The sequence below is a fragment of the Lygodium microphyllum genome, chromosome 22 (assembly GCF_053477565.2).
Source record: "Lygodium microphyllum isolate KBCC chromosome 22, Lygodium_microphyllum_v1.1.10, whole genome shotgun sequence".
NCBI lineage: Eukaryota > Viridiplantae > Streptophyta > Polypodiopsida > Schizaeales > Lygodiaceae > Lygodium > Lygodium microphyllum.
Window position 1 is genome coordinate 52,757,346 of NC_141156.1, and position 72,089 is coordinate 52,829,434.

The 72,089-nt window shown below is 41.7% G+C and overlaps 1 protein-coding gene across 3 annotated transcripts; it reads left to right on the forward strand.

Annotated features, from left to right (window-relative positions):
• Positions 1-28,377: 28,377 nt before the first annotated feature.
• LOC148017152 (long chain acyl-CoA synthetase 9, chloroplastic-like) lies at positions 28,378-55,113 on the forward strand. Of its 3 annotated transcripts, none has more exons than XM_087663344.1 (12): positions 28,378-28,534; positions 29,354-29,865; positions 30,000-30,080; positions 30,383-30,655; positions 30,825-30,956; positions 31,299-31,472; positions 31,555-31,784; positions 53,710-53,827; positions 54,009-54,140; positions 54,229-54,363; positions 54,426-54,632; positions 54,814-55,113. In XM_087663344.1, exons 2-12 carry the CDS (start codon positions 29,410-29,412, stop codon positions 54,976-54,978), a joined length of 2,103 nt encoding a protein of 700 aa, XP_087519470.1. In that variant the 5' UTR covers positions 28,378-28,534; positions 29,354-29,409; the 3' UTR covers positions 54,979-55,113. The 3 variants fall into 3 exon arrangements, with proteins under 3 accessions (XP_087519470.1, XP_087519471.1, XP_087519472.1); XM_087663345.1 differs by having other exon boundaries at positions 28,414-28,559; XM_087663346.1 differs by lacking the exon at positions 28,378-28,534 and adding an exon at positions 28,940-28,963.
• The last annotated feature ends 16,976 nt before the right edge of the window (positions 55,114-72,089 follow it).

A 72,089-nucleotide genomic window follows, 5' to 3' on the forward strand; every position in this document is an offset into this window, starting at 1 on the left:
CAAGCTCTAATACCAATTGGAAGGTGAGAAGGATCGAAGCTTGCACGCGAGCTATGGCGGGAGAGCAAGAGCAAGAAAGAGAGAGACAAGAAATGGGAACTCCAACAGTCACAATGTGTGACCGGGCCTTCCTTTATTTACTAGTCACTAAAATGAATGTAAAGAATAAAGTGATGCGACGGGCGCCCGCCACCTGCAGTGTGCAGTGGCGGGTACTGTCAGTGTAGTAATACACGGGGCAGCACGGCGGATGCGCCTTTACCCCAACACAAAGTATCTGCAGCCTCTTGATCACAGCATCCATCTTAACCGTATAAGTCTTTAAAGTATTACTTGCAATTGTCGAAAATTAGCCTTTGGTCAGTTAGCCAGCCCCCATTGGGTTCTTTTAGCACTATCGGACTTTCCTTGAGCCTCTTCTGCTTCAGCCCCTTAATAAAGTTTGGGGAGACACAGTTGGGGTCCTAGCACCAGCCTCATATTAAAGAGGATTCCAAATTTTTCCACTTCCTTGATATAAGCTGCTTTCCTCACTTCCATTGCTCTTTGTACAAGCATGTTTTTAGCTGTATCTAAAAGTCTGCCTTTTGCTACTGAGCAAAGTACCTTCTCAGCCCAATTCAACTCCAATCTTTCCTGTCTACACAGCCAAACGCCTTGTAGCTTGATGCAATGTTGGATAACATTAACAAAGTTGTTCCAAGCTCCTTCCATATCTTGAAGCAACTCTTCTTTTAGAGCTGTGATAGCACCTTCTACAAGGTAGATGAATGTCTTCTGCTTGAAATGATGCTCAGTTGCAACAAGGAGCTTATGCTGGATTTTTGTCCCGATTAATTCCATAGTTGCAGAATGACTAGTGAGTGATTAGATAATAGGCTACTAAAGTCAACATTAAGTGAGACCACAAGAGGAAGCCATTCTTCATTCTGTGAAGAATACCATCTATCTAGATAGACCCAATAGCCTGCATGGCTAAGGGAGCGGAAGGCAAGATACGGAGATGAAATTGCAAGATAATTGCATACATCAATAAGACCAAATTGCAGTGCACATCATTTCCAAGCATGAAGCTCAACACCATGAACCAAGGCTAACTTAGTTGTTGCATTAGTGTTGGAGGTGACCATGTTGAAATCCCCCCTAAGAGAAATTTGCCCAAATCTAGAGTGCCAATCTCAGTCCATAATGTAGCTCTGTTTCTGGCATCATTATAATCATAAATGTTTACCAGGTTAAGCTTTTTCCCTCCCAATCCAATGAGACTTGCAGAATCCTCCCAGAATCCAAGTTATATTTCAAAACAGAGTTCCAATGACTCTTGATGATTGTTAAGCATCTAGATTGATTGCCAGCTTGACCATCGAGGAAGCATGTATAATCCCTATAGGTGAAAATTGAGCCACTCCTACCATGTAATTTATGTTCTTGTACAATCACTGCATCAAACTAATTAGCATAAATCCAATTCCAGAATAGAGATCTTTTAACATCTCCATTTATCCTTTTAACATTGAATGTAGCAAGCTTAAGTGGAGCCCCTATCATTCTAGCGATTGCTATTGTTTGGTAGATTGCCATCCAATCAGCCATAAAGTGGAGCCTAGGCAAGGTGACAATAGACCTAGAATTAATTCAGCAAACAATGCCAAGTTTATACCTATGGATCTTTTCAAGGAAATAAAAGAAAAGGGTCTATGCTCCAAACGTGGTGAAAGTATATGGCTGATAATGCATCAAAGTGTACTTTCAAGAATGCTAACTCTAAGAATTATAATATTATAGTACTTGAGGATGGAAAAGATGACGTTGTTGATAAACCAACAATGAGTGCACAAGGTAAATTTGAAGAGCATGATGAGGATACTAATCTCGATCGGTGTCTTATGAGGTTGCATATGGAATTCCATTTGAGCTAGGTGGGCATATTTCTTTTGACCCTAGTGGGAATTTATCTCTTGCTACCACTACCCTTTGTTTGATTTCCATGGATGCTTGGATAGGTTCAAAAAGCCCTAATACACTTCATATGAAGGGTACCATTCATGGAAAGGATGTGTTGATCTTGATAGACGGTGGTAGTACACAGTTTTGTAAATGAGTAAGTTGTGGATATGCTACATTACTTTCCCACTGATTTACAACAACCCATAAGAGTACAAGTAGCTAATGGAGAAGAGGAAATTAGCACTCAAATGTGCTCACAAGTTTCCATATAGTTAGCTGAAATTATGAAGTACAAGTGAACATAATTGCATTGAACATGGGACCCATTGAAATTGTATTTGGTTGAGATTGGTAGACGACTTTAAGAAAGATTACTATGGATTTCTTGCACTTATACATGGAGTCTGCCATTGATGGGCAACCTATCCATCTAGAATCCCAAGTAAATCTGATTTTCAACTTATCACCATTAAACAACTCAAGAAGGACTGCAATAAGCGCTTATAGGTTTTTATATTGCACTAAAAATAAAAAGGTAGAATATTAGTCCAAGAATTTACTAGAGTATCCGGCTTTAAAAGCTCTACTTGAGGAGTACAAGGACTTATTTAAAGTACCTACTTCTTTATCTCCTAAGAGAGTAGTGGATCACCCTATTGATTTAGAGCCTTATTCAAAGCCAATCAATAAGCCACCCTAAAGGTTGTCAAAATGCAAGCATGAGGAAGTAGCCAATCAAATCAATGAGCTTTATAAATGGGATTTATTGAGCCTACTTCTTCATCTTATGCATCACAGGTCTTGATAGTGAAGAAGAAAGATGGATCCTTCAAGATGTGTATTAACTGCAGGGATCTAAACAAGATCACAGTGTTGAAGAACATGTATCTAATTCCTAGAGTTGATGATTTGCTTAATGAGCTCAAGGGGACTAGATTCTTTACCAAGATTGATTTGAGGTTTTGATATCATTAGATTCGTATGTGAGAGGGTGATGAAGTGAAGATTGCCTTTAGGACTGATCGTGGACTATACCATTTTCTAGTGATGCCATTTGAGTTTACTAATGCTCCAACTACCTTCTAGATTCTAATGAAAAAGATTTTTCAACCTTTCCTCTTTCTATTTGCCCTAGTCTTTGATGACATATTGATTTACAGGAAGACTCTATAGGACCATTTATCCCATATGAGGAAGGTTTTTGATGTGTTGAGACATCATAGACTCTTTGCTAAGGAAAAGAAGTGCTCTTTCATGCGGACTAAAGTGGAGTACATGGGTCATATTGTCAGTGAGCTAGGAATATAGGTTGATCCTAAGAAGGTGCAACGTGTTGGACATTGGCCAACACCTACTACTACTATCTCTCTTCGAGGATTTCCTAGTCTATCGTCATTCTACCATCAATTCATTACGCATTATGCGGATGTAGTAGTAGCTCCTTTTACTCATAGTTTGAAGAAGGACATTTTATTTTGGGATGCATTTGTAGACAATAGCTTCAACTAGTTAAATGAATTACTTACTTCTACTCCTATTCTAGTATACCTAGATTTCTCTAGAGAGTTTACCATACACTGTGATGCTAGTAGCCATGTCATAGGGGTTGTTTTTGCTATAGGAGCACGAAGTTATTGCCTTTGAAAGCTGTAAGCTTATAGATAAAGAGATGGCTATGAATGTATATGGCCAAGAAATGTTGAATATTCTACATGCAATAAAGAAATGAATATTCTACATGCAATAAAGAAATGACACCATTATTTGTATGGCAACCACTTTAGAGTTCAAAGTGATCACAGGGTCCCAAAGTACTTCATTACTTGGTCAAATCTTACCCTTAAGCAACACTTGGTCCTAAAGTACTTCATTACAGGGTAGCTACCTTGCAAAATAATGACAACACTCATACAAGGAGCAAAGATAATGTGGTAGCTCATTCTCTCTCTAGAATGTGGGCATGTCGGGTTTTAGCTATGACTAAGCTACATGGTGACTGGATTGATAAATTACATGAAGCTTATCTTTTGGATGATGAACTCAACCATGTGCTTCAAAAATTACGACGAGGTCTCACGGAGGAAAACTTCCATTATCAGTTTAAAAATGGTCTCATTTGGCTGAATGGCAAGATTGTTATTCCCTCTACTTCTTCTTTCAGGTTGAAAATTATTGAGGAGTTACATTCTTTGCCCACAACTGGACATTTTGGAGTGTTTAAGACCTATGATAAAATCAACAAGAGTTTTCACTAGAAAGGATTATGGAAGAGAAGTTAGAAATTATTAGGCCAAAAGTATGGTGTTCAAGCAAAGAAAGCAAGAAGCCCAAAAAGGATGGTGATTTCTGATCACTAGCTAAAGTAATAAAAAACCATAAATACATACATGGGGGAAATAGTCACCCATGCATGGGGGGGAGATTGCACCCAATCTTTTGTCATGCACTCTCTTCTCTATTTTCTCTCTTGTGTTATTTTTACTTCTCAATTTTCAGTTTACTAATTGGTATTGTATGGTGAAGGTATATAACATTAGTACCAAAACTCATCACTAACTCCAACTCATCACTAACTCCAACTTATGGTTATGTAATATATGTCTACCACTTACTCATATTAATGCTTAACAAGCATATATTTGCTACATGAGACAATTTTTTGAGAAAGTCCTTGGCTATCTTATATTCATAGGATATGTCCAGATTCACCTCATGAGGTAATATATAGGCATGTTGGATTTCACCTATGATAGGGTTATAACAATGATATTCATTCTGCTATAAAGAGTATCTAATAAAAAATATATTTTTTAGCCTTTGGATCAAGCTTCTTTTGGAGTTCATTTGGCACATGAACATAGGCAATATAGCCAAACACTTTCAAGTGTGATATATTGGGCTTCTTGCCTGTAAAGCATTCTTCAAGGGTCATCTCATGAACTATAACCGTGGGGGTTCTATTCATAATATAGATAGCGGTATGAACAACTTTAGACCAATATATTTTTCCATAACTTATGTAAATTTAGAGCACATCTTCCAAGTTGTTGTTTACGATCACTCTACATTTGCTCAAGTATAAATAGTTGTTAAAGTTTGCATAATTTAGGGAACCTTAAATATAATCACAAACTATTCTTAGTGGACTATAAGTGGCTACAATTTTTATGTTAACAATCAAATATATTTGAAGCACTAGTGAATAATTATTTCTTTGGACTTTATTATGTAATGCATTAATATATTATGCTCTACTTGACACTAAAGGGAAAGTAACCATTTTTCTTCCTCTATTTTCATGAATCTTATATTTCCTCTCTCTAGATTTAACTTGTGCATTCAATAAGTGAACAAAGAGGAAGGCTTCTGAAAATAAAAATCTAAAGGAATGCTTAGGACTTGAGATTTTAGTATTATGGTTGCTTGCCAATGTCTAATAAGTTTACGCATCAATATTAAGTTGTAGGTAGTATGCCTAAATCCACATTGTAAAGTTTAATACTTTTTTAGCCTAAACTTTCATGTGTGAAAAGTTAATCTTTCAAATTGATTCTTTTGTGCCCTTCAAAATTTGTCACTTTTAAAGCTCCTTACATAGTGGTACATTGGGGATGTTGTGCAGTGAATTGGTAGTTTACTCCATTGAGTAGATGTCTTGCAATAAAAGGTGCATAGGCAAGCATTAACCTAGACTTACATTGGGTAGGGGCAAAGGGTTCAATAGGGTTTGAATCTTTGAGGTCCTTTATGGAAAGAGCATTCCCACCTTCTCCTTGTAGATACCATATTAGCTTAACACCAATAGTTGGAAAAAGGCATGTAGGTTACACATGTTAATAGTGTATGACCCCTTAAAAGAAGACTAATCCTTTCCTTCCATTTAAATTCATGTATGAACCATTGAACGTTTAGTTTGTGAAGCTATGGGAAATGGCATAAAATATTGCATTCTATTTGGTAGATTTTTCTAATTCTCTCCATATTTGTTCTTATTTTGACACATTGAGAATGTGTTTCTTGGAAAGGAGAACAAAAATGCTTATTGACTTACATAAACAAGAAAAAAACCAAATCACCAACCTCCAAAATCATGAATTACATGTGACCAACTAGCTCAATTTACCCTATTTTTGCACGTGTGAAAGGATCATCCTTTGATTTCTACATTTACACACATATGTGCATGCATGCATGTACTCACACACATGCATGTGCATGTGCACACAGTTTCTCACTCACTCACTCAAAAAAAGCTCAAATATCAAAATAAAATAAATGTAGCACTTAGTGCCTTTACTAGAATGGAACTATGCTTTTACTATATGCTACTAGTGCTCACATAGTAATATGAGGCAATGTTGCCCCAACATTTATAACCCTTTTGTGAATATATATTATGCTTGGAGTTTTTTAATCTCATACCATGTGTTATGCATACTACTTTTGATGTGTTTACTCTTCATTGAACTTTAACCACCACTTTGCTATGCCTAGAAGACTTATGAGTATAACTCTCTAAATAGAGTCACACAACTTTTCCTTCATTTCAAATACTTCCTATAAAGTGACTCTCTTGCTCTCTCTATTTTATATGAAATACACATTCATGCGTACACACACATGTACCCATACATGTCAAATGCATGCCACATTGTCTTGATGTGCAAATGTACGATGATGAGAAATGATTCAAGTAGTCATCTGCATATACATCCCTCTCATGAGCTTTAATACACACACACACACACACTCTCTCTCTCTCTCTCTCTCTCTCTCTCTCTCTCTCTCTCTCTCTCTCTCTCTCTCTCTCTCTCTCTCTCTCTCTCTCTCTCTCTCTCTCTCTCTCTCTCTCTCTCTCTCTCTCTCTCTCTCTCTCTCTCTCTCTCTCTCTCTCTCTCTCTCTCTCTCTCTCTCTCTCTCTCTCTCATGAGCTTTAATACACACACACACACACATATACATCCCTCTCATGAGCTTTAATACACACACACACACACACACACTCTCTCTCTCTCTCTCTCTCTCTCTCTCTATATATATATATATATATATATATATATATATATATATATATATATATATATATATATATATATATATATATATATATATAAGTTACAACATGATCATACACATCTATAAATTTTCCCTTGATGGATATTTTATAGGATTTCCATGTCATTTCATAAGATGCATACAAAGAGAAGGGAAAATAAGTGATGCACCTAAAACATATATAAACACCACCCAACATAGCTTAAATGCAATGCATATAGAAGACTTAATCAAACCCAAGCATATCAAAGTGATGCACCTACTAAAGAATGTGCTTGTTAAAAAGAGAGTTACATAAGAGTTGAATGATGGCCATCAATTTTTGCATGGTATGCCCTTGAGGTTCTCCCCTTCTTTGAGTTTCCCTTTCTTTGTCTCTCTCCAAATCCTATAAACTACATGGAGACCTTGAGTTTCTTTACACTTCTACCCCTTACAACTTCTTCTCGTCCAACACACCAACAATACATAAAAAATCCTAGTTGTTGGACTTTGCATGAAGGTGGGCTGAGATAATCTACGCTGGACACAAACAAAGGGAAACTTGATGTTGCATTTGAAGGATTTTGGATTTCAAAATTAGCCTTTGAGAGTTAAATATTAGTAGTTATACTCTTAACACCTCAAAATCACCTTGCTAGAGGGCTTAACCAAACCAACTAGCAAAAACATGCAACCAAACATCATGGTGATCTTTGGCCCTTCTATGATTATAAGCATGGAACTCTTGAGATCAATATATTAGAGCCTTTTCCAATGCTTTTGATGTCTAAATGTGCTCGTCAATCTTCCTCTAGGGCATATGCTATGTGCTTCATAACATGCCTATAATTTAGTGATTCAAGGCACATGCACAAGACAAAGAAAGAAATAGGTAGTGTAAGAACCCACAAAAGAATAAGAGTGCACATTGTGCATCAAATCATCACCCTACATTGGTTTCTCATTTTTCACTTGTCATGGTTGATAAGAGAAAGAATCAAGGCCTTGAAAGAATAAATTGGAAAAAAAAGGAAAAGAAGTTCTAGTTGACTATGGGTAACTTCCCCCTCAAGTAGATAAGCTTGATCTTGCTAACCATTTCTATAGCATGCCATTACTAACAATGCTAACAGGAGGCTATTTTATGAGGGATTAAATCAAAATCATGCTCATCTTAACATTACATGCAATTACTGACAATGTTGGCAATCATAGGAGGTTATGTTATGAGAGATTGAATTATCTTAACATATACAACACCTTCTCTACTAAATGCATAAGGTTATGACCCATCCCTCCTGCAAAGATAGCAAGAGGCGTACGCATAACATATTGTCTAATTAACCTATGTGTCCAGGATAATAACGGTAGATTGGTCTCGGCTACTCTTTGCATCACCCATATCAACCATCGCCTGCCATATATTGCATGCTCTGATAACATTCCCCACAAGCGATCGGGTCCTGTTTCATCATTGATAACAATATCCAAACTAGGACCACAATTGAAGAAGAGGTCTTCCTCATAAGCGAGATTTGCCAAAGAAGGTCATGCCTGTGCCAGCGGGCTATGCTAGGTGTTAGGGGTGTAAATCCCTAGGCCTTGAGTTCCATTAATTACCTTAGTCTCTTACTTTCATATATGGATATAATGGTTTGAGATCAACCTATGTGACTGTGTCTTTAAATGTAATGGGTCAGAATATGCGTATGTTAGGTGTGCTGATTCTGATATGTAGGTAGTTGTATTTCTTGAAGTGAGTCGCATGATTTCTGAATATAGAAAGAGTTAGCGCCAGGTCTTCATGGTCACTACAAGTTGTTCTCAATGTTTGTGCCATGTTCTTTAAGTACTTGAATCTCTGTTTATGTATTATGGAATCATAAAAGGTTTTTTATTTCAATTATTGTTCCCTCCTTCTCCTCTATATGTGTGTGTGTGTGCATGCATGTGCATTTTCTATGTGAGGTTTTATAAAAGAAGAATAGTCATGGGTTATTTTTAGTTAAGAGAATCAAGACGCAAAAGATGACTGTGTAGCTTAATAATGAGCATGTAATACACCTAACACAGCCGCCGCTGCATTATTCCCCAGTATGGCCACATTCCCTCCATGCATCTCTCTGCATGGAGCTTAGCATAGGCCATCTTATGCAACCATAAGCCTGACGAGAATGCTACCTTGGAAGAAGATGTTGAGGGTAATGATCTTGACATGCTCTACTGAGAATCTACAACCAGGACATTGAAATGCAAGAGCAGCAAGATTGAGGGAGAGGAAACACATAGCCAGTCAATAGAGTAGCCGATTCAAAAATCATCCCTGCATGAGAAGCTTGAGGATTCCTCTATATATTGCAGTCACCGCCTGGAGGCTGATCCTCAACAAGTCGCTGACCTATTGGTGGAGTCTCTACAACTGTGCATGCAAGATAAGCTATAAGGTAAAGCAAAGAAAGCGGTGCTTGATTCTAAGAAAGTCCATGCCAATGTCCTACGCTTCCAGGACAGAGCCATTTTTTCCTTCTTCACTGAGAGGCCACCCAAGGCTCTTGATATTGCCACCTGGTTTAACACTATTCTGCAGGCTGACAATGGTGTCGAGCAAATCTATTACGGAGGCAAAGGTTTTTTTGAGGTGGTGTTCTCCACAGCAAAAGTGGCAAAGCGAGTCTTGGAGCAGGGAATATGTTTTTGGGGATTGGATTTTGTGCATATTTGACCTTGGCAACCAGTGGAAGCTAGTTGAGACAGCATCAAGCGAGAATGTCCAGTTTGGGTCAAGATTCTAGACCTTGTGGCATATCTTTGGAATCTACTACCTGACATTGCAAAGGGGATGGGTCATCCCCTCTACATCCCGCCTCTCGCAAGTCCTTTTAGGAATCGCTTATGCTTACTCTTGGATATTCGGGAAGAGAAGCCAACCAGGCTGGAGGTGGACATTCCATATGTGGGTAGTTTGCAACTCAAGCTCATTTGGAGCAAGTTCGTAGGTACCTTCTTTAACTGTGGTAATTGGGGGCATTTTTTCCATGACTCTCCTGCTAACAAAACATGCAACAAAGGGGAAGATGAAGCCATGCAAGCCTAGCATTCGCAAGCAACTTGGGCAGAAGTTGCAAGCAAAGCCCTAGCCAAAGATGTCATTGTTGACAACGACAGCACAGTCGGGAATGGATGACAACTGGTTAAAAATGCTAATAATAAAAGCAAAAGTCAAGGCACAATGGCAAACAATACTCCTCCCAAACCACCACTAGTCAATTTTTTTTTTATTAAAGCTTCTATATGTTGGGGTAAAAGGACCTTGAGTCTGCCCATGTATAGTGACCACCCATATTCTTTATTCATATATATGAGATAGTACAATAAGGCTATCATATCATTCTTGATAGCACCTACATTGTGTGTGCTCTACTCTCCCGCATCTTCCTCTTCTCCTTCTCTATTGCCATCGCATCCCCTTCAATTGGTATCAGAGCTTGATCATGAAGCTTGGCCTGGCATTACTTCAGCCTGGGTTGAAGACCTAGAGCTTGGAGTTTCAATGCCAGCCATGGCTTCTTCCCCTAGAGGTAAGATTTCATCTCCCGCCTCTCCCCGGCCCTCATAGGCTCTTTGCAGGTGTTCCTTGGCTTCATTGGGTACCTTGCATGCCCCCATTTTCCCCTTATCCTCAAGATAACCAACAGGCCCCATAGTAGTAACTCACGTTTTTTTTGCGCATGTTTCAAAATCTGGCTCAAAAATCTCATTTTTCATCATATCTCAGGCATGTGGAATCCGATTTAGGCAAGGTAAGAATCTAACTTGGGATTTTGGCACGCTCCGGATGCAATGGCGATGCCATATCTACCAAATTCTTATCACAAAATTTTATGCAACAGATCTGAGTTGATTTATAGCAAGAAATGTCATGCTCTTAGCTTATGTGATGCTCTCAAGGCTTGGTATTTGATGCCCAGATGCTTTAGGGATGTTTGCTCAATGTTTTGAGATGCTTTGGGACTTGGTTTGAGCTTCCATAGCTCAATTTATGTAGGGATTTAGTGCTATACATTGTTTGGGTAGCAAGGTTTTATTAGGAGGACGACTTATGCATAATGCTCTTTGTTGACATTCGGGTGTCCTGTTGGATGTATTGATGCTTGGTCATCATGGTTTATGCCCGGATATGCTATTTGAGAGCTATTGAGCCTTGATTTGGATATGGACACTTCATTATTGGTTGGGATTTATGCTACCTTGGTTGACAGGTTATTTTACCTCCAGTTTGGTTATGCCTATAGTCTATGGGTGCTCCCGACTACTCGGAATGATATGCTGATGTATTTGGATGATGCCATTTTGATGTTTATGCTCCCAGATGCTTCTTGAGCAAAGAGTAGAGCTCAATTCTTGGTTCACTATCATTTTCTTTGCAGCTGGCATTTCACTTGACAAGGTTTATGCCCTGTGCTACCCATTATCGGACTGATGTCTAATGTGGATGCTTTTGGGTTCAGCTGCTGCAATATGGCAGATGTTTGGGCTTGAATCGACTTGCATTTGAGAATTTTGTGGAGCAGTTTGCATTTGGTCGACTTATCACTTATGCAGCTTGGATGCTATTTGGCCCTTAATGCCCCGATTATGGATCTTTGATTTAGTTGGATGTAGATACATGTTTAAGCAATGCTTGCTCCATTGTCTTGGAAGTTGGTTATTGAGCTTTCATTGCTCATTGATGCTTGGTTCTTTTCAGGTTACTCCTTGATCAGTGGACTTCTTGATAGTGCTTGGATTTAGCAGTTATGGCTTTGTTGCTTTTGTGTTGCCTAGATTCTATGCTAGTTGCGTTGCTTTTGCCTATAGAAGTCAAAGAGAACTTGCTCTTGATGCTTACTCTTGATGCTTACTTGACTATGCACTTTGTCTATTGTCATGTACTTTACAGAGCCACTTATTTGGATGTTGTTGTACATATACTTGGGCTTTTCCTGGAGCTTGACTCTTGCAGGATTTTTTGCCTCTTGCCAATCTTGGCTTGACTTGGCTTTTCCCGGATGGCATTATGTACTGCAGAGCTATGCTTATGCGTATGGTTATGGGCTGATTTCATGGCTGAATACCATATGCTCTTATGATAGATGTCTTATGTTTTACCATATTGTGGTTGGTTATATCATGCACTTGGCTACAACTCTTATTCATGTGGGAGCTTTTGCATCCTTGGTTGATGCCTTTATGTCCTCCTATCCATTGAGGTTTCATGAGCCTTTGTAGCATGCTTGTACCAATGATGTACTTGCAGATGATGGTATGGATAGCCCTATTCATGATGACATGGATTCCTCATCGTCTTCTATAGATTCTTCTTCTACATATGTATGCTTCCATTGTGGGAAGCTTGGGAATGTTAAAAGAAAATGTTTCAAAAGGATTAAAAAGCATCAAAGACAGAGACGTACTCGACATGAGCAGAGAGTCATAGATACAAGAGATGCAACAGTTGTTACCATTGTTACTAGTGGTGAGGTACATGTTGTTACCCATGATGATGTAGTTGAGCATGTACTCCTGTCATCTAGTTTCCCTACAACTTTCTTGCTCAGTGATATGGCCTACGCCTCAGATTGGCTATTGGATTCTATGGCATCTTGTCATGTTACTCCACATAGGGCATGGTTCTCTACTTACAGGGAGTTTGGTGGATGCATTTCTTTGGGCCTTGAGCTAACTTATTCTATTCTTGGTATAGGGGACATACACCTAGCTTTGCCTAATGGGACTTCTCTTATGCTTAGGGATGTTTTACATGTTCCCATGCTCAGTAAGAGCTTGATTTCTATCAGTCAGTTGCATGATGCAGGTTACTCTGTTTCTCTTCAGGATAGGTCATGGAAGATCTGGCGGTTGCTTGGTTTTGGCCAAAGGTTCTAGAGTTGGTTCTCATTACCCAGTGCGTGTCTCTCATGTGGGAGATTCTATGGTTGCAGTTATTTAGATACCACATGCATTGTTATGGCATTATCGCCTAGGCCATATGCACCACAGGAGATGGAGATCTTGTCTCGTTCAGACTCATTGATGCCTCCTGTGTCACTTATAGATCTTGATGCTTGCCCTGATTGTACTCTTGGTCCTTGCAAAGCCCCCTTGGCTTATGGCGATCGTACAAGGCATGCTCCTATAGATCTTGTCCATTGTGCAGTATATGGACCTATGCCTTCCCAGTCACTTAGTGGAGCGTCGAACTTTGTGACCTTTGTTGATCATGCTACCCATTGTGTTTGGGCTTTTTCCTTGGTGCAAATTGAGGATGTTGAAGTTATGCATGACAGGTTTATGGATTCTACTATGGTAGCAGGCCTAGGTGCTTGCAGATGGATTATGAGAGTCATGCTCTCTCTCCCAGGTTTTGGACCTCTTGTTAGTAGTATGGCATTGATTTCTTGTGCCTAGGGTATTATGGGATTGCTCATGGCATGTGCCTAACCTTACAGGCAAAGGTTGCTTCTATGCTTACCATAGCTGGGTTGTCTTATGGATTTTGGGCTGAGGCCCTTATGACAACAGTCTATTTAGTTAACACGACGTTGTGCTTGACCGTGGATCGTATCACCCCATGAGGAATGGAGTGGCATGCAACCCTCCTATGATTACTTGAGGATGTTTGGCTGCCAGGCATCTGTATGTATGCCACATGAGCCTATGTCAAATAGATGTATCCTCCTTGGTTATGGAGATGGTGACTTTAAGGCCTACAAATTATGGGATTTGGATGCCTAGCAGGTCATACGCAGCCATCATGATGTCTTCTATGAGATGTAGACACCTATCAAGCCTCTTGATGAGCGTTTAGTACGCTTTAGGCTGATTTTACAGCAGCTACAATGCCATTACACAAGTTTTTTATGCTGAAAATGAGGCACTTATTGGCCTAGATGACATAGCTATTCATAGCAGTCAAGGTTAGGATGTTGGTGGTTAGTTGTTGCTAGACCCCTTGCATGCTCATGAGAGCTGTTTTCTTGTAGTTTTGCAGGCTGGACAACCAACCATATGTCAGTCTTTCACTTTGCTGAGGCCACATGTAGTCTTGAGACCCCATTGGATGAGTGTCCGGGATGTTGGCTCTCTTTCAGTGATTGACTATGGAGAGTTGACTGCTCTCTGCTATCTTGTATGCGCCACACTGATGCTATGCATGACTTTGATGCTTTGCAGCCGTGCACGGATGAGTTGTGCTTGCTTCATGAGAAGCATTCTTGGATTACTCCATTGTATGGAGCTATGGGATCACTTATCTCTTGGATGTCATGGAATTGGGGATGCTTGAACCTTCTTCTGTAGAGGTTCTAGACACTTCTTGCACATCTCGCTTTCCGATTGGGAGTTGGGTGAGATGTCATGATTCCACACCTTGTCTTTTTTTTAATTTTCTTTGTTTTCACTTCCCAGCCACATTGGCCTTTTAATGGGAGGTTGTTGGGGTAAAAGGCCCTTGGGTCTGCCCATCTACAGTGACCGCCCATATTCTTTATTCATATATATGAGATAGTGCAATAAGACTGCCATATCATTCTTGACAGCACCCACATTGTGTGTGCTCTTCTCTCTCGCATCTTCCTCTTCTCCTTCCCCACTGCCATTGCATCCCCTTCACTATACCCAAAGCCAGTCATGGGAAAGCTAATGTTTTTGCTAATCTTAACAAGTTTCATGTGGAATAGCTTGAACAAGAATACCCAGGTCTTGATGCAAAACTGTGCATGCTCTCTGCATATGAAGGAGCCAGAAAATATGGAGCATGGCAGAGCTGATGGTTCTCCACCCCAAATCAATGCTGAAAACTCCTTAGGAGCTCCCAACTTTCAATGGCACTCATGGCTTAAGGATCACATCTTTTCAATGGGATATACAAAAAATTAGCCATCTTAGCTTTGAATTCCTCCCAACTATCAACCTACTGACTTTCCCTTTTTATGTACCTCTACCATGTATGAGCAAAGCCTTCATGGTGAAGAGTATGAAAGTAAACTTCTCCAAAGAATCCTTGATAGATTGAGCCATATGCTCCACGACTTCCTTGGGCTGATGTTTGATTGTACCAATTAATTAACCACTTGATCCAATTTTAAAACCGATTTCATGTGTCTGATGGAATGCTTAGTCTCATGGTTATAAACATTGGTAGTAAGAGTATTATAAGCGCCATATTCTTGTTAATCTTCCTCATCATGATGTGCCTCAAGTATTGCCTCATGTGCTTCTCTAAATTGTTACTGAACATCATCATTAGGCTTTTGAAATTCCTCCTATAACATGCAGTAACCTATGTAATTTCTATGGCTGATCAATGGAGACCCAAACAATGCTATCCAGCTAAGAACTCCACTCGCAATACCTCTATGGTAAGGAATATAATGGCATGACAGGCTCCCTATATAGGCTTTGAACCACCAAGAGGTGGGCAAAGTTCCCCCTGGGTTGATTGGTTGCACCCCTTCAAGATCTTTAATAGTGGGGAAGGGTCACCTCTCTATTATCCCACTATCTCCCCCAACATCCACCTTTTTCCTCAATGGGAATATCAATATGGCAATAGCATTCTAATTAATTAATCAAGGATGAAATGCATAACTGAAATTTTCTTTCAACCTTCCATAATAATATGCATGAGTGTTGGAATCAAGAAATGAGTGTTGGAATCAATTAAAGATTGGAATCAAGAAATGAGTGTTGGCTAAGGGTCTTACCAATGCAGTTCAGAGACTCACTAATTAATAGTACTTACCCTTTACAATATTTCAATCTTGGCCAAAGAAATGCAGACAATCAAATCAGGGTTATGCATCAAGACATTGTGAATGATATCCATGATTAAATAATATTGAAATGAATGCAAAAATTCAATGTAATAGGCTCTGATCAGTAAGAGTATTAATCTCTGATCTATTGATCAATTCAGAGAAATAATTGACCAACAATCTCCCATCAACAGGTGAAAAATCTTAAAAGCAAGTGGATATTGAGAGATTTTAGATATTAAGCAAGTGAAATACCTTGATCAAGCTTGAAGAAGATGATTGATGCAAGCTTCAGTCCAAATCTTCCATAATCCACCATGAATCCATCATTAAGCTCCAAGAATCCATAAAATCGGCCCATACAAGCTTGAATAAGATTGAATCCATGAATAATCAATGACATGGGCTTGCTTGAATACTTGAATGTTGAAGATTGAAGCTTTTTGAAGAAAAGCCCCAAAATAATCCTTTGATATGAGCTTCAAGTGGCTTAGTATGCTGAAATCTTTGAAATGCCTTCAATCTTGAAGTCTATTTTGCTCCAAAATGATGGTAGAGAAGCATTAAAGGTCGGGAAGAGCCAAATATTGAAGAAATTGAAGCTTCCAAGTTTGTGGCTATGGTTGCCCTCCTATGTATTAGGGTTTTCCCTAGCCAAGTCAATGAAGTTCAAAGGTCGAGAAATGTGTATCCCTACTGAGAATGACATAGCAACTATGTCTAGGCAGTAGACAAGCAATAGGTGAGAAACTAATTGAATTAGCTAGAGATAAAGAGTAAGGAATTCAACCAAAAGATGTGGCACAAATTTCGAGCTGAATTGGAGTGCTCATGATGATCAATGCTTGAAGCTGGTTATTGACATGATTAGCAAGGGATGAAGAATCATTGCCCCATGCTTTTAGGAGAAGTTAAGGTGATTACTTATCGAGAGAAGCATAAGAGAAATAAGACCAAAAGAGAGATGAAAGAGGAGAGAGAAAGAATGAAAAGGAGAGAGAAACACTTGGAAGATGGAAAAGAAGAGAGAGAAGCCATGAAATTTGTGAATAAGGAGGTGAGATGCAAGAGTAATTGTATTATGAAAAAGATGCCAAAAATTACATATCTCACACCTTTTATACCTATGTTAGTGTGACTAGGTATTGTTAATAACTCTCTCTCATTAACACATGTATTCCCAGCTTCTTACAGTCTAGTTCACTAGGGATAGTTTTGAGGGAAAACTAAACATGTAAGGATTTGGATCGATTCTTAATTAGATTCTAACTAGATAGAAATAGGAGAGGAGTGATACCTTATTAGTTACTTATTTTTCTTTAATTTTAGGACCAAATTAGCACTAAATAACTATGGTAGTTCTCTCCTTTTTCTCTCCTCTTTACTTTCATGTTAAATGATATGATTTCTAAGGATTTTGATGAAGGCCTCGGAAATGACATCCCAATTTTTTCCAAGAACTTTGATTATGACGTTTAGAAGCATGCTTTTCAAGTTTTAGTTATATTTTATTTTTGGCAACATAAGCTTATCGATGTAAACTTGTAAGTTGAACTTATCAACATGAAACCATGAATGAAAACTTATCAATGGAAACTTGTCGATGGAAAAATTTCAAAGTAAAGTTATCAACAAGTATCATCATGCTATCCCATAGCATGAGTTCGTCGGCTTCTGATGCTTCTGGAACTTCTCCCTCAAATGTATCCTCTTTAGGTGGGATAGACTCTTCCGTTTCTCTTTCATAATCTTCTTCATCCATATCATATCCATCCTCTTCTATCTCTGCTTCTGCTTCTGCTACTGCTTCTACTTCTGCTTCTGTTTCTGCTTCTGTAGGAGCTCTGTAACAGAAGAATAGATTCTCTGTTTCCTCTCCTGTCTCTGTCTCTAACTCTGCTATGGCCATATAACAGGGAGAGCAGTACATCCAAGCTTCTATCTCACTGTCAGAAGTGATTTCAAAAGTCATTCCTGGTTCAAAATGTATTGTTCTTAGAGATGTAGTTGAGTTTTCGATGCATGATAATATGTGTAGACGGGGGTAGATATCTAAAGAAGACATTGAAAAAAGGTGACATCTTGAGCATAGTAGGGAGTGAATAAAAAAGCAAGAGATGTCAAATTTTAGAAAGCATATCCAACATGCAAACACTAACAAAAACATTGAACTCATAGCAAGCAAAGTCACATGAAAATTCTCATTGCAAATACATGAATGGTGAAGAACACTTTTTTAAGTGAACACATGCATTAAACAATAAAACATATATATGGAGAAATGTTGCTTATAAACTTTTAAGGATGCCTTTTTTGCAAATTCAAAATATTATATTGACTATGTGATTTATAGGACAGTGGTGTCATCTTGTACCTGTATACGGTATCCATAAAACTCCATTTTTGTAACACAATCTTTCTTTGGTACATTTTCTAGAAGCAAACTATCAACCACTATGGAGTACGGGCCGATTTTCAAGTGCCACCCATCTTCTCCACTGGAAAATAGAAGAACATACAACAATGGCTTGTAGCTTAGGACATAGTGACACACATGCCACTTCTCGTATAAATGTTTATGTTGTGATGATGCAAGCTATCATCATCACCTTGACCCAACATAATAACAACAACCTTATTGCCAGTTAGCACAGAGTACTATCTTGACGTTGCACATCCTTCTACAATGGCGATACTTATTTCTATTACAGGATTTTCTTGGCTCGAGCATAAATGTTGCAATTATGCATCATTGCTTACAGGAAGGAAAGAATGCCCGAATCAAGGCAAAGCATTATAGACATTCTGTTTTGAAGCTCATACTCAGTATCATAAACATATAATTGTGCAAATCTTAGTTTTGCACAATTGGAAATATCAAGCACCATTAATACAATACGATGATATAAAGAGCCATGAACTCAAAAAAGGTATATCCATTCTTGCTCCCAAGCAATGACTCAACTATCTTAGCACCCAATGAGACAAAAACAAGGGCAGCATTGTAGGCACATATTTATTTATTCAACTTGTTAGATATGATTAATACCACATCCTCGCAAGGTGCCACCGATGATCCATAGTGCTCTAAGTTATAAGGCCCCCATTATGAGGAGAAGCCATGTGTAAGCACGAACATTGGGTGGGTCCTGACTTGTATGTCAGATAAGGTTTATGTGACCAGATGGCAAAAGGTGGCCCTTGTGGATCTAGCCTTTGGGTTAGATAGAGTAATTATGATGGTAATAGCTTGAGGCCCAATGCATTGAGTTGGGGGGTGTGGGAGTTATCAGGGGGGCCTATTTTGGGTTTCAAGGGATGCAAAAGTGGCCCCTAGGATTGGGGGGTCTCAGGGGGGCTAGCGGCCCCCTAACAAAGGTTCGAGAATAGTGCCATGGAGTGACAATAAAGACAATATTCCCTATCTGACTAGGGAAGATTCATAATATGGACAAACATGCTAACCGGACAATTTTCCAAGCTATAAAAGGAAGAGCCCTCTAAAGTCATTGTCAATCTATCTTTCACCCAGTCAGAGTTCTTCTAGCTACCCTTAAGCTCTTCACTTATCACATGTCTCAATTGTTATCTAAGCTTCACAATGGAAGTGCACAGGTGGATAGAGCCATCTTTGTATCGATTTGTTTGAAATTAAAGCAATCTTTGTTCTTCTCAAATTTGCTTTGTATTCTCTACTCTTTGCTCAAATTATGTACATTGTGTTGTGTAATTTCTACATGGTATCAGAGCGAGGGGAGCTTTAAGGAGTGAAGAGTACGCAAGAGGCAAGGACTTTAATAGCGAAGAGGAGAAATGTCATCTATTGCATCAAGTAGTGGTACTAGCACATCATGTGGTGTTGCTATTATATCATCAATTCAAATATTGAGGATTCATTCACCAACCTTCATCAGCGAAGGCAAGTTAGATGATACAAACTATACTTTGTGGAAGTTTAAAAGCCCAACTATCCTTGATGCTTATGAGATTTTGGAGACGATGTTGGGGATTGGCTCAAAATTGTAATCCACCCCTGACCCATCAAATTCGAGTGCCATAATTCCTCCAAATGCAGATCTTCTACGAGCTTGGAAACGAAGGAACATAGATGCATTGTGTGCCTTAGTTATAAGTTGTTTTGATACTGATTTAGCATACAACCAAGGAATTAGAGGCTTGAATTAACATATTGAGGAGTCAGTACAAAATGTGAAATCAAACAAGGATTCAGAACTTAGAGAATCAACTAGTAGCAAAGAAGTTTGCTGAAGGAGAGACAGCTAAAGCATTCATCACTCATATCAAGAATATGTGCGACTAGATGGTTGGTACTCAAATACAAAAGACTAGTGAGAGAGAACCTAGTTGGGAGGTGTCTTCAGATTTATCCACCAAAGTTTGATGGATTGGTAACTGCCCTAAATACTTAGGTGAGATCCCAAGCTTTGATATTTGAGGAATTATGTGCACTACTAATGGAGGAGGAGTTGAGGCTTAAAGCTCGAGAAGATAGCATCAATGGAGATGCTACATTCTCTGCTAATGCGGAAGGCAAAGGTAGTTCCTCTACCAACATCGACAAAAAGAAGAAGGGTAGTAAGAAAAAGTTTCAAGTGGAGTGCTTCTATTGCAAGAAGAAAGAACATGCAATTGTAGATTGTCATGTCAATGAGGTATATGAAAAGAATATCATTGTGAAGACTAAAGGGAAGGAGACAACCAATACGGCTGAAGCAAAGTTGGAGTTATTCACGGTGACTATTGAGGAAGTGTATTCATTAGTGCTAGAAATATCTACCACTGACTCATGGGTATTGGATAGTGGTGCATCCCGTCACATGACCAATAAGGAAGGTCTACATAGTCTTATGAAGCCTCTATAAGAATCCATCACTGTGACGATTGGAAATTATGTAAAATATCCTACTGAGGGCACATGTACTATTTTGTTTATTATTGCAAATGGTGAACTCAAGAATCTTTCAAATGTGTTGTATGTTCCAGAGATTAAGAGAAACATGCTATCAATTGCTTCTATAATTTATATTGGCCATGATGTGAGGTTCACTAAGACAAGTGCATATATTTTTTACAGTGCTAACAAAGTTGTCAACAAAGGAGAAAGGAGAAACAACCTATATGAGCTAAGTGCTCTTGCAACCACCGTTGGTGTGGGCACAAGTAAACTTTGGCATAAAAGATTTGGTCACATTGGTTTTGCAGTGTTGAAGGAGATGCATAAGCAAGGTATGATTGCTCACCTAATGGAAATAAAGGAACCATGTGAAGCTTATATGATGGGCAAGCAATAGAGAAAGGCATTTTCACAAGAAAGCAAGACTAGAGTGAAGGCTCCTCTAGAGTTGGTGCATGTTGACTTGTGTGATAAAATGCCTACAAAAGTCCTAGAAGGATCTTCTTATTTTATGTTAATCTTAGATGTTGATGTACTTCCTTTGTGATAAGGCTCAATCTTTTGGTAAGTCTAAAGAATGGCTAAATTTTATTGAGAATGAAATAGGGCAAAGTGTGAAGAAGTTTAAAACAAATGATGGTGGTGAGTTCAACTCAACGAGTTTGAAAACGTTGTAAGAGCAAATGGATTAAGTGTGACGACACCTCATCAGAATGGTATTGTTGAACGTAGAAATTGTACCATTGTGAAAATGCCAAGGTGCATGTTTAAGGGCAAGGGATTGCCTAACCAATTTTGGATGGAAGCTATTAATACTATAGTCTACATTCTCAATCGAAGTTACACAAAGGCTCTTAAGGGAAAAACTCCTCATGAGGTCTATTTTGGTAAGAAACCATCTATCTCACATTTTAGAAATTTTGGATATGAACGTTATGAACATGCTCTAAAGGATAAGAGAAACAAGTTAAATCCAAAATGCACAAAATGTATCTTCTTGGGTTGTAGTGATGAGCAAAAGGCTTACAAATTGTATGACCAAGAGGCAAAGAAGATCATAGCAAGTCGCGATGTGGTGTTCAACAAGCAACCACATACAATGGAGGAGGAGAATATAAGTTCCTCAACTTTATCGTCAATTGAAGAAATAGTCCATTATGAACCTATCCCAAGAGCTGTCCCTACCCTCAAGGAGGAGGAAGCATCATCTTTGGATGATAAGGAAAAAGTTCACTGACATGTAATCACGCCACCAAAAAATCCATTGATGTGATGGGTGAAGCAACTCTATGATTGCAGCAATACTAACTGAGGAAAAGGTAGATTGACCAAGGAGGTCACTCAGAATAGAGGAGCAAAGAAAGGCTTCTACTCACATAGTCAGTATGGCCTTTATGGCTGAGATTATGAGAGAAATAAAGAAGCCAATAGACTTGGAAGAAGCACTTGTTCATTCAGCATGGATAGCAGCTATGTAAGCTGAGCATGATAGCATAATGAAGAATGATACTTGGGAGCTAGTGGATCAGCTAGAAAAGAGGAAGATTATTGGCACCAAGTGGGTCTGAAAGGTAAAGTACAAGGTTGATGGTGCTTAGAAAAGTACAAAGGCCCGATTAGTTACATAGGGATTTTCACAGGTTGAAGGATTTGATTTTCAAGAATCATTTGCTTCAACTGCTAGAATGACTACTATTCACACAATACTTGCAATGGCTACTCACAAGAAGTGGCCTATTTACCAAATGAATATAAATCAACATTCTTGAATGATGACCTCAAGGAAGAGGTGTATGTGGCTCAACCATCAGGGTTTGAGGCCCCCCATTTTGAGAACAAAGTTTACAAGTTGAAGAAGGCATTGTATGGGCTAAAATAAGCTCTTAGAGCATGGTGTCAGCAAATATATAAATTCTTCCTAGGTTTGAATTTCAAAAGATGTGCCTCAGATGCTAACTTGTAGTTTACAAGGATAGTGAAAAGTTTATAGTGATTTTCCTATATGTGGACGACCTTCTTATTACATGTGACTATGAAGAAATGATCCATTAGACTCAGAAGGCTTTGAGCTCTAAGTTTGAAATGATAGACTTGGGCTTGTTGCACTATTATTTGGGGATTGAAGTTTGCTAGCAAGAGTTGCGAAAAATCTTCATCTCTCAAAAGAAGTATGCATGGGAGATCTTAAAAGCATTTGGCTTGACTAAGTGTAAGGAGATAGCTACACCTATGGAGGTCAATGTGCAATTATCCATTGAGGATACATCAATATTAGCAGACATTGGGAGGTACAGGAGGTTGGTTGGCACCCTCATCTACTTGTGTAATACCAAGCTAGATATCAATTTTGCTATTGGTGTTTTGAGCAAGTTCTAAAACAATCCACGAGAAAGTCATTGGAAAGCTGGGATGCAAGGGAACTCTTGACTATGGTATCATATACAGTTCCAAAAGTGCTCTTTATGGGGAATTGTGCCTCAGATTGGGTAGGTGACAATAATTTTAGAAAATCAGTTTTTGGATATTGTTTCTCTTTAAGTTCAGGAATCTTCTCTTGGATCAGTAAGAAGCAACCAACTGTGGCATTGTCCTTTATTGAAGTATAGTACATGGCAACATGCTTTACTACATGTGAAGCAGTATGGTTCGGGAGGATCCTACAACATATGGGAGTACAAGATAAAGATCCAACAATGCTAAGATGTGGCAATTAGAGTTGCATCATCATTGCTAGAAATCCAATTTTTCATGCACACACCAAACGCATTAAGATCCAGTATCATTATGTGTGTGACTTGGTTGAGGATGGGATAGTAGAGCTGATCTACTATCCAACAAAGGAGAATGGAGCAGATATCTTCACCCAAGCTCTTACAAAGGATCTCCTTCGAATTCATCTTTAAAGACTCATCGTTGTGATGAGGATGTAGTTCACCTATAGATGGACATTCAGGGGGGGTGCTAGATATGCTTATTGCCCCACCCTTATAGGGTGCCACCAATGATCCATGGTGCTCTAAGTTGTAAGGCCCTCATTATGAGGAGAAGCCATGCATGAGCATGGACATTACGTGGGTCTTGCTGACTTGTATGTCAGATGAGTTCTATGTGATCAAATGGCAAAAAGATGACCTTTGTGGATCTAGCCTAGAGCAATTATGTTGGTAGCAACTTGAGGCACAATACATTGCCTTTTTTTAAAAAAAAGTAAGTTAAGAAATCCCCTGGTTCTGTTATTCTTGGTTCAATTTTGTGAGCCAGAATGAACATCGGATTTGCAGGTGGAAAAAGTGGAAGAAAACAAAGTGTTCGACAAAAAAGGAAAAGCAATGAATCTCCGAATCGATTAAAAAACCATTTCAATTCCTCTTTCAAAATGTCGTTCCACCCCACGCGAGTGGCAAAATTGGTGGGCTGATCTCATTTCCGTCGTATGCCAACGTTTTTGAAACATTCCCTTTTTATCAGGGGCCCCTATTTTAGAATTCGAGGGCTATGGAAGTGGCCCTTGGCACTGGGGGATCTTAGGGGGGACCAGTAACCCCCCTTGATGGGGATCCCCGAGCACCCTTGGTGGCCTGATGGTAAAGGAAATTATTATATGGAATATTCCCTAGCTAACTAGGGAAGATTCACAATATGGTCGGACATGCCAACTAAACTACCTTCACACTATAAAAGAAAGACCCCTCTAAAGACATCGTCAATCTATCTTTCACCCAGTCAAAGTTCTTCCAACTATCCTTAAGCTCTTCACCTATCATCTATTTGGATTGCCATCTAAGCTTCACAGTGGAAGCACACAAGTGGATAGAGCCATGTTTGTATCAATTCTTTTGAAATTAAAGAAGCCTATGTTCTTCTCATATTTGTTGTGTGTTCTCTACTCCTTGCTCATTAGATTCTATCCACTGTATCGTGTGATTTCTACAAAACTCTCCTCTCACAATTATTCCCAACCAACAAACCATGCAAGGCCTCGAGTGTTTCTTAAAGGGGAAGCAATGAAATGTTCCCATTCTTGCAACAATGATTCCCCACAATCCAATTCTAGACTCAAAAGATCAAAACTTTGCACTACAATGAGAACGTAACCCATTCATTTCTGCAAGTTTGTGCAATCCAAGGTCATGAAAACATAGCACACACATCGTAGGATGCACTATCATCTAAGGTATCTCATGGAGAAGGAATAAGCTCCTCCATTATTAGGATAAAGATTTGGTTCTACCATATATTGCATATAAATTAGTATTTGGGAAATGTAGAAGGCAACATGTTGCATTGCCCCACCAAACTTACATGTGTAAGTGCAATGAATGATGGAAGATTATGAGCTTTATGAGGATCTAGACTTGCATGTATATGTGCAATGAAGGATGGAAGATTATGAGCTTCATGAAGATCTAGACTTGCATGCATAGGCACAATGTATGATGGAAGATTATGAGCTTCATGAGGATCACAAGGATTTACTTTTTGAGAAATGGAGGGTGTCAAAGAAACTTGATTTAGTCTATACAATGAAAGATGAGGTGCATTAAAACCATCAAATCTAGCATTTTGATTTGTATCCTGCATAGATGAAAGATGTACTTTGAAGATTCATAGTTGCATTCAAAGCCTAACATTATGTCTTCGACTAACTCTTGTTGAGTTCAACCATAATCTACACAATTTTAGATTTGGCTCCCTTGATAATGACCGTAAAGTTGGTGCCACCCTACAACAACAATATTATTGAGGGTTGTGAGCAAAAGATATGCATAGCTGGAATGAAAAAGAGAATAAGATCTTAACTCGTGCATTCATGGGACACACACACACATGCATGCATGCATGCATATGTGTGTGTGTGTGCACGCACCTATAATTATGTACATGAGACAAAGAAAGATGTGTGCCTATAATTACGTACATGAGTGAGAGAGAGAGAGCTTTGATAGAAAGAGATCATAAACACTTAAATGAATAATACAAACATATGTGCAAGAGAGAGAGCGACACAAGGAGCTCAAATACTTCAACAAAGACAATAAATGATAATTAAAAGACCTAATAAATGGAATAACAAAATTGTTCCTAGGACAACCACGAAGCAAAAATATGTTTAAAGGAAACCTGCTGAACTTAAACCTAGCACTGAAATAGGAAGCCTACTAACCATGTTGCTACTACCAACAACATAACAAACATTATGAATGGCATTGTGCATAGCATTTGTGGCCACCCTGGTAGTTATATCATTCTCAATCCTTACAGTGACAACATTCAAACACTTTAGATAAGACTCGAGGTTGGTAACCTCAACCACAAACTTATTAAGTTGAAGCTTCTAGGATTAGGGTAGCAACTTGCAACTTGAGGGGCACACAATTGACCCTTCAGGTCCACCCCATAGCATAACCCACATCTCAACATACATCTCACTTGTGTCCTTCTGTATGTTCGAAGCAAACCTTGTAGTGCAACCTCAATTCCAATCTTCCAAGAGTTGTCCTATTCCACCGCACGTTGGAGATGTGCCGCAATATTGCTATTGCTCACACAACACTGCTCAACTTACAATCGTAATGATTGAAGCTTGTGTGCAAGGATGCCATCCAACTCACCGCTCGAGTGATGGCTTTTGCAAACATCAATCAAGGCTCTCTTAATGGCCCTTCCTTGGCAATCTCCTTGGCTTGCCTCACATTGATACATCTTTGTGGAGTGGGCAGCACAACCTCTGGAGCATCATTATATAGATGTGTCTATGGTGGCATTAGGGTTTTGAACCATCATATCTATCAAGAAGGCAAACATTTGGATTTCTCAAAAAAATATGTAAATAGGTTATGCAATACACAAAAACTTTAGAATATAGGAAGACAAATCATGTGTTTGCAGGAAGTATAGTGAAACCACCAAATTTGAAAGAAAATGGATGTTCATCAAGGATGCAAGGATACTCCTACATTGTGGAAGATAGATAAACCAAAGTAGTTGGTTTATAGTGCCGCTAGTCTTGACTATGCCATGCATAGTTTACCAATCACAACTTCTATGATTTGCATTCTTTCAAGAGATCACATAGTAAAGAAATACATATTATAAAACAAAAGAAAGGAAGACCTAAATGAAAGGTTTGTAGTCGAGTACAAAGCTTAGCATTGCGTCTTGGATTAACTCTTGTTGATTTTAAGCATAGTCTATGCAACAATAGAATTCGTTCCCTTGACAAAGGATGCAAAGGTGGTGCCATTGTCTAAGAAGAATATTATCGAGTGTTGAGAACAAAAAAAAAGAATTAAGTTGAAATGAGAAAGAGAAAAATATACGTGTATGCATGCATTTGCAGGATATGTGTGCGTGGAACACACACACACACACATAGCATTCATGAGAGAGAGAGAGAGAGAGAGAGAGAGAGAGAGAGAGAGAGAGAGAGAGAGAGAGAGAGAGAGAGAGAGAGAGAGAGAGAGAGAGAGAGAGACGGATCTATTTTTTAAATTACACTTTCAAATGCAACTCTTATAATTACCACCTAATATCTTATAATCCAATATCTAACAATAGAAGATGCAATCTAATAAATGCAAAGACATATAGAGCTAGTTATTCATTGAGATTTTCTACTGAGAAATGTAGCTCGTGAATTGGTGTGCACAACATGCTGGATTTTAGAATTGTTGTATATGGCACGATGCCATGAAGCATTAGGGCCTATAGGGTTAAGTACAAATCAATGCCCCCCCCTCCCCCCCTTCCTTTTTTTGCGAAAACATTAACATTTAAAGTCAACTTTGTAGTCAACTTAAAATGTTGGGGGATAGGAAGTTGCATATGTGTGTGTGTGTGTGTGTGTTGATGGTAGGCTCACATGGGAAATGAGCTGTTAAAGAGGGAGCTTCCTTTGAAGGTGGAGATTTTCCAAGTGTTTAAGAGGCTCTCAAAGCTTGGAGGAGAGGCTAAGTTCAATGTTGATAAATAGAAGGCAAGTTAGGGTAGAGAAGTTTGAGACGAGGGGGGACCTCAAAATTGTTTGACTATGGTTGAGGAGGTTGAAAGGGCTTCAAGAAGTTGTAGTGGAGGTATGGGTGGATGAGGTGGGGTAGCTTGCAAAGAGGTAGAGTGGCCTTTAGAACCTACTCAAAGGAAGAGCTATTAGCAAGACTAGAAAGAGAACATAGCAGGCCTTGTCACATGGCACGTACAATGTTCATCTTGTTAACATAGAGTGGCCATGTAGGCTCGGGATCAGGTTTGATACTTTCGTCAATTATAGGTTAAATAGATGCACTTTTAAACAATCATAACGCTTGCTCACATATGTCTTTCCCTTTTTCATTTAACACGTTTGTAAATGTTACGCTCTTTCAAACAATCATAACTCTTGCTCACATATGTCTTTTCCTTTTACATTTTTTCCGTTTGCTTCGTTTAAATATGTATTTAAATGTTATGCTCTTTCAGACAATCATAGCTCTTGCTTACATGATAATCCTAACTCTTATTAGATCCATATCACAGTCAAGTCATCTACTTGTGTGTGAGTCTTGGCTAGAGTCAATCCAACTTAAGTCATCAATCACTTTAAGTGTGTGTGAAGGGGGATTCCTGAGAGGACACGTGTCGGAAGGTGATAGGTGCGATTCGAACCTAATGTTTCTCCGCCAGCATGTACAAAGGAGAATGGGAAAAATGTTAAAATGGAATATGGATTTCTGATGTAGATAATTTAATTCACCTATCTTTTCTCTGTATCGTCCGCCCTCTCTACCTTGCTGTCCTTCCATAGCCTGTCGGAGGCATCATCTCCAGGTCCCATCACGCAGAAATCCTTCATCATCTCTGGCAGGTCTAGTCCGATGCTCTCTTTGAAGGTCACATTTTAGTCCGTTTTTCTTGATCTTTGATACAACCTGCTTAACTGTAAGATTGCTGAGATAACAGACTTGCTTAATTGCCCAATTGTGAAAGAGATTTTTTTGCTTTCTTCATGCACTTAGCTCTTGTGTCTATGCATCAGAACTTTCCTTCAGCTCATGTATTGTTTTTTAACTACACGGGTGATGGCAGTGCTTTTTTTTGGGGGGGGGGGGGGCGGGCGGATCTCTTACGATGAAGGAAACGCTGCTTAATTGCACAAGAAGTCTTAGATAAATTGCCACTATAATTCCCACATTGTGAATTATGACAATATCATGGCCTTTCGCGACGGAGGGACCGCATACCTTCCTAGGTGCCCTGGGCTGGCAGCCCTCTGCCTCCAACTGCACCTAGCTAGGTCTGTAGTACTCCCCAAGCAAAAACTCATGATGTTGAACACTACAGGGAAAACCAAGGGAAAAACGTCCCTTTCCCGATGTGGGAAAATGTCTAAAACGTCTTGTGTTGGCAAACTTGTTGAGGAATTCCTCTCCTTTGTTCTAGGAAATACTGATCTTTTGTGCAAATACATCAGAGTTTCCCTTGACTGATCTCTCTTGGACTTTAAACTGTTTGGATGAGAAGTTTCTCGTGGATGGCCTTCTTGTTTTGCCAAGTACTAACCCAATGTTTTGCCTTGCAATTTCTGTTCATGCTCAATGCATAAGAGCTTTGGCTTGTGCATTGTGTGTTGTGTTGTTTGCAACATTTCATGCATCAATTTTAAGGTTTTTAATGTGTGTTTCAGAACTATTGAAGAAGTGCTCAGAAATCTGACAAATCGACATTTCCAAGAGACAGCCGATGGGGTTGGCGGTTGCTGGCATTCTTCTTCCCGTTGTGCTTGGCCTTGTGCTGAAAAGCAGATCTGGAAAGAATGTGAAAGAGAGAGGCGTGACTGTGCAGGAACTTACTGATGATTCAGGTCTAACCAAAAGGAATTACCGTTTTCAAACACTAGTGGAGACTCCATGGGAGGGTGCAATAACCCTTGCAGCTCTTTTTGAGCAGGCATGCAAGATGCATGCATCACAAAATCTACTAGGTACAAGAGAATTAATAAATAAAGAGGTAGAGACTGGCAGTGATGGAAGGGGTTTTGAGAAACTTACATTAGGTAGCTACACTTGGATAACTTACGGTCAGGCATTCGACCGGGCATGCAACTTTGCCTCAGGTCTTGTAGCACTCGGTCACAAGAAAGGGGAGAGGTGTGCAATTTTTGCAGAAACTCGAGCTGATTGGTTTATCGCATTACAAGTATGTTGGAATGCCCCATGCAATCATCACTCTCTGGATGTTATTTAAAAGTTCCCTACACTTCTGGAGGTATTCAGCCTCACCAGTTATTATGAAAATGAGGATTTCTGACCGGGTTTTTCTGCCCTCTTCAGGGATGCTTCCGTCACAACTTTTCAGTGGTCACGATCTATGCCTCACTAGGTGAAGATGCCCTAGTACATTCTCTGAATGAGGTAACGTGACCAAAAAACTTGGTTGTTGTAATGTGTCACTCAGACGTGTTGATTAATATGTGGTGAATAGTAATACTGAATAAGGTAATTTTCTTTACGTAGCTTTGCCTCAGTGACAATGAACTTAGCTGGTCCTTCCTGTTGGGGCAATCAGAAATAACTTTTCAGGAATTGCTTGTTTACAGTGGGAAAATTCTAACGCATGCCAATGCCACCTCTTTTACAATGTTAGGCCTACTTGTAATACTATGTTTACATCTTAAGTCTTTAGGTCCCATCTCACCTTTTTACTAAATTTGCAGACAGAAGTCACCACAGTTATTTGCGACCAGAAGCAGATGAGAAAGCTTGCTGATTTGGGTGACCAATTAGACACAGTGAAGCGCATCATATACATGGAAGAATTTGGTGAAACAGCCGAACCATCTTTTAGTGGCTTTTCACAATCTTGGTCAGTTGCATCTTTTGCGAAAGTGGAACAATTAGGACAGGAGACTCCACTTGAAGCAGAGTTGCCGACAGCATCTGATATAGCTGTTATTATGTACACTAGTGGAAGTACAGGACTGCCCAAGGTCTGATTTGTGATTTGTAAGCACCAGTTTATGCAATGTCAAGATGGCATTAGTTTGGAAATGGTGGCTGCATTTGTGCTGCTAACAGAGTCAATGGAATAATAGGCAGCATTTTGTTTTAAAATAGAAAAACAAATTTCTGATGAATGTGGAACCTGTTTACTTTTAGGGTGTAATGATGACGCATGCTAATATGGTGGCCACAGCAGCTGGAGTTATGCACGTTGTCCCAGGACTCGGTCCCAGAGATGTTTATATAGCGTATTTGCCATTAGCTCACGTGTTGGAGCTTGCAGCTGAGGTAATCATGGAACATGCTGCCAAATATGCTTAACCAATTTTAGGTTGTCATCATCTTGGTCCCAAAGATGTTTATATAGCATATTTGCCATTAGCTTGCTGCTGAGATAATCATGTAACATGCTGCCAAATATGCTTAACCAATTTTAGGTTGTCATAATTTCAAACCAGTAAAATTATTCCAGTTATAGTTTGCATGAACGTTTGAAGGTCATATGGTGATTAAATAGAAAAGCTCAGGGATTGAATTCAACCATTTTTTCAGGTTTGCTTTTCCTAGTTTACATTCTAACATGGATGCTCAAATTCGTGTCATAGTATGGCTAAGATTTTGCATATACAGTGTACGATGTGTGCTACTGGAGCGTCAATTGGTTATGGTAGTCCTTTGACTTTAACTGATACATCGAATAAGATCAAGAAAGGCACTAGGGGTGATGCATCAGAATTAAGGCCGACTCTTATGACTGCTGTCCCAGCTATTCTTGATAGAGTTCGTGATGGTGTTCGGAAGACGGTAAGTTAACCCATCTGGGTACTCTTCAGTTTGACATTTGATGTGCTGCTGCTGAAGTAAAGACTGCATCAATCTACTGTAGGTAGAGGCAAAAGGGGGCCTTCCAAAAAGGCTCTTCAACATTGCATATCAAAGGAGGCTAGCAGCTATTGAAGGCAGCTGGTTTGGAGCTTGGGGTGTAGAAAGGGTTTTGTGGGATGTGCTGGTCTTCAAGAAGATCCGGGCTGTTCTGGGTGGCCATGTCCGTGGAATGCTTTCTGGTGGAGCTCCCCTTTCGGGTGATACACAACGGTTCATCAATATTTGCATGGGGTAAGCACATCTGCATGTAATGTAAGCTCTATAAAATTTTGCTGCCTAGCAAATTGTACTCTCTTCTTAGAAAAGTGTGGGCTGATGGTGTTAGAAAATAGATTTGCTTTAGTCCAGATGGCAGAGCTGCTATTTCTGTCAAGGACATTGTTGCAACCACTGGTGTGCTGGCCCTGCATCCATGACCATTCTGGTGCTGCATTTTGGCACTCTGCCTAGTGACCAGCTCATTGTCATCATCCTCTGCATCGACTGGCCCATTGGCTGTTCTGTGTTCACCACCCTTGGCTCTAGTCGTCTGCATTGACATCATGATTGGTGGTTTGCTGCAATTGGGATCTGTACACAACTCTCTGCCACTCCCTCAACAGCTCCCCTGAGAGAGAGTGGGTGTTGGATAGTCTCAGCTCCTTGAGCTCCCACATTTATAACTCTTTCATCATTGATTCCATTACTGCATTCATTCATCATTTTTGTGTTTTGCATTCTTTTCTGAGCTCATTGCATGTTAGTCATGTTCATACACTCTTAAGTGTTTTCTCTGCAAACCCCAACATATCTTCACAAACACTTTCATCTCCCTTTTATCTCTTCAGAGTGGTTTAGTTGGATCCACATGCCCAGCACCTCACTATTTGCAGTGTGAGAACGTTACCTTGTCATTACTTTGTCATGGACACCCAGGGCGGTCATGCACCACGACTTTACTTTGTAGGAGTCGAGGGCCGAGCCATAGAATTCATCACACACAAAAAAAAGACTCATAAGAATATCTGGGCTACTCAGTAGAGGCTATCCACTGCCCTTGTGATCTTGGTAGGCCCTGGGCAGTCCTTTGTGACACCCTTGGCTTGATGCCTTGGTCGCCCTGGGGTGGGACCTTTTGGGTAACAGAGGACAAAGCTATGTGTCTCTTGACTCTCCACTAGCCACTTTTTTTGGTGTGAGATGAGGTGTCGATCAAGAAAAATCAAGGCCTAAATTAATCTCAATTTTGGTGGCCTAATTCAACTCTAAAAACAGCCCCAAAAAGAACGCAACAAACAAAAAAATATTGTGAAAACTTTGGTAGGACAAATGGCTCCACTTCTCAATCCCGCCTCTAGACTTGTCATCACCATCGTTCTCTCAACTTATCATCTCCAGCACTCCCTCTTGGTTCATGATCTGCCCCAACCAATATAAATTGACGACTTATTGCCCTCATCATCATCATTGTCATCATTGCCTGATAACGCTTGCCAGTATTTGTGCACTTGCTGGTTGACGTGCTGCTGTCGATTTAAGATGCTGCTGTATGAGGCCTCCATCCTTTGCATTTGGGCTGGTCTACTGCTTGTGGCTGCTTCCCATCAATATGCTTCTTAGTTTGGTGCACTTGGAGCCTGTGTTTTGCATCCCGGAGGATTGCTGCCACCTTTCCTGTTGTTCATGGGCTGCCGTGTCATCATAGGCAGACTGTTACTGCTGTATTTGGGATTTGTCTCCAGTATGACAAACTCTTGGAGTTGTTTCTGGTGTCTCTGACTTCATTAACTCACCACTAGGTGTGGTCCTCAATACACAAGAGCCATTGGTTTTTCGTTATACTCTTATCATTGTTATTAGATACGTGAAGTGCATTTGACAGTATTTTACATGTGAATACCGGTGGTTTGTGTATTCGCGTCACACATGTGAATAGCCCCTTGAATGTGCCACATCAAATGAAGTTCATAACACAAAAAAATTTATATAGATATGATTGTTTTGATGAGATGTCCAACTTTTCTAAGTAGTACTTTCTCAAATTTGTTTTTATCTGCATAATATGTATTGTCCAATGTTAATATGGTGCTAATTGGACTAAAACATCTTGGATGTATGTCCAATTTGAAAAAATTGTACACAATTTTAAGGTCTATACTTGATGTTGAGACTTAAAACAATGCATTTCAAACATTTAGTGCTTAAGAGAAATGGAGAGAGCTTGGTTTAAATAGCTTAAAAGTTGAGGGAAGAGAGCTTGAGAGCTTGAGAAGGTAGAGAGAGCATCACTCTTGAGGGCTTGAAGAGTAATTGTTGCATTATGAAATTTCACACACACACACACACACACACACACACACACACACACACACACACTTTTTTTTGGTAATATCCAGTGCAGTATATTTATGTGCTCACAAATTTACAAGCTGGGGACCCCTGGAAAAGGGGGCTATCCCAAACTATCAGAAACATAAAAAGAAAAGCTCTATGCAGGAAGCATCCATGTCACCCTCATAGCTGGCATCATATAGAGATTGCCGTAGTGAGGCTCGGAAGGATTCATTGGAGTGCCATTTTTGACATTCCTCTTGCTTTACAGGAACCTGTTCGGGCATACAATCTTATGAAACTGGGAATTAGGTACATACAGGATGTGGTGGATGATCGGGGATATACTTTATCCTTTCCTCTGGCCATGACCTCTTATGCATTGGGAATGCATCATAGGTTTATATGGAAGAAAATTGCTGATTTACTGCATCCCTTTCTACCAATTCCACCTATGCTTGATACAGATAGGCTTATGGATTGGCAATTACAGCCATCTACTACATGCATTCGTCCTGTCTCTCTTTCTGTCTTAACTTCCATCAAAGTCTACAAGCTTCTTCAGCCTGCCCCATGGATTCAGCAGCATGCTAATTCTCTGTGGCACTTAACGAAGTCTTTTGCATGGTGGCGGAAGAATCTTAGGATGCTATGGAAGTGTAAAATGCCATTGAAACAAAGGCTTTTTCTTTGGAGATGTTTGACAGGCACACTGTCAGTGGGGGTCACACTTGCTAAACGTCACATTGCATCATCCACATGTCTGAGATGTTTGGCTCCCTCAGAGACTGTCCCTCATTTATTTTGGCATTGTCCTTGTTTCAGGATCCTCCTCAGGAGAATTTCAGACTCGCTTCGGCTTCGTTTCCTGAGTCATAGCTTTGGGAAACATTTCTGGCTCTTTGGCAGATTTATGCGTTCTTTGTCTCAATACTCACTCTTTCTTTTTTGGGTGAGATATTGGGCTCTTTGGACAATCTGGAGTGATCATAATTTGGCGCGCGCGCGCGCACACACACACACACAATAGGGTTTGCAGGAAGAAACACCAAGTGTATGGCAAACATTGAGAGAAAAAGAAACTTAGAGAAAAACACAGAAGAAGAAGAAGATAATGATGAATCATGATTCGATCATTGAATCATGCTAAGTGAATCAAGCTGATACAGTGGAGCTGAAGCTCTAAAGATGATTGCATTGTCTTGTTTGATCAGGCAAATGCCACTTGTAGAGAATCTGCACTGTAGATGGAGTGAAATGCAGTCATTTGGGTTGTAGGTTATAGAAGGTAATGCTGAAGATGGACAGCTTTTAAGGGAGTGAAACACAATCCTCAAGTGCTGTTGAAGTTGAGGAAGAAGATCACGAGCTACAAGTGAATACTCCTAAGGATGATGAAACACAAGGCAGCTTGTTAGATGAAGGAATCTGATCCTAGAAGGACCAGGAACCGGAAAACACAGCCAGAATGGACTAGCATGTGCTTGTTGGAGGTGGTGTTGATCCCGGGGAGTACCTAGACATAGCAAAACACATCCCCGGATGATGGCGCCTAGTGATGAAGAAGGATGCAACATTGTATCCACTTGACTAGCCCCTCATTGTGTACCTGATATGCTAGGAGAGCACCAAATGCATTAGGAAACATTTTTCTTTGCATACTTTCGTGCATCCAATTGACTAGCCCCTCCTTTTGTACCTAACATGCTAGGAGCACCAGATGCATTAGGAAATATTATTCTTTGCATACTTTCGACCATTGCAATGTGATTGTGCATGGTAATTTGCATACTATCAGTCATATCAAGATACATTTTTCCATATGTTGCATGCATTGCTAGTTGCATTTTTCTTCACGATCAGCACTATTGGAGCATTTGCATGACCAGCATCAATACTACAAGTCCCAAACACAGGGGGTTGTATATATGCATTGCCAAACTTGCTACTTTGTGCTCCAACATCATGCCAACATTGCTATACATGGGGTTTATGCATATTATCAGCCATATTGTGATACATTGGGCATTGCACACCACGCATTGGTTGCTGTATACCATAAGGAGTTGCTACTTTGTGCCCCGGCACCATGCCAACGTTGCTACACATGGGGTTTATGTATATTATCAGCCATACTGTGATACATTGGGCATTGCACACCACGCATTGGTTGCTGCATACCGTATGTGGTCCTTGATCCACCATAGCATGGAAACTGGTGCGACCATCAAACTACCCTAGTTGCCCCATGATTGCATGCATTCTCTGTTGTCCAAAAAGCATTGGATTGGCACTTCCAAGTTGGTCTTGCATATGCATCAATTGCCCCACTGGCATCATTTGCTTATGCTCACTATCCACATTTGGAACATCTTGCTACTGTATTGGCTCTTCCTTTAGTGCGTCTTGTTGTTCCAAAGCTCTTAAAGACAATTTTCTCTTTTTGCCTTTGCTGCCTTCCTTTAAGGGGTTCCCCTACACATGGATCTCTAATAACTACCTCAATGGTCCCTTTCTTATTGGAACCCTTGGAAGCTCTATCAAAATACAATGTATAGGTCCATAAAGGGTTTACATATCTAGCCATCATCAATGCCTCTATTCGTAACTATGTTAATTGAAGCTCAACATATTTAGAGGATAAACCAAAGGCTCCACCCCATCTTCTTCATTGAAACCTACAAGGATACCCATTAGGATACTCATGTAGTGTTGCGAAAGGCCTTAATTTTTCAAACAAATGTCCCATCTTCTTGCTCAAGTGCCTTATACCCTTTGCTCCACCAAACAAGCCTTCCCTGATAGTATCTTTGTTCTAGGTATGGGTGCTCCAAATAGGAAATTATGTAGAGAGATTGTAGGGTTTTCCAGGAGAAACACAGTGTGTGTATGGCAAACACTGAGAGAGAAGAGAAACTAGAAAACATAAGAATACAGTGATGATGCACTGAATCATGCTATGAGAAGAAAAGTTGATATAGTAGAGCTAAAGCTCAAAAGATGAATGCATCGTCTTGTTTGAATAAGGCAAGAGGACTTGTGGAAATTGACATAGTGAAGGAAGTAAAAGGCAGTCCTCTGAGCAATGGGCTATTGAAATCACTAGAAGGTGAAGGACAACTATTGAGGGAGTGAAGCACAGTCCTCAAATGCTAGGAAGATGGCGTGGGCAGCAAATGCAAATCTTAGAGTGTGTCGGAGCTGTCAAATGTAGGGAGAGCAGTTGAAATGTTGACGCTACGGGATGGATGATAGTACCAGATGTACAGAGTGTCCCTAGGCAGTAAACACAAGTATCAGGGGCTAGATGAGTTGACACTAGGGATGAGGAAATTGATGCCATGTAGGAGAGAGTACATCTAGGCTGAAAATGCAAATGCAAAGAGCATTGGAAATGATACCAAATGCTAGTAGGAGTGATGCTAGGTGGAGAGGACCCAAATGCAAGTAGTCTAATGCTGCGAGGTGGGAGAGAGTGTTGCCAAGAAGTTTGATAATGATGCCAGTAGGGTGGAGCCTTCAAACACAATTTAAAGGGTGAAGGGAACAGGGCGCTTGAAGGAGAAGAGAGAGGGGTGATCAGAACTGGGATGCCAACAGTCCTCTAGTAGGGTACAGGCAATAGTGGTGGTGAAGAGGGAAGAGTGTTGGAGTGACGAAAGAAGAGGGGGTGAAGAATGACTAAAGTGGTCAAGAATGAATGAAGTGATAGCCTACTTATAGGCCTCAGCTGTCTAGGGTGGTGCATCACTGAGTGGGTGCCCATTGATGAAAATGACCAAAATGTGGACGCTAGCCGTTTTTGGGGTGGTTAGTGCAAAACCCTAAAATTGAAGTGTGGAAACTAAAGAAGTGGTGCAATGATGTAGAGAGACAATAGGGTTGGCGGGGAGAAACACAATGTGTATGGCAGATACTGAGAGAGAAGAAAAACTCAGAAACACAATAAGATGATGATGCATTGAATCATGCTATGAGAAGAAAAGTTGATATAGCAGAGCCGAAGCTCAGAAGATGATTGCACTGTCCTATCTGACTCAAGTAGTAGCACCTATGGGGAATCTACACAGTGAAGGGAGCGAAACGTCGTTGGAAGGTGAAGAACAATTGTTGAGGGAGTGAACTGTAGTTCTTTGATGTTGTCAAAGATGAAGAAGATGATCACTAGTTGTCGAGGGAGTGAAGTGTAGTCCTTGGATGCCAGGAAGATGGCTTGGGCAGCAAATGTAAGTAGCCAAAAGGCTGTAAATGCAAGGTGGAAGAGCCTCTAGATGATGGCGCTTGTGGGAAGGAAGGTCACTAGAGTGATGAGAGCTGCCAAATGCAAGGTGTTGGATGATGCTGGATGGGAAGTAGTTGATGCTTGATTAGCAAACGCAAAGCATGATCTAGGCGGTACTTGAAGATCCTAGGTATTAGTAGGAGAAATGATTGTTGAAAGACAACCATCCCCAAATAGTAAATGGTGGATGAAGTACTGCATGATGAGTAGGTGCCCCCTTTGAGGGTGAAGACATAGGGGCCCTCTCTAATACCAAAGGAGTGGTCCCCATTGAGGGCAAAGAGAGTACATCTCCCTCTGCGAGAGATAGGGAATCTAAAAACTCATGGATTACGGACTCCAAATCATTTGACGATAAAGGAAGTGCCATTGGTTGTGCCGAAGAAGGTATATGGGGTGTCAAAGATGTTGAAGAACTCCCAAAGGTGGCCTCTCGAACTTGAGTAGTTGAGGGTGGGGAAAGGTGAGGCTCAAGTTGAGCCAAGGGCAAGGAAGAGTCGATGTCTCTCAATGGAGTGGACTGCGAAGCCGAAGTAATGGAAGGTGTCAAACAACCACTGTCTCTTGAAGGAGCGGATTGCTGAGGGGATGGTATCCAACAATTATTGTCTTTTGGTGGAGCAAACTATAGAACCATGGGTTGTCGAAGTGGCATTCTTGAAACGTTGGAAGAAGTAGAAGCAACCTCCATAGTGCATTGTAGTGGTTGCGAGGAGGTTGTGGCACTTAACAATCCTCCTTTAGCTCGATAGGACTTGGGGTGCATTGGATGTGTCTTATAGCCTTGAGCATAAAAATTTGAAAGTCGATGCAGAATAAACTTTGTGGCCAAGAAGGGAGAGGTGGCACAATGAGTGCTTGGGGATAGGCGCATATACTTTGGCAATGTAGGGAGCAAAGGTCCATGTTGGCAAGCATTTGTGGGAGGTTCGGTGATTCTGAAATAGAAGCACCCAGTGGTTTGTCCATGTGCCTGTGGAGAGGTCATAGCACCGGAGTGTCAACTTGTAAAAGGGAGGGTGGGTGGGAGAGGAAGAGAAGGGTATCTTTCTCGGTGATGCATCGGAAGGGGAAAATAAGTAGATGCCAAACCCTCAACCTAACTTTGCCTTCTTTGATGAACAGGGTCTTTAGCTCTGTGAGCTCCTGCATTTTGATAGCATTGATGATGCACCGAATCATGCTATGAGATGAAAAACTAATATAGCAGAGCCAAAGCTCAAAAGATGACTGCACTGTCCTCTCTAAGTTAGGCGGCAACACATGTGGGAATATGCACAGTGAAGGAAGTGAAACGTAGTCCTTCGAGCAATGGGCTATCGAAGTAATCACTAGAGGGTGAAGGACATCAGTTGAGGGAGCGAACCGTAGTCCTAAGATGCTATCGAAGATGAGGAAGATAATCACCAGCTGCCAAGAGAGCAAAGCGTAGACTTCGGCCGCTAGGAAGATGGTGTGGGCAGCAAACACAAATCCTAAACTATGTTGGAGCTATCAAGCGCATAGAGAGTAGTTGAAATGCTGACGCCAACACAAATGTTAGGAGCACTGGAGATGATGTTAGATGCTAGTAGGAGTGATGCCAGGTGGAGAGGACCCAAATGCAAGCAGTTTGATACCGCCAGGTGGGAGAGTCTGTCTCTAGGCAGTCTGATGGTGATGACAGCAGGGTGGAGCCTCCAAACGTAGATTGAAGGGTGAAGGGAATAGGGCACTTGAAGGAGAAGAGAGAGGGGTGACCACCAATTGTGATGTCCTCTAGTAGGGTTATGGGCAGTATTGGTGGTGAAGAGGGAAGAGTGTTAGAGTGACGAAAGAAGAGGGGTGAAGAATGATTGAAGTGGTCAAGAATGAATGAAGTGATGGCCTATTTATAGGCCTAAGTTGTCTAGGGTGGTGCACCACTGAGTGGGCACCCATTGACGAAAATGACTAGAATGTGGATACCAGCCCTTTTTGGGCTTGTCAGTGGGAAACCCTAACTAAAGTGTGGAAAGTGAAGAAGTGGTTTCCCAATAGAAGTATCATAATTGCAAGTGAGAAACGCATAATCCTCCCCAACAAAGTTGGTTGAAGCATCACCATTCGAAGACGGAGTGACTGATGTTTCTTGGACAGCCAAGCCGGAGTCCTTTTTCCCCTTTCCTAGCCTTTTTCTTCATTTATCTATGTAGTGGCCAAGCTTCTTGCAGTAGTGGCATTTATTGTTCTTTCCCTTGTTTGTGTATTAAGCAACCTAGCTAGATGGCTGCCCCACATCAGTTTTGGTCTGCTTTTTCCCTTGTTGCTTGCCTTTGCCTTTGCCTTTATACCTAGAAAGCATAGCCACATCACTCGATCTCAAAGCTAATTCTTACGAGTCTATTCTACTTGCAACGAGAGGCCGGTCAACTCCACGAATGTGAGAGGCTGTTGTGCCCCCACTCAAAGACTAATTCAATGAAGTATAGAAACTGAGATAAGATTTTGGAAGAGGAGTGTGTGATGTTGACCATCTCTTCATCGTCTCTTAAATGGTGTATGTAGGTAAGGTGATCTGTCATATCATCAGCCTCATTCATGTGTGCATTTGCCAACTCTCTTCTCAAGTAAGAGATTCTGGCGTCATTCTTAGCTACAGACATGTGCTCAAGAATATCCCTATCTGTCTTTGACATCTTGCAAGACCGAATGAGGTATCATTGCTCTTTTGATGGATAGAGCAATTAAAGACAAGGCCTGGGCATCTTTGAAGTTCTATCTCCTTTGTTCGACTATAGGAAGAATGGGGGCAGCTGGTTGTCCTCTAAGCTCTAGCTCCTCTTTGAGGTGTTTGAGGTGCAGTGCACATGCCACCCCCCTAGCCCGGTCTAGCTACATCATGAGTCGCATAATCCCAAAGATCTTTAGCAACCAAGAGATTACACACCATGAAACTCCACAAGGAGTAATTGGTGCCATCCAATTTGTCCTCTTGAGTAAGGATGCCCAAAATGTTGCGGTGATCATGGTGATCCTATTGTGCCATTGTTGTGATAAAATGTACAGAATCTGCAGAGCTCAAACAAACACTTCCAAGCTGAAGTGTGAATTGTACTCCCACGACTACTGGAATCACAACACGGGATAGAGAATGCAATCTCAAAACTATCCCAAAACTGTCAGAAAATAATGTTTTCCAGAAATGCCTTAAGTGCCAAATCTGCAAAAAATAGCAATGCACTGCTGTACCTTGAAATTTGTGCCCAAATTTTTTTTGACTTTCAGCAGTGTAATGCTATAAATCCCCAAATTTGCATAAATTTCTGTCCCCAAACTGTACCAACCAGCAAATAAATGGTATCTGCACTCATTTTTTGCATTGGGATGCGTGAAACTCAAAACCCCCAAATGTTCTCAAAGAAATGTCAAGAAATTGAAGAAATTTTGTACTTATGACCTTAAAATTCGATGAATTGTCACTAGGATGCGAACTGATAGCAACCAGCAACTTCTCTGCACCTTGAGATGTGTGTCAAACCCAAAATTCATTCACAAAAGCCCCAAATTTCTTGTGAAAATGTTGATGAAATTGCACAATGTTAGCGATTTTGGTAATGATGCATGCAAAGGACCTTGAATCGGACAAAAGGCCCAAATTTTTGAGTCCTCAAGATGCATGTTGCAAATAAAATGTGGCTGATTATATTACTCAAAGAAACTGATTACACCAGAGTGCTCATGCTCAATAGACTAGCTGAGCTGATGCAGAAACACAAATACATCATGTATACAAGCCTCTCAGGGCGGTCTGGGGGGGATGTATCGCCATCTGGGGCTGCCTGCCTGCATCACGAAAAACAGGTCCTGGCCGCCCCAAGTATGCATGAAATGACCACAGAGCTCCTGACAAGCCTTGCACTCGCCCTGCACTTGATCCCAACGGCTGCGGAGGGAGTGGATGATGGAGGTCCAAAGCTCAACTAGGGTCGCATGTGTTGAAAGTCTCTTTCCTCCAAAAGTCTCCTGACACTGCGCCTTCCAGATATGCCATCCAATAAGACTCCCTATGATCTCCCATACCTCAGAGCGGTGTGCTATGGGCTCCAGTACGTGGCGGATGGGTAGAGTCTCCAAACTGACCACTGCACATGACCCTGCCTCAATGATGAATATCATGTCCTGCATCCCAGCCTCATACAGAAGGTGACGGCCCTGGCTGCCTGCCTGCCAGCAGAAAGCTCCCCATGAGATACATCCAAGGCTGGGTGCTGTACGGCGAAGGATGCGGCATGCTCCTCTCCACACGAGCTGCGTCTCCTCACATGACCAAAGGCAATGCTTTGGGGTTTCCAAAGGCTGTTGTGTGCAACGCTTATAACCTTCCTCCTGCATCTGGGCAAGCCAACTTCCCACTGCCAAGTCTCCATGTGTCACTAGCCATAAAAATTACGATACCCTCCTTGGTCTCCAACTATTCCATAGGCGGTGCCAGAAGGTCCGTCAAAAAGACTCCGTGATGCTGTGCTCCGCCCAGTGCTTGCTACGTGACGGCACCCAATCCATATCCTCCTGCATCAGTACGTGTTTGCCAATCCTGGTAGTGTACTCCAAGAATCTCGGTGGCTTCATGGTGACTGCAGTGGTCGGCCATAGCCACTCTCTTGGATCCCACTCCAGCTCATCAAGTGGTCTACCCTACCAGATCCAAAGGCGCCACTCCCTTAGCTCCTTTTAGAAAACATAGGGGTCCAATCGCCATGTCTTCCCCTGAAGGCCCACCACCCGAATTCTCTTCCACGAAAGGGCAGCCATCCTCTCATCCTGTTGCTCTCTGTCAAGGGCCCGACGCCCCCCCCCCCCCCTTCCTGAACGGTGAAGAAAGTCCCTTGCGGAGCGCCGCCCACTCTACTTGCTACCTGTAGGGGGATGCCTGCTGGTGAAAATCTGGTGGCCCATACCTCCCTGAGCTCTATCAGCACTCGTATCAGGGGAGCAAGCCACTCTGGAGGTATTGTTGCATCTATCTCCCTTCGCCTCAACTCCACTCCTCTGTGCTAGCTTGATACTTGCTGCAGCACCTCCTCGTCCGCCATCTTGTACACCTCCCGCTATGTCTTGATGGTACAAGCCGGGCCGGCCTCCCAACCAGCCCTCTGGTGTGGGGGCGCTCGCCAATCTGTGCCCCTTCCCGATCTTTGACTTGGGGATTCCAAATCACTGGCTGACGGTCTATCTCCTCCTGGCAGCCTGGGGGGCTCTGGATTAGGGCCTTACGAAGGCCTTGCCACACGCGGAGTAAGCTGCATAGGAAAGGTGATCTGGGGGGGGGGGGGGGTGAACTGGGTTGACATGAAGATCCATCTCAGGGACGGCCTCCACTCACCGCTAAGCCTCAGTCTACAATCTTGAAGACCCTCGTGCAATAGGACTTTCCAGGTCTACCCTTTTGGTGTGGGGCCGCAGACAACTAGCTTGCCCAAGAGGGCCATACTCTGAAACTCTGGGTCTATGATTCTAAGCCCTCCTTCTGACCGATGCCGTATGATGGTCGCCCACGCCACCTTGGCCCGGGAATCCCTGGAGTCGTCTGACCCGGACCAAAGGAAGTTCTGCACTAGGCGGCGAAGCTGCACTACGTAGGATGAGGAGAAGCACCAGCACGAGGCGATGTACCAGGCCGTCGCTAGGAGGACTTGGTTAACCACTAGGGTTTGGCCGACTAGTGAGAGGCGAGCCGTGCTCCAGTAGGTCATCTTCCTCCGAATAGAATTGAGGACTGGAAGAAACTGCTGGGCGGGAGTGATGTCGAGTCCCACCTGGAACCCTAGGTACCGGACGGTCTGCCCTCTGCTCACCCATCTAAATCCTAGGTGGACACCCCACTTCATACTAGAGTCCGGGTCTGTGAGGAAACCAACCGACTTTCGCCAGTTGATTTTTGCTCCCATTGCGGAATAGAACACCTCAAGAGCTAGCCTCACTCTCTCCAACATCAACTCATTGTCCTTTGTGTAGAGTGCTGTATCATCTGCATACTCTGAGTCTAGCAACTCAGTCTCCTCTCTCACGGGAAGCCAGAGGCTGTGTAATCCGCTCACACGGGACCTGAGGAAGTGAGACATCATCTCTGCAAAGAGTAGGAACAGATATGAGGCCAGGCGGCAGCCCTGTCTGACCGATCCTCAAGATGCATGTTGATAGTTGGACGGTCTGAGATGGGTGGTGGCGATGTGGCTCGAGGCTATGATAGATCTTGTGTGGTTGGTGGCTTTGATACCAAATGTTGGAATTGGCTATGGAGGAGAAAGAAATGAGAGGTAGTAGATCATGATAGTGAGAGCAAAAGAGAGTGTGTACTCTCCAATTGTGACACGATTGAATGATAGTACTCAATGAAAGTACAACTAATATCTAAGATTGACCTAACCAACCTTCCACACACTAACTTGAGTTAATTTAACTAACTCTAGGGCCTAATGTCACCACATTAAAGTCCTAAGACACAAGGTGTCCACATCATACTTTGACACTTGAACAAGTGTCCACATACCACATGAAATACATTGGGCACTGTCCAAAATTGGCAAATTCTAACACTCATATGCTGAAGCATAGAAGCCTCTGGAAGAGGCTTCGTGAAGAGATTTGCTACATTGTTCTTCGTGGGCCAATAGGCCACCGCTAACTTAGAATTGTCAAAAACATGGATCTAGAGCATGGCAGAAGCTATGGAGGATGGAAGATGAATATACAACTCATGATGACATAGACTTAAATAGACTAACTGTTACACAAGTCAATTAGGTTCCAAGATAGATTAGCTTGGAGTCATAAACACATTCTTGTGTAAGATGGACAATGACACCGACAGTGACTTAAATTGATAGTTCCATTACCTTGTTATGAGTTTCAACCAAGTGCACGCCTTTATAGCTTTTTGGATAGTACCACTCTCCTCACTGTACATATAGGATTCTAAACATCTCTTCCTAGAACATACATCATTTGTCTATCTTCTAGCGTCTTCAGGGCATACATCTAGTCTCTATGGACAAGCATCATTTGCTATTCTCAACACCTCCCCTCAAATGATGAGTCTCTACCCTTGCTGGCTTTTGCCTCCCCTTCATGATGACATGGCCCGGGAGACTAGCTCTTTGGCAGCCTAGTCAAGTTAAGGCTTGAAACTTTACATCTTTGGTAAGGGCTTTTACATCCACTATGGGAAACAAGATCCACTACGGGAAATAAAGATCCTCTATGGGAAAACAAGATCCACTATGGGAAATAAAGATCCACTATGGATAAAACTCTTTGTTGTCAGTAGTGGAAATTTCTTTATCTTCTTCATGCTTCTTTGGCATCCTTTACTTTTCTCGTTCTTCTAGGTGTCTTTGATCTTCTTGGACTCCTTGGTCTTCATGCTCTTCATCTTTGACTTGTTCTTCATTATCTTGTGCTCTAGTCTTCTTTGTAAGGTCCTTTTGGTCTTCTTTCTCAGTGAGTTTGAGATGGGTACGTTTCTGTGACTTGACATGACTTGTTGAACTATTTCATAAATCTTGGGATACATAGCTTTTGGGATTTCATATGGCTTTGACTCATGGCTTGACATTACATTGGATCTTCTTTGGAGATCATACATCTTGTCCTTCATTTTTCTTGCTTTGTCACTCTTTACTTTGCTTGCAGTTTCTTTGACTTTAATTTTGCTTGTCTTGTCCATGTCCCCCTCAAGCAAAGGTATCATCATTTTGGAGGCAGGAGAAATGTCTTCAAGGTCTTCAAATAAGATCATTGATTGCTCTTTTATGTAGACAACTCCATTTCTTCCTGCAAGTGGGTCAACCGAGTCTTGCATGTAGTGTAAGTGAGCAACATGAGCCATGTTACTCTTCAAGAAAAGTATTCTTTTATAGTTCTTTATGTTTAGCATTTCCATGGCTGAGAATCAGCTGAGATAAATTAGGAAATGAGTTGGAAAAAATTGTGTCAAAGGACACAACAAACTTTAGTGTTAAACAACACTATTTAGTATTAAGAGATACTAGCTTGCTCTTGAATCTTCCAAGTTGAATCTTGATATTGGAGCCCTTGTTTGTTGAGAAACCCTTTATCCACAGTTTGCATTTTTTGCGTTTTTGCGTTTTGCGTTTAGGGTTTGCAGCCCCAAAAAGGGGCGCCATCCTAGACTGACTGTGCCTATTTATAGGCCACTCTCTCATTCATTCCTCACGGCTGATTCATTCAGTCCGTCACCTCTTCTCTCTAGCCGCTCCACTACCCTCACACCCCTTTAGGAGGACATTGCGGTTCGTGGTTCGCGTCTGTCTTCATCATCTTCCTTGTGCTATGGCACCCTTGTTCCCTTGTATCACATTCACTCCATGATTCAAAATCTCATCATTCCATTCATCAGAGTTTCTTCTCTCTTCTCTTCTCCTCTCCATGTTTGCCGAGTTCACTCCGTGTTCCTCCCCACAAACCCTACTGTCTCACTGGTACGTCATCTTTTGACATGGTATCAGAGCAGGATCTGCTCAAATAGCGGCAAAGATCCTCCACTCCAGTGAAGGCAAAGATCGGTGGCGGGTTCGGCATCCACTTCTCTTCTTTTTCCGTTGCATCAAAATCTCGTTTTTGCAGGTTTCAGGTGTTTTCAGTTTGCTGCCCACACCCCTTTGGCGGAGAGCATCGCAGTCTGAGTTGTCCCTTGCTGTCATCTACAGTCTAGCATTTGTTTCCAGCCTTCCACCTGCAGTTTGCAGTTGTTTATAGCAAAGCGACCGTTGCTGATCACTCTCCATTCAAAAAACAATCTCGTTTTTGCAGATTTCAGGTATTTCAGCTTGTTGCTGCCCACACCCCAAATGCGGAGGACATCGCGATCCAAGTTGGCTATCGTTGTCTAGAACAGTCTGGCGCCTGTTTCCAGCCTATCACACACTGTTCGGAGCTGATTTCAGCATATTGACTGCTGCTGTTGTTTTTTCCTACGTTTTTAGTCTTTCTCTCTCTCGTGTATACTGTTCTGCCTGTGTTTTTAGTCTTTCTCACTCCTCACTCGCGTTTTTCTACTGGTTGCAACCTCTTATTGCTGGTTGCATCCTCCTCCCATTGGGAGCTCACTTCCAGCTCTTCCACTGCCCTCCCACCCCTTGAGGCGGACATTGCGGTTCGTGCTTCACACTTCCCTCACACCCCTTGAGGCAGACATTGCGGTTTGTGGTTCATGGTGGCTGACCTCTTCCTTCTTTAGGTTGCCACACCGGTACCATGGTGTCTCCACGGACAGATTGCCAGTCCACTAGGTGTTCCTACTGCGGCATGAACGGTCATCCCACCAAAGACTGTCGACATCGACCTTTGCTTCCCACCCCTCCGGAGTACATGTGTCTTCCACCAGGCACTCCTTGCGCCACCTCTCCTTTCTAGGCCATAGAGATCGTTCTGTATCGGCTATCAAAGCACTATGCTCAAGGCCATAATACGCATCCGATGCGCACTACGTTCTTTCGAGCACGTGGAGGATCGATTGGTGCTACGACCTCCTAGAGATCGTCGCAATGCCAGCGGTAGTCTTCTCCCACCTATTTTCGAGTACAGTGGCTACCATGGCCCGCGGTTCTGCAGTCCGCTCCATCGAGAGGCAGTGATTGTTTGATATTGTCTCCTCCTCAGTCCGCTCCTTCGAGAGACAATGGCTGCTTGACTCCTTCCTCTTCTTCGGCTACCCAGTCCGCTCCACTGAGAGACAACGACTATTGTCCACCTCTTACTCATTCTGAGCCCCACCCTTTCCCACTCTCGACTACTTAGGTTCGAGAGGCTACCTTTGAGAGCTCTTTGGCACCCCAGATACCTTCTTCAGCATGACCTGCGGCACTTCCTTCGTCATCAGACATTTCGGAGTCCGTGATCCATGAGTTTTTGGATTCCCTATCTACTTCAGAGGGGGATCTAGAGGGGGATGTTATTTCTTTGCCCTCAGAGGGGGCATCTACTTCTTCGACTCAGCGGGGGCCCCTCCACCTCCCACCTCAGAGGGGGAATCTACTCCACATGAAGTTCTTCACCCATCCTCTACTTTCTTGGGGTGGCTGTCTTTGACCAGTCATCTCTTCTACTGATACCCAGGATCTTTAGGTACCACCTAGATCAGGACCTCGGAGGTTGAGCCGCGACTTGGTGACGAGGCCTTCATATTCCTTCCAGCATGGATGCACGGAGGTAGTGGCTTCTCTTCCGAGGTTGAGTTTCGGTTTTTCCAGTTCACTCTGTCTACTGTTCTTTACTGCAGGTTCCCTTTCCTGTGGAAATCTTGGATCTTAGGGATCCTCTACATCTTCTTGCCTTGGTCACTTGGTCAGCATGGAGCCACCTCCCGAGATCAAGTACATGCATATTCTTATGGTTCTCGGCACCACACAAAGCCTGACATTCCTCCTATGCATTGTATGTCTTCATCATCTTTGTACTAGGGCACTTGGGCAAGTGAACAATTTCCCCACGAGGGACATTGTCCAAGTGGCATCTGCTACATGAGCATTCTTCAGCATGTAGCGTTGCATCTCCACCTCACTCTTCTCTTGTTCCCCTTTTTGGGCCTGAGAGGGGGTGTTGAGAAACCCTTCACCTGTAGTTTGTGTTTTTTGCGTTTCTGCGTTTTGCGTTTAGGGTTTGCAGCCCCAAAAAGGGGCGCCATCCTAGACTGACTGTGCCTATTTATAGGCCACACTCTCATTCATTCCTCATGGCTAATTCATTCAGTCCGTCACCTCTTCTCTCCAGCCTCTCCACTACCCTCACACCCCTTCAGGAGGACATTGCAGTTTGTGGTTCGTAGCTATCTTCATCATCTTCCTTGTGCTACGGCACCCTTGTTCCCTTGTATCACATTCACTCCATGATTCAGAACTTCATCATTCCATTCATTAGAGTTTCTTCTCTCTTCTCTTCTCCTCTCCATGTTTGCCGAGTTCACTCCGTGTTCCTCCCCGCAAACCCTACTGTCTCGCTGGTACGCCATCTTTTGACACTTTCTTGCTGATTTGTTATGGTTTCCTTGCTGGATATTGAGTGGCATTGACAGGCTTAAGCTGAAGGAAGTAAGGGTAAAAGATGAGCTTGAAGTACTTGATGTCAAGCTTGATGATGCTTGATGTCAAGTGGGCTGCTTGATCTTCAGGATTGCTCCAAATCTTCTTCCTGAGGTTTGCACTTGCTGAAACCCGATCAGATTTGAGTGTCAGAGGCTTTACTGTGTTGAGAACAGTGAGGAAATGAGGTGAAGAAGGAGCTTGAGATGAGGAAGCTATGGTGGATTAGGGTTTGACAGGTAGGCGATTGGTTTTTTACTTTGTGTAGCCACCATAGTGAACCATTTGTCACAAAATTAGGTGGGGAAGAAGCTTATATAACGAGCTTCAAATGCCCTATGGCTACAAGCTGAATTGTGGCGCGCATGAGTGGCGGGAGCTGTACAACAGTATGCAGGCGCAAACAGGGCAGCGAGTTCCAATTTCTGCAATGCTGGAGTTGGGGAGCAGCAATCTCATCAATTGAGGTGCTAGGAGGAAGTGCTTTGAGCAGAGGAAGATATCTCTAGAAGGAATCACTGGAAGATATGGCTTGTAGAGAGAGATCTAGAAGCTCCAAGGTGGGTAGCTGCAGTCTGGCTATGGCTGCCACAAGGTGATTGTGAGATTGAAGTGAAGAATGGGGGTCATACACTCAAATTGAGTTGGACTGAGATGAATAGGAGCTGAGAGGAGTGAAAAGAGAGCTGGGCCATGCTCAACTAAGCTCTGATATCATGTCAAAAACACGGATCTAGAGCATATCAGAAGCTATGGAGGATGGAAGATGAATATACAACTCATGATGACATAGACTTAAATAGACTAACTGTTACACAAGTCAATTAGGTTCCAAGATAGATTAGCTTGGACCCATAAACACATTCTTGTGTAAGATGGACAATGACACTGACAGTGACTCAAACTGATAGTTCCATTACCGTGTTATGAGTGTCAACCAGGTACATGCCTTTATAGCTTTTTGGATAGTACCACTCTCCCCACTGTGCATATGGGATTCTAAACATCTCTTCCTAGAGCATACATCATTTGTCTATCTTCTAGCCTCTTCAGGGCATACCTCTAGCCTCTATGGGCAAGCATCATTTGCTATTCTCAACAAGAATCCATGATCCACTCCCGAACAAAGTGGTTCTTTGCGAGACCTACGGCACTATGGTTATCCATGAGGAATTGGGTGGATCCTATGTATGGAAAGCCAGTCTCTGCCAACAAGTGACAGAGCCAAACTACCTTTTGAGCTGTAGAATTAACTGCATGAATATAAGGCCACGGTAGGATGCTTCTTATTGCTCCATGAGATAGTTCTTGATCCAAGGGAGAAAGCAAAACGTGTAGAGGAGGGTCTAGACTCCAGTCACCTATCCAATCTAAATCACTTCAGCTAGCAAGCATGGCCTCCCTCTATACATGATCCCGTAGGATCAAATCCCTTATAAGTAGTACAACACGCGTAAAGTAGCTTGCCAATAAGCTTGAGTAGGAGTCCTTATGAAAAAAGACAACAATGGTACTATAAAATAGATGTTTAGCCTAGTATGGATGAGCCAAATCAATGATCCAACAAGGCACTTATACCTGGCAGCATTAGAAAGGGAATCTTCGATAGTAACTGACTTGGACTCAAGGTCCATGGGGCAATAAATAAGTCAACACTTGGCCATCCCAAACTTCGAAAGAAGCTTAAAGATATACATGTGCTAGGAGATAAAAATACCATGTGCCATTTGATAGATCTCTATGCTAAGGAAGAAGTGAAGGATCCCAAGATTTGTCATATTGAACTCTTGTCGTAAGATCTCTCCTGAGTGTGATCCACCTCCTGTGAGTCGCTCCTTGTAATGTTCAAGTTATCCACATACAAGATGACTAAAACACACCTATCATCCACAACCTTATAATAAAGGTTGGGGTCATGATCTCACTGATGGAAGCTCCTCTGCAAGAAGAATCGATCAATCCTTTGGTACCAAGCCCTAGGAGCTTGCTTTAGGCCATAGAGGGACTTCCACAATCTGTACACATAATCCTCCTTGCGTAAGAAAATAAGGAGGCTGTGAAACATAAATCTCCTCCTTAAGTATGCCATTCAGGAAGGTAGACTTCATGTCCATTTGGAAGATAGGCTAGTGGTGATGGGCTGCAAGAGTGAAAATAGCTCGAATAGTAGACATATAGACTGCAGGTGCGAAAGTCTCCAAATAATCCAAATCTACATGCTTTGCAAAACCCTTGGCAACAAGCCTAGCTTTATACTTGTCCAAGAAGCCATTAGCTAGATATGTGGTCTTAAAGACCCACTTCACACCAATCACCTTTCGCTTCCATGGACGTGGAACCAACTCCCAAGTCTAATTATTCTCAATTCCATCAAGCTCCTTTTGCATAGCACGATGCCAAACATCCTGTGCAAGAGCCTCATCAACTGTAGTAGGCTCATGATCCTCAAGAATCCGTAACATAAGAGCGTGGTCCTCACAAAGAACAATCCCATTGGGCCTGTATCTTGGCTGATCTACATGGGTAGATTGAGAAGTAGAGGTAGAGGAAGGCTCCAATGATGTAACTCCATCCTTCGCTCCTCGAAGAAGTTGAGGGTATTTCTTTGATCACTTCTTGGGGTGCAAGGTCTTTTCAGTGAGAACACTTGGGATATCCTTTGTGCTTTCCCTTTGAATCTGTACGAGTCTGAAAATGACTTTGATTTCTTGAATTTCTTCTTCCCTTTCTTCTATTTGTTTGTCCTTGTAGATGATGTTGCAAAGGCCTAGCCATGTGCAGTGGCTGTGCTAGAAATTTGTCTATGATGTGCATTCTCCTCAAGCACCATTAGGAAGGACTAGCGGACTAGCTCCTCCCTAGTGATAGTGTCCCTCGTATGAGAGGTGAGGAGACTGGTGTAGAATACATCATACTTCGGTGACGGGAGGTGTGAGAGAAGTGCCACGGCTAGGTTCCTCCGACGACACAATCTTACCAAGGGATGCAAGCTCATCCTGCATCTCCTCCATCTTGTTGATGCGATCCTTCATTGTAAGGGAATTTACAACCGATAGCTGCCATAGCTTTAACTCAAGGGATACACAATGCCCAAATGTCAAAACTTGGTAGAGAGATGCCAATCTCTTTCAGACTATTGCCGCAATGTGGATATGTCTTACACGCACAAGCACAAAATTCTCACAACTCAAAAAGAGAGAAGAGTGGGCAGCTGATCTGATAAAGCTGCTGAGTTGGAGGTCGCTTCAATGTGGGGTCCCAATCCAGAAATCTCCCCAACGTCATACTTATTGGCCATAGATGTCCTTAAAGAAAAACCTGCAAGGAAAGCAAGAAAAGACTGCTGCTCTGGCTGATCTCGCCTGTTTGGCCCTATAAGTTTGCTGTACGGCAGAAGAGATGATGTCAGCAGTGAAGATGGGGAGTATCTTATGTTAGAAAGCCAAAATGTTGCTGGTCTGAGAGTTTGGACTGCAAAAAATGCAGTGTGACAGGTGCTGAGACAGAAGTGCAGCCTTCAAAGGGGCTGAGACACAGCCTGTGACAATGGCCAGGACTGAAGAATGTGACATCAGCAGATGTAGAAGGTTGTCCAACACTCTATAGGTGCCATCCAGCAGTGTAGAAGCATCACCTGGTAGTAAATGAAGCCGCTCAGCTCTCTGAATGTGCCTCCCAGCAAGTAGGAAGACTCCCAATCACAAAATACAGCAGAGATGGGTGCATCCTGCATCAAATGCAGTTTTAAGAGGCAGAAGTCAGGCCGCCCTGCATAAATCCAATGAAAATGCAGGGGCTGCAACACCTGGAAATGACGCCCTACTGGTAAGACCTTTGGACAGCTGTTCCTCTTCGAAGACTCCATGTAATGTGTCTAAAACACACAAAATAAGAGGCATTCACAATGTCAGAGCGCCTTATGTCCTCGTCTGACTCAGACTGAGGCTCACAGGCAAGAGATGACTGTACATGTCACATGTCTGCTAACAATTTCAGCATCTTTCCAATTATCATTCTATACACCCTTCTTCCCTTGGGCATTTATCAGATTGTTGTACAGTGTGCTGACATTGCTTTTATGACTTCTTTGTTTGCCATATCATTTTGTTACAAATTGTTTTAGGCATATGATGAACCAAATCCTTGTTAGAAGGTTTCTAGACCATTGGCATGTAATTGGCCAAACAATGTTTTCAGATGTACAATTTCAGAATAGGGCATCGGCTCTCTTCCATCAACTCTCTGAGTCTCTCCTTACACTTGTGTGCCAGCCATGCTCCCAATGCAAGTCCTCAGCAGCATTATGGGCCTTGCAAGCTGCCTTGTTGGTAGTGGGTTACAGGCACAAGGCTGTGTTAGTACTGCTTGTGATGGCAAAACATCTATTTCTTTTATGCTTGGTGGGATCATAATAAAGATTTGTAAAATGGCTAAACACCTGCGCTATGAATCATACCATTTTATTGTTTGCTTAAAACACCTCTTAACTGTACTGCATGTGCAGCACCCCTATTGGCCAGGGCTATGGCCTCACTGAAACCTGTGCTGGAGCCACATTCACTGAGTGGGATGACACATCTGTGGGTCGTGTGGGCCCTCCTGTTCCACACTGCTATGTTAAGGTAGGTGGACAGTTGTATTCCTGTCATGTATGTTCATTGAATTCACTTAGCAAAGGTCCTTTTTCTCCAAAACATGTATTCATAAGCATAGAAATAGGTGAACGCCAGTCAGTTTGCATTAGTTTTCTGCAAATAGCTGTTTGTTTAATTGACGATTTCTTATGGTTGCTGTGAGTGACAGTTGATTAATTGGGAGGAAGGTGGCTATACAATCAAAGACAGTCCAATGCCAAGGGGGGAGATAGTCATTGGGGGCCCCAGTGTTACTCCTGGGTACTTCAAGAACAAAGCCAAGACAGATGAAGTGTACAAGGTTTATACATTAATATTTAGTCTTGTAAAAGTGAATTATGGATGTATTTTGGTGTGGGACTTACGCTGTCAAAAGTTGGGGTATGCAGGTTGATGAGAGGGGTTTAAGGTGGTTCTACACGGGGGATATTGGACAATTCCAACTTGATGGTTGCCTAGAGATCATTGACAGGAAAAAGGATATTGTAAAGCTCCAACATGGGGAATATGTTTCACTCGGAAAGGTATGATTAGTTTGGAACAAGTTTGTTGTTGTTTAAGCAAAATTCTGATCGTCGATCTGCAGGTGGAGGCCGTTCTGGCTGTCAGTCCCTATGTAGAGAATATTATGGTCCATGTTGACCCTTTCCACAGCTATGTAGTTGCCTTAGTGGTGGCATCACAGTCTGCACTTGAAAACTGGGCCAGAAAAGAGGGTATTGAGTTCAAAGACTTCCAGGATCTGTGTCAAAAGAAAGAGGCAGAAAAGGAGGTTCTACTCTCCCTTCAGAAGGTATATAGATATAAAATGTCGAGTATATAGTTGAAAACAATCCATTGCTGCATTTGTATTTCTCATGCATGGAGATTTAGACATGTTTTAAGCATTTGCAGATTTGCTGAATTTCTTCAAGTTGTTAAGATAGAGTAATGCCTCTGCTGCTAAACAAGAGACCTCCCAATTTTTTATTCAGGTGGGAAAAGGTGCCAAGTTAGAGAGGTTCGAGTTACCTTCCAAAATAAAGCTATTACCAGATCCTTGGACGCCGGAGAGTGGGCTAGTTACAGCAGCCTTAAAACTCAAAAGAGAGAATTTGAAGAAAGAATTTAAGGATGATCTGAAGGCCCTATATGCCTAAGGCCTGCACCTGCTTCTTTACTATCTGGGGCTGTGTAAAATATCTGTACTTGGGCTCAGCTGGGCCGGCAAAATTTTTGATTGTGTAATAATTTAGTTAGTCATATATACATGTGTACTGAGTTTCAGTTGGTGAGTTCTGGTTTTCAAGTTTTGAGCTACACCCTCCTGAGTCCTAATATCTGTCCTCAAGTCTGCTACCAATGCCACAGAGGACATTGCTTTAATGTGATGATTCCATATTGAATATGATTAAAATGACCTAAGAATGTCAAGGCATTTTAAATTTTCACTTACCTGTCAACCCATTGTACTTTGAGAACTGATTAAAAACCTACTCCAAGATTGAGTCTCTGGACTGCCTTTTACATGGCAGTCAGTGTTCACCTTGATTCCGTGCTAGAGATTGTTGGAAATAAGAATCTTTTTTTGGTCTTCTCAAAGAATACGAGGGCACTATTGTAATTGGTGGTCTCGGGGAAAGCACATGGGCTTGACCTTTTCTGTTTTCCCAATGTCAACAATGGAATGAAGGTGGCATTTTATTTGCTTTAATCACTGGTACACAGACAACACATGCATATCCACTCCAGTCCTCCAGGAACCAGGAACCAGGAACCCCCAACAATGGACTAATCACTTAATGCTTGGGAAAATATAATCAAGAAACATATACAAGTCCCATTGGACTCTTCTTAAACTAGCAAATCAAGCAACTTGGACATTTAGAAATTTACATCATTTCAAAAAAATTTATCTACAAGCAAAACTCGTAGGTAAAGTTTAATAGGAAATCCTCAAAGCTAACCAGCTCTGTGATAAGCAGAGGCACCATTAGAGCAGATACCTACGATTAATACCTTCTTGCTTGTATGAATATTATCTGCGAGCCCATAGGTGTTCATATCTCTTGCCAAATCTCTGATTTTGTGTGGCACTAGCAATCGAGCTAGCAAGTGATAAAAAAGGTTATCATCCTTAGATGCAAGGACATCATGTAGTGCAACCTGGCCGTATTAATGATATTATTATGACAAATGTTGGGTGGTACCACAAAGGCTTGCTTTCTTCGATGCCCTCTATCTGCGAGGACGGAGATGCTCGACCAAGTTGCTTATTGTGTCTAAATAACATATAAACCTTCTTGTGGTCTGCACAGCACCTATCCTGTTCTGATGCTCGAGAAACAGCCTGAGAGAGTATACGAGGCAAGGCCGTAGTGCAAACTAGCCTTGTAGGCGGGAGTGCATTGTCCAGAACAAGCATGATATCGAGGCCCAATGTTCTGTATGTCTAGTCTAGCAATTACCATATGAAGTTTATACCGCATTGGCCCGATTTTAAAGGTTGTGCTATGGTCCATGTCATTGCAAAAGTTGTTTCAAATTTAACATCCTTGAGAGGTAGTTTTGGTGTTTGGCTCTCGTATATTAATGTTCAATGTATGTTATGGTTCCATGCTTTGAGATTGAGATCTAACGAGCTCGATTGTGCAAGAGCATCGCAGACGTAGAAACGAGGTTTAGGTCTATGATGGTGTGAGAGGAAGTGTGGGAAGGTGTATCTATCCCCAAATTTAGGCATCCAAGCAAGCCTCTAGTAGTGTAGGAGACAAAAATGCCATAGGCTCTTTTTCCCTCATTCTTTTGAGAGATTTGGTGTTAGGCCATGCGTTATGAATGCTGATGGAGTAGTAGACAACCATAGGAGTTAAATTTTTTTTTTGAATGATATAACACTTGTTGACCCCCTCTAGTTGACTTGTATAGCATGAATGATAGGATTCTATTCATGAAAGCATGTTGCATAACCTGCAATGATTAGTTTATGGATTAGGTTGGATAAGTAAATACATGGTGTGGATCTTGATCATGGGCTATACATTGTGTGGAAGATGTGCTTATGTCACATGCTTATTTGGATTATCACGTTCCTCTTGATCTCCATCTTAAGTCCTGCTGCTTGTTCTTGGTAATAGAAGGCTGTCTACTTTCAATTGATGCAAGGATATTATGAAAATCCTAATTTGGGATGATCAAGCTTTGCTTAATTGGATCTTACTCCATTAAAGGCTTGAAGAGAGGTTCACACATAGAATGGTGTGATAATATTCTCTTTTGGCTTGCCTTAGGAAAGACTTAGTACTCCAGTTGACTTACATAAAGTATTTTCAAAGTTTTTGCTCCCTTAGTAAGCCCTTAAGACTCCACCTATTTTTGGCCAAATATTTCAAGGTCCTTTGAATTTTGTTCTAAGTTTGCTATTAGTGCTTTTTACAGTTCCTATTGATGTTTATAAGACTACTAAAAGTGCTAGTGATGCTTGTAAGACTACTAATAATGCTTGTTAGTGCTAATGATGCTTGTGAGTCTATCAATAGTGCTTAAAATGAATATATTGATACTACTGCATCTACATCTACTATTAATGCATTTACAATTGCTATTAATGCTTGTAAGGTTACTAAAACATATTCCTATACATATTAGCGTACATATAAAGATTGCTAGTAATGCTTGTAGTTGTACATCTTGTTAGAACTACTTAATAGTATGCTACCAATGATACTAGTGATGCTTTGAATATTGTTATGAGTGCTAGTGATACTTGGAAGGCTACAAGTAGTGCTTTTAATTTTATACATTGGTAGTAATACTTGTAAGGTTGTTATTACTGGCTTTACAGTTGTCAATAGGGCTTGTAAGATTGCTATTAAAGCAAACGAGGCTTGGAGTTAATTGTTTATTAGTTAACTTGGCTATTGTTGCTAGCTAGCCCCACTAATTGTGCTTTACGCAATTGGCATCATGATGAAGCTTGCAAGGTTTCACCTCCCTAGCTTCACATTTTTTGTGAGTAGAGGGAAGCACCAATACCATTGCACATTTGCTTCCCTTCACTCACAAAAAATATGAATGGCATGCTTTGCACATTAAATCTCAGTAGTTGCTTTCCTTTGATCTTAAAAAATCTAAAAGGGTGCACTTCGGTTCCATTCAAATGCAACCTATTCAAGAATGTTATTTACAACGCTTGCATGTTGATGTATGTAGCATGAATGATGGGATTTTATTCATCAAAGCATGTTGTACATTATCTTTAGAGTGATCGGCTTATGGATTACGTTGGATAAGTAAATATATGGCGTGGATGTTGATCATGAGTTATACCTTGTGTACATAATGTACTTATCACACATGCTTATTTGGATTATCACATGTTTCTTTTGATAGTGTGATTGGCTTATGGATTAGGTTGGATAAGTAAATTATGGTGTGGATGTTAATCATGAGTTATACCTTGTGTAAATGATTTGAATGATCAAATGTTTCTTTTGATTTCTATGCTTAAATTTTGCTACTTGTTCATGGTAATAGATACGTGACTTCTTCCAATAGATGCAAGGATACTATGAAAGTCCTAATTTGGGATGACCAAACTTTGCTTAATTGGACCTTAGTCCATTAGAGGCTTGAAGACAGGTTCTAGCATGTAGAATGGTGTAATAATATTTTCTTTTTGTCTTGCCTCAAAAAGGCCTTAGTATTTTAGTTGATTTCAAAAGTTTGGTTATAATAGGAAGGCCTCTAGAGTCCACTTCTTTTTGGTCAAGATACTTTTAAGCCCTTTTTAAAAACTTAGTTCTATCAGTGTTTTTAAAAGTTCCTAGTGATGGTTGTAGAATCACTATTACTGTTATGATGCTTGTAAGACTCCTAATAGTGCTTGTAATCAAGCATGCTACTAGTACTATTTCAAACTCTAGTATCAATCCTTTTATAGCTACTAGTGATTACTATTACACTGTTATGCTTACAAATTGCCAAAAGTGCTTATTATTGAGCAATATCAAAGCTGCTAGTGATATTTGTAAGGCTATTAGTAGTGCTTAAAATGAGTTTATTGGTACTACAACTTCTAAGTCTACTATTAGTGCTTTTACAATTGCTAATAACACTTGTAAGATTGTTATTAATATTAATCATGCATATACGACTACTACTAGTGCTTGTAATCAAATGCATTGTTGTTAGAAGTATGTTAAAGTATATTCTCAATGTTAATGGTGATGCTTACAGTATTCTTATTAATGCTAATGATGCTTGTAAGTTTGCTAGTAGTGCTTGTAATTAAATATTTTTTTAGTATTACTTGTAAGGTTGATGTCATTGCATTTGCACTAGCTAGTGATGTGTGTAGTTAATTGTCTATTAGTTGGCTTGGCTAGTGTTGCTAGCTAGCCACACTAGATATGCTTCACAGAGTTGGCATCATTATGGACCTTGTGAGTCGTCAAATTTTGCAAGTAAAGGAAACGAGTTGTGCCACTATGCATTTGCTTCCCTTTTCTAACAAAAAATACAAACGACACACTTTGCACATTACATGATTGCTTCCTTTTTCTTGCAAAAAACACAAAAGGGCATGTTTCATGTCCTAAGAACACACACACACACACACACACACACACACACACACACACACACACACACACACACACACACACACACACTCACACTCTCTCTCTCTCTCTCTCTCTCTCTCTCTCTCTCTCTCTCTCTCTCTCTCTCTCTCTCTCTCTCTCTCTCTCTCTCTCTCTCTCTCTCTCTCTCCCCCCACACATCCCCCTCCCCCCACCCCACCCCTCCGAACAAGAATGTCCCATAGAATAGCTGGTACGACGCAGAGTGCAGGGAAACCCGGCTCCGTCTTCAACAGGACGAAGCACGGGGAGTACACACGCATAAACAGGGGCGCTTGATCTTCTGTCGCCTAGTGCGACGGAAGAAACGAGTCTACCTCTCCAAAGTGGAACATGAATTCTACCAGCTATTCTTAGGACATGACAGCAAAGAGGCATGGAAGGCGTTTCAGGAACCTCAAGCCCAGACGCCCATCACCTCCCCGGACACGGCACGCATATGCAACCTCACTATACCAAGTACCCAAGCAGCCCCATCTACCTCGGCCCCTAGGGAGCAGACCCGGATCATCCACATTCTTCAGCACGGGGCGGGTTCGGGACGCCATTGATAGACTCCAAAATGGCCATGCCCAAGACCACAAAGGCTTGGTAGCAGAGCATTTGACCCATGCTAGAGACATATTGGCACCTCTCCTAGCACACATGTTCAACAGAGCCCTATGCGAAGGCTTCCCAGCCAGTTGGTTAGCCAACACCATAATACCTATCCTGAAGGCCGGAAACCCCATGGTTCCCATGAACTACCGAACAATCATGGTTGGCCATGTACTAGCCAAGCTCTATGGATCCATACTGGATCACGAGCTGAGCAAGTGGGCAGAACGACACCAACACCGAGCAGCAGGACAAGCAGGGTTTAGGAGGGGGTTCTGCACCCTTGACCATATCCTCACACTGAGAGCCATCATAGAGGAGGGCAGAGCATATGGAAGACGGGTGTACTGCTGCTTTGTGGACTTCCGCAAGGCCTTTGACACAGTCCCACGAGCGAGGCTCACGCAGAGACTACAGGAACTGGAGGTACCAACCGAAATACGATGGGGGATACTGGCACTATACGAATCGGTAACGGGCCGAGTTCGGGCACCGGGAGGGCTGTCAAAGGAGATCACCAGCACCATCGGAGTCAAGTAGGGATGCCCACTCTCGCCCACCCTATTTGGCCTCTACATTGATGAGATCTTAGAGTACATAGATAGATTGGGCGAGGAGGGATCGAGCCTGGGAGGGACACTGATACCTATCTTACTATATGCGGACGACATAGTCCTCATCTCCAGCACACCCGAAGGGCTACAACACCAACTGGACGCACTACAGGCCTTCTGCCAAGACAAAGACCTAACTGTGAACTTGGGGAAAACCAAGGTCATGGTGTTCAACACGTCAACCCAATGGCTCCGACGGTCGGTACCCCCCTTCACATACGGTGGAGAAACCGTGGACGTGGTCCAAAGATACGTCTATCTAAGGATTACATTCTCTGGACCGAGATTCACCCTGAGAAAAGCTGCGGAAGATAGACTAACCCGAGGCTATGCAGCCCTTGCGTCAATGGAGAACCAATGTGCCCGCATACAGTTCCAGGAACTCCGGACAAAGCTCTGGCTTTTTGACACCTTGGTCACACAAGCCCTCCTGTACGGGGCTCCCATATGGGGGTCCAATCTCTACCGCATGCGGAGGGCCCCACAGGATCAGCCACTGCCTAAGGAGGAGGGCACCTATGAGGGATGGAAGCAGATGGAGAGACCCTTAATACTTATGATCTCATGGATGATCCGAAGCAAGCCCTCCATACCACATGAGATCATCCGCGCAGAGCTGGGGGCACCGCCCCTCGTGGCTGAGGCCCTCTTCCAGACCGTGACCTTCTTGTGCCGAATATGGGACCTACCCTGGCATTGGTACCCCAGACTCGCCTTGAAGTCATCCAAACAGCTAGCAACACAAGGGGACACTGAGTGCTGGTATGCCCGAACAAAGACCTGGCTACGGCTCCATGGCCTGCACATGGACCACCTCCCCCCACTACAATACAGCCTAGACTGCCCACACCTAGAGCTTAGCCGAGAGGAGGTAAATCGCATCACTAGAATGGATATCATCCAGACAGACACCGCCAGGACATGGGTGACCCCCACGTCGGAACTAGGAACCAAGAAGGCTTTCTACTGAGAACACTTCCTGCATATCTCCTCGGACGGCTTCATTACCTGCCCAAGCTACATGGACACACACCTGTCTTACGGGTCAAAAGTGCCATCGGACAGATCCGCACGTCCTCACACCAACTACGGGTCGAAACGGGCAGATACGGGGCCAACCCTCTCCCCCCAGAAGACTGAATCTATTAGCTCTGCCATCTCAAGCCAGAGACAAAGGAACACTATATCTGTAGATGCCCAGTGTACTACCAAATCCGGGGATGCTTCCATTGCCTATTCAGCGAAGGATTCGAACCACTCTCCAAGGTGATGGAATTCAAAGACCAGAGATGCCTGGGGCTCTTTCTACTGGAAATACGACGCCACAGAGACCACCTCCTACGAACCACGGAGCAAAGACAAGGAGCCACCAACCAACACACACTCAATGACTTCTACTAAATACCAGCTACCCTCCCCACCACCGAGCCCCCACCAGCCCAACCGGCCTCCCAGCCCCCGGGGACCACCTTAGAAACAGCCATAGTGAGAGGTAAAGCCCGGCGCCCACCCTCCACTGGCCCGCATCCCCGCAGAAGACACTGGTCGAAGATACAAGGGATACTACGCCGCCATCGGAGGGCCCTGCCCCGCCGCTTTAGCCTCTCCATGCTAGACCGACCCATGCGGGACATCTTAGGATGAACACCCCAGGAGCAGTTCCACACCGCACTGGGAGTACCTCTAGATTGTATCTAGCCCAGATATCATTTTGTACCTACTCAATTTAGTTCAACATAGCATAAATGTTAGCTTCACTGGGACTTTTGAAATCTCCCAGACATTTGTATGCAACATTTTGGTCTCATAGGCCAACTTGGCCTGTTGTAGACGTTAATATAACTTTGTTTCTTTCTTTCTTTCTTTCTTTCTTTCTTTCTGTCTCTCTCTCTACATGTCTCTCTCTTTCTCTATCTCCCTTTCTCTCCTCAATTTTAATTGAGTTTTTGTATCTTATTGGTCCTCTACATGAGCTTACAAGAATATCCCTTGTAATGCTTGGTTTTATTCAAATGTAACCCATTCAAGAGGAACCGTGTATCAATTGATGTTATAATACATATTAATATTTCCTTGCTTTGTTATCACACACACACACACACGCACGCACGCACGCACGGACACACACGCACGCATGCACACATGCACACATGCATGCATGTACATGCACAAGCACGCACACACATACGCATATACATACACATAGAGTTACATCATCATAATAAATTGCCCTTAAGTACTTTAAATTAATCTCTTTTGCGTAGTTTTTCTTCTAGATATGTCATCCTCATCTATCCAACGTACTAGAGCTTCTACCAAAGCCCTAGAATTTGATCAAATCATACATGGCATTTGTATAACAATCCAAATCTATCATGAAATAATAAATTCAAATAAAGTTTTATAGAACTTGGAGAAAGTTTAAGCATGCACACACACTCTATCGCTCTCACAATCCTCCCCATTTATGATTTACAAAAATATACCCCCATCACACACATGCATGCACATGCACACATGCATCTATATACATACATACACAAATGTGTGTGTGTGTGTGTGTGTGTTTATCTCTCTCTTTATCTCTTTTCTCTCTCTCAACAACCCCAAAAAGTCCTCTGAAATTTAGTTATAGAATGTTACCTTGGCCTTCCAAAAACTCATGGAGATATTTAGTTGTTGCCTCTATCTTATTAACTACTACAAGTTGTCTTTTCAAAGATTTACTTTGGGGTGAGCCTTGTAAGGGAAGGAAAGAGATTGCGGTGATTCCTATTCAATTAATTCATAAGGAGTTGATGTACTCATGGGCTCAATTGTATAGAGTTTTGAATTTAGAACTCCTTGATATTGTTGTCTTTGTTATGCATATCCTTATAATCACTGCCATAAGTAATGAATTGCAAAATAATACATAGCTCTTTGTCTACTAGTGGGCTTCCATATCCAAGTCAATGTTAAAAAAAAAGTGTATGTAGGCTTGAGTGGTGCTACATTTGATGTCTTGGATATCATCTTCATTGAGCAAGTGACGTTGATGAGTCCCCCCTTGATGTGAATGTAGATTAGATTTAGCACTTTAACACTCATATAATCATGCAAACATGTGTGCTATATCCACATCCATCGGTCCACACGCGCGCGCACATGCATGCACACAAACATAGAGTATATTAACATCTCTAAAAGGCCATTGTCACCTATGAGACTACACCAATACATACAAATAATTGTATCCCTCATCTTACAAGATAAAAGATATGTCTATGAGACTAGATGTGAGGAGATATTCTGTAAGAAGATATCCATGGTGCAGATATAAGTGGTACTACTAAGAATGAGAAGAAGAAGAATAAGAAGAAGAAGAAGAATATCTCTTTTCCTTAGTGAAGTGTTACTCTCAAGTGGAAACTTAGCTTTGTGTGGCCAAGATGCCTTGGCATGTGTCTTCTATTGTCTAACCTATCTATGATTACGATGTTTGTGCCTCCTTCTGGGTGGATGTGAGCATCTTGCTAAATTGAGTTGCCTATGCTTTATGCAAGGAGATACCCTCTAAAGATGAAGCTCCTCTATGATGTAGCCTTGGTGGCTATTTGTTAACAATGGTGGTCGATCCCATGCTCAATTGTGTGGCAATGAAAATGTTAGTGGGAACCCTTTGTCTTATTAGGCCTAGATGTGGGGAACTTACTATTTCATAGAATAGTAGCTCTATGCCTTTGAAGCTCCAAGAGAAAAAATCCAAAACATCTTTGACCTCAAACTACATCACATATGGTAGAGAGTGAAACTCTCTCGAAAAAAACAATGGTATCCACCTTGAATATCATAATATATTGTACATTGATAGATGTGATGCTCCTCAATGTTTGGCTCTTTGTCACAAAGTTAGTACAAGCGGTTCTTAGTCTCCATACCCTCCCATTTGTCCGTCTTAATCCTTCAGCGATGTGTTGAGGTACAAATCTACCCACAAATAGCTTTATGTAACCCATGTGGCAACACCTGAGTATCCATATAGCTCGGCTAAGCTTGAGTGTAGGGCAATCCAAGCTATAATAATAGGTAGGTAATCTGTCAATCTATAGACCGTGCAAACTCATCCATATATCCATCTAAGCATACCAACAATGTCTACCACCCTCCATTGCTAACTGTCTAGATGCAACTCATGCTAGTCGTGGATATCTATCATGAGGTAGCTCCAATAACTCCAATAACCTATGTAAGAAAGTCACTACTTGGAGTAGGTCCTCAAAGACGATAGTTGTTGTCCCCATCTCTGTTATGATGATCTTTTGTGGAATTGAGCTCTTTGCTCATATAATTTGTGATATCATCATGTCTAATGGTCACTCTATGTGCTTCCCCATCCATCATAGAATGTTTGTCATAGTCTATCAATTATTGTCTTCTCAACTTGGGCCCCAAATGGCTATGCCATAGAGGAGTGTAGGTGTAACCAATGTATCGAAGAAGCCACAATTTGGTGTCTAGTTCATGGAAGAGTATGCGTACACACTCTCTCTAATACATCCAATGCCCCATACACTCGTGCTAGTCGAGTTTCTCATGTCTCCATGCAAGAAAATTATGGCCCTTTAAAAATGATTCTCAAGTTTACAAATTGTTTAACAGACTCCATGGGCTCCCTACCCAAAGTAAAGTGATGCTCAAATCTCTTCAGCCGAGTGATTGAGGTATAGAATACCATAGCTTGTTGGGGGTAAAGGCGTCTTTGCCTAGCTGCCCTTGAATAACTACACTGATAGTACTTGTCACTGCACATTGCACGTGGCGGGCGCCCATCATCGTCACTTTATTCTTTATTCTTTTAGTGATAGTTTGAATAAAGGAAGGCCTGGTCACACATTGTGACTATTGGAGTTCCCATTTTGTGTCTCTTTCTTTCTTGTTCTTGCTCTCCTGCCATAGCTCTTCCAAGCAAGCTTCGATCCTTCTCACCTTTCAACTCGTATTAGAGTGTGGTTGCTTGAGCATTCAAGCTTGGTCCGTGACTCCTTTAGCTTCCTATTGATTACCTACACTCATTGGGTCTCCTTCTCGGCAGCCATAGTCGACTCTCTCGAGCTCCCATCACTCCGCGTCTTCCCGAGCACCTACCTAGCCCATTTGGGCACCCTTAGGGCATTCCTTCAAAGGTATTGAAGCATTCTTTTGAGTGTTTCTTTCAGTTTGTAGGGTACAGCAGGAAGGGACTGCAAAAAAATTCGTTTTTTACTTCAGTCCTTCCTTAGCACTCATTGGCAACCTCATTTTGGCACTATACACTTGGTTTATGCTTAGCATTTGATCCCGAGCCTTGGCATTGAGCATTGATGTGATTTACTTCAGGTTTGGGACTGTTATATACAGTTTACAAGCAGTCCACAACATTGCTACATTAGCATTTTATGTTTGGATCACTTTGGCATTGACATTTGATGCCCTGTTGGTCCCGAATGCTCCCCAAATACTAGGGGAAGGTATGTCTATGATGTGAGATGCTTTTGGGGCTGAATTTTCTCAGCCATTGACTATTTTACACAGTCCACAAGCAACCCAAAATAGGTCAGCCCCCTTTTGTCGCACTTTATACTTATGCTACATGGTCATTTGATACTTGATTATGCCCGGATGGTCCCGAGTGTGGTCCTCGAATGTTTGGGGAATGTATGCCTATTGATTGGCCATCATTTGGAGTTGATTTAATGGCCTGAAATACTCAATTTTACACAGTAAATCACTGTTGTACACTCCAAGACTGAAGCTTATTTAGTCACTTTATGCTTTGCCTACTGTCCTGCTTCTTGGGTGTTTCATATGACTATTGGGATGCAAATGAAGGTTGGAAAATGCTTTGGATGGTTCAGGAATGTATTTTGAGCCTCGTTTGAGCTCCGTATTGGCTGACATTTCCTTGACATTGGTCTACACTGGCATGCTTTGTGACAGAGGTTATACATATGGTCTATGTATGACCCGTTGTTGGTACATGCTTGATGCTTATGTTACCTACACATGCTAGTTACATTGTTTGGACTTGAATGCTGCTGGAACTTTGTTTGGGCTTGAATTTGGATATTCTAGAGCTTATGTTGGTCTTGCTTTGGCTCTCGTCAATTGATTGGGATTGTCTTCATGACATTGGATGCTATCATTGGATACTTGACTGCTCATATGCTCTAGATGTCTTATTGATGTATGATCTTGGATACTCCATCACTGGTGCTCTTACATGATTTGTTTGAGCTTATTTGCATGACACTTACAACTTTTGTGCCAATGGGAGTGTCTTTGTACGCTTATCAAACATTGAGCAGTAGTGTGAGCTATGCATATTGAGCTTTTGGATACTTGAGACTAGGATCTCCTTGTGGATAATGTATGTTTGATATACCTTGGTCCATGTGTAGATGTACTTGGGCTGATTCGGCTTTGTATTTACTAAGTAGACACTGACTTGTGTTAGGTCTTGGCAGTGGTATGTACATTTTGCCCTGTTGATTGGGGACTGTACTAACTTTACTGACGGACTTAGTCTGACATGCTTGGATGTTGGATCATGTCAGTTTGACTATTACATGCTTGTTGATACCCGCTTGATGGTGGTTTTGCATTGACAATTAGTGATTGACTTTGAATATTGGGTTTTGCCTAATGCAAGCTCTCATTGTACAATGCTGTCATAAATTACAGCAAGCATATATCTCTGGAGTGTGATGTATTTTTCATGCCGAATCATCCTCGTTTTTTGTACTTTTGATGATACTTAGTGGAAAGCATCATTAAATACTCATTTCTTGCCATTTTGCCTTGGTTTTAGTGGTTTTTTGGTCATTTTCTACAGTTTACAACAAGTAGTTTTGAACAATCTGCACAGTTTCGGCTTGCAGTATGGCATCTTTTTCCACCGGGAGTGCTATCTTCAACATCACTAATCTTGATGGTATGAATTATGCCTATTGGAAGAGCCAAGTTTGACAGGTATTAGTGCAAAAATCGTAGATAAAGCCACTAAGGATGCATGGCGAGTAGCCTAAAACTATGACCGATGATGAATGGGATGAGCTTGATGAGTTATGCAAGTCCATCCTCATCTTGTCTCTCACTGAATAGGTGCATTAGAATGTGGTTGAGGAAGCACAGAGTGCTTGGTAGCTTTGGGATTTTAAAAAAAATCTCTATGGCAAGAAAATTCCAGCAAGTCAGATGTATTGGCTGAAGCAACTTATGGACTTGTGCATGAAGGAGAAAATGACGATGTCTGCTTATTTGAGCCAATTCCATGCTATTCTCAAGAACTTGACTTCGCAGAGCATTACCTTCAATGATGAGGTTCCATTGTTTTTGCTTAGGACTTTGAGTGAGTCATGGGATGTATTCCACACTGCCTTATGTGCTCCTGCTACTATTTTGAACTTGCCTGATGTAGAGAGTGCTCTTATGCAAGAAGAGATCAACCGTAAGAACTTGGATGCATCTTATGTGTCGCATGCTTTGATTGTTAGAGGCAGAGATGGTAAGAATGACCGTGGGTATGGACATGGGAGAGACTCGCAGGAGTTTAAGTCTAAGTCACGTGGTAAGTCGCGCAACAAGTGTCGTGGGAGAAATGCTAATGTGACATGTCATCATTACGGCAAGAAGGATCATATACGCCCACAATGTCATGAATTGCGCAATGAGAAGCGCAAAGATAAGGGGAAAGACAAAGTACAGGAAAAGTCCTCTGATCGCAGCATGGTACCTGCAAAATCTAGTATAAAAATAGAGGAGATAAATGTCATGCAGACTGATGACTCCGATGGGGAGTACATACTTATAGCTAGTTCTTGTGATGTTGCGCCATTGATCGAGGTGCAGGAGAGCCTTTCACCTATGATGAGGCTATGCGCAGGGGTGATAGTCACTCCTGGGAGAGGGCTATGTAGTTTGAGATGGACTCCCTACACAAGAATATGGCTTAGGATTTGGTGGCATTGCCTAAGGGCAAAAATACTTTGTCGTGCAAATGGGTGTACAAGCTGAAAAGTACTCCTAGAAACCCCAAGCTGGCTTATAAGGCAAGACTTGTTGGTAAGGGTTTTAAACAAAAGCATAGAGTTGACTTTGATGAAGTCTATTCTCTTGTGGTCAAGATGACCACCCTACACTTGGTTTTGGCCTTAGTCGCGTAGCTTGACTTGGACATGTGTTAGATGGATGTCAAGATTGCATTGTTGCATGGCGGTTTACATGATGAGATATACATGGAGTAGCCTAAGGGCTTTGCAGAACCTAGTAGGGAGCACCTAGTGTGCAAGTTGAACAAAAGTCTTTATGGCTTGAAGTAGGTACCTAGGGAGTGGTATCATAAGTTTGATGTCTTTATGCAGTCACATGGCTACAATAGGAGTGCTATGGATATGTGTCTTTACACGAAGAAAGCCCATGATGGCTCATTGCTTGTTTTAGTACTTTATGTGGATGAAATGCTGATAGCAGGGAAAGCTCATGATGAGCTTGATGCTCTTAAATCTTAGCTGAAGAAGAGCTTTGAGATGATGCATTTGGAACAGGCCTCTCACATTCTTGGTATGCGCACTAAGCGCAACAAGTATTAGGGACTACTGTATCTCTCACAAAGGGAGTACATTCATAAAGTCCTTGAGCATTTTTGCATGTCGGACGTAAAGCCTATTGGTTGTCCATTACCTTCTTATGTGAAGGTCTCACAGGCCGATTGTGCACAGACAATCGGCCTGTGAGACAATCAGCTCATTTGTCAGCTCATTTGTCCACAGACAAATGAGAAGAGAGCCGAGATGGCCAAGATCCCTTATGCATAAGCAGTGGGCACTTTAATGTGTGCCATGATAGCCACTCGTCCATATATTGCATTTACAGTTGGTGTTGTGGCACACTATATGGATACACTTGGCAAGAAGCATTGGGATGCCGTGAAGGGTATCATGAGATACCTGAAGGGCATAGTAGATATGTGTATTTCCTATGGTGTCTAGGATATAGGAGTTGTGGGATACACAGACTTTGATTATGCAGGACATGCAGATTGTAGGAAGTCCACTTTTGGCTATGTATTCACCTATGCTAGAGGTGCTGTCTCTTGGATGTCCAGGGTTTAGAAGTGTACAGCTCTATCTACCACTGAGGCCAATTATGTTGTAGCCACTGAGGCTTGCAAGGAGGCCACATGGTTGGGCCGTTTGGTTCATGACCTTGGGATTGATGCTATACCTACGTTGCATTTGGATTCTATGAGTGCTATTCAGCTAGCCAAGAATCCAGTCTTTCATGGGAAGATGAAGTACGTTGAGGTGAGGTATCACTTCATACGTGGGGTCATGGAGGACAAGTTTGTTGACCTTATCAAGATCTCCACTGACAGAAATCCTATAGATCTGCTCATGAAAAGCCTCACTACTGAGCGTTTTTCCTTCCTCAAGAGATTGATGGCCGTTGGATGAGATGACAGTTTTCCTCATCCTATTGTACATGTGTATATTGTAATGTCTTTTTTCTTTTTCTTTTCACTCCTCATTGGGGAAAATTCGCCTTTAAGTGGGATCTTGTTAGGGGTAAAGGTGCCTCTGTCTAGCCACCTGCGTATTACTACACTGACAGTACCCACCACTGCACAATGTAGCTAGCCGGCGCCCGAAACTGTCACTTTATTCTTTATTCTTTTAGTGACAATTTGAATAAAGGAAGGCCCGGTCACACATTGTGACTGTTGGAGTTCCCATTTTGTGTCTCTCTCTTTCTTGCTCTTGCTCTCTTGCCATAGCTCTTCCAAGCAAGCATCAATCCTTCTCACCTATCATAGCTTTTGTTTTCTCAACATTCACCTTAAGGTCATTATCTTTGCACAAGGCATGTAGTGCATCCAAATGTCTCTATAGTCCCTTGGGTGAGTCAAATATAAACATAAAGTGATTGATATAAAGCTATATCAATATTAACACACAAACTAAATTGGATCCAGCTCCTCCTCCCCTATCAATATAATCTAATACCTCATCTATATAGATCCCAAACAAAGTGGGCGAGAGTGGACATTCTGGTTTCACTTTGATAGTGCTCTTAAATGCCTTTGAGATACTCATTGATTCTCATACTCTACCTATCACAGTCTTGTATAAAGCATAGATACTGTAGTGTATCTCCTTGGGGACACCAATATCCTACAATCTCTTCATGATTTTGGCATGTGGCATCATATCAAATGCGTTGTGAAAATCCATGAAGCGACAATATGCATTTTTCTTGCATGGTGGACCTTCCTCAATAATCGTCCTTAGAGTATAGATATGGTTGAGTGTGGTACACCCTTTTCTGAAACCAGTTTGACTTGTCAATATCATGTTATGCATCTCAACAAAATCACTCAATGCTTGCTCCATAATAGGTCCATATATCTTATCTAGCACCAATCATAATTGCCCTCCAATTACTAGCTATTTGTGGGTCTCTACTCTTGAAGAGTGGTACAATCGTATGATCTAACTAGTTAGCTAGAAATCTATGGCAAACTATTCTATTAAAATATGAGCTAGCTATCATTGGTGCTAAGGAGCATGTGGAAAGTCTTCAAACACTAAGTCATCATGATCATGAGTTATCCCATTATTTAACTTCCATATGTCATGTGTCACTTTCTTTTTTGAGAAAGAATTGTAGTATGTCAACCTTGAGCTGCGGGGAAAGTCATAAGTTCTTAAAGTGGAACATTGTAGAGCATGCAACCATAATTATACCAATCCTTAGGTTTAGTAATTTATATTGATGGTTGGATCTCATGAAGACTTTTCATGCTCTTTTGCTTTCTTGTCCCAAAAACATAGGGTACATCTCTATTTTCAATCTAGCCAAGTATTCTCATTTCTTTTTCCACATGGGTATCTAAAAAGTGTACGAGCATATGCACGTGTATATATATCAAATTTTATTTCTCATTGGAGAGATGCAAGTGCCTCTCTATAATTATAATTGTACCAACTATTTGTGGGGTTGAGCATCTTGGTCGCATATAGCGGATGGCACTATGTGGGAAGACATTGCCTATTAAAGTACGTAGTATTTTCACTAGATGTCTCGTAAACTCATCCTGGACCAGTGGAGTCTACAAATCAAACACACCATCATTGAGTTTCATATTGTAGTATTGTATACATGTGAGGTTTCCTATATAAATTCATAATATGGGAACCTAAGAACATATGATTCTCCCTCTTGTACATGACCATATGTCGATGTGAAGGTCAAGATAGCGTGGTCTACTGCTAAGCCAATTGGTCTGTTGAGATCTCAAAAGTCATGATACATATTGTATTAAGCTTGGTGAACCAATCAAGTAATCCATAGTATTCGCTCCCAAATTGTCTAAATTTTGCCATTATGGTAGTCCATTAA

Coding starts and splice junctions, on each gene's coding strand:
- LOC148017152 (XM_087663344.1), top strand. CDS start 29,410: ATGGGGTTGGCGGTTGCTGGCATTCTTCTTCCCGTTGTGCTTGGCCTT. Junction 30,656..30,824: donor GAAGTACAGGACTGCCCAAG/GTCTGATTTGTG, acceptor GTTTACTTTTAG/GGTGTAATGATGACGCATGC. Junction 54,364..54,425: donor AATATGTTTCACTCGGAAAG/GTATGATTAGTT, acceptor GTCGATCTGCAG/GTGGAGGCCGTTCTGGCTGT.